This window comes from Parasteatoda tepidariorum, chromosome 8, assembly GCF_043381705.1.
Source record: "Parasteatoda tepidariorum isolate YZ-2023 chromosome 8, CAS_Ptep_4.0, whole genome shotgun sequence".
Classification (NCBI taxonomy): Eukaryota; Metazoa; Arthropoda; class Arachnida; order Araneae; family Theridiidae; genus Parasteatoda; species Parasteatoda tepidariorum.
Genome location: NC_092211.1, coordinates 26,231,328 through 26,303,416, shown reverse-complemented (window position 1 = coordinate 26,303,416; position 72,089 = coordinate 26,231,328). Strand labels below are relative to the sequence as shown.

The following is a 72,089-nucleotide window of genomic DNA, read 5'->3' as shown; positions in this document are numbered from 1 at the left end:
AAGAATTTTTTTTTTTAATTTAAAATAATTATATCAATAAAATGAAATAAGAGTACATAATTGTTTAGATTCCTAATTTTCAGACACTTATGAATAATTCTTACTGTATAGGTTGAACTAGTCTGCTTAAATTGCTCTAAATTCTTAGTTTTCCATGCCTATTTGTTATGAATTTTTATTTGAGTGAAAGAGTTTAAAAAGAATATACAGTTAAAACAGTATTTCATATTACAAATAAAAGTTAGTTCTTAGAACATTTTATTTAACTTCAGAGCGATCACCACTGAATCTTTGTCGCATGATTCTTCCATATTTCATTTTAGACAAAACTGATCTAAATTCTTATGTATCATCAAATGTAACGGGTTAACTTTCTTTATTATTAAATTATAATTGTATGATTGCATTTGTAATACATGTTAGTATACTTATAGTGTTTGGATGTTTCAATTCTAAGAAATGTTGTCTTAGCATTATGAAGAGCATTGTAATAAACTTCATTGTTGCTATTTCTTTGTCATTGATTTTATAGAATGTTAATTACTTGTTTTTTTGCTTGTTTTTATTCATTCATTTTTCTTATAACTTTTTGTTTGAAATATCTTACTCTCTATGCATCAGTCCATAATTTAACTGTAGTTAGAAGTTGTATTATAATTTCATAAATGGTGATATTTTTATGCAAATTGTTACCTTGTGTTTGAGAATAGCATAGGTGATTTGTTGGAATTCTATGTAAATAAATACTCTTTAGATTTGAGTAATTGTCTTGTCAGAAACTTAAGCTTTTAGCTTCATGAGAGATTCTGTTTATTTGCTTTAGAAATGAAGTATGTATTTATTGGTATGAATGAAACATATCTTCAAATTGTTTTGATTAGCTTTTGTTCATTAAAAATTACTTTGAAAATGATAGTGTCTCTGTTCTTTTCCTGTTGGCCTTTTGAAATTTTTAATTCAATTTTTTCAGGAGATAACTTATTTTCCCCAAGTTAAATACACTTATTTTGTTATTAAAAAATTTCTAACAAAATAAGCAAGTTCAATTACTAAATTATATTGTTGTATTTAAATTATAATTTTAATTGAATAGTAATGCATAGAAATTAAAAAAGAAGCAATATACCTAAACATTAAATGTCTGTAAAAAAAAAATTTTTTTTGGCCCAAGAATTCTGTGTCATAAAAAAAAAAATGAATTTAGAACAGTTTGGGAAAATAGTTAGAATCTATATTTATTTTGGAAAACAACATTTAAAGAAACTATATTCCGTGTTATATAGGAAACAAAGTAAACAACAAGAAATTCAAAATTGAGATTTTTTTTTTTATGTCTTAGACATTTTTGTAAAATTGACTACTGGTTGCAAAAAAAAAATTTTTTTTTTTCTTCTCGAAAATAAGCTGCTTTAGCCGTTTTCTTGAAATTCTACTTAAGCGTTCATTGCATTAGCAATAGAAAGAAAAAAAATAGTTGTCAAGTCACTTTTTGCGAAATCAATTGTGAAGCAGTTGTTTTTTGAATGTGAAATGTAAGTAACTGAACAAGTTAATGGAGCTTAAAGCCCTCCCTAGTCCAGCCTCTTATAATTGAAAATAAATAAGCATAGAAACAAGAAATTTGATGGAAAAGTGCGCTAAACAGTTATTTTTTTATTATGACATAGAAATAGACATAATTTCAAGTACCTTCTCAGCAAAAAACGGTATCACTATCATAGTTTTATGCGCAAGATTTATATGTGATATTATGATTCAGTATCATTTGCCATCAAAAAAAATATTGATCAAGCGAGCCGACAGAATAATATAAAAAAGGGTGCAACCCTCTAACAAACTACCCCCCTCCCAAAAAAAAGGAAATAAAATATTCTGTTATTATGTATGCTTTCATCTGCCAATTTTTCTCAAGATACATTTCTTCATTGTTAACAAGATATTTAAAAAACGAATTTCTTGTACTAGCAAATTTTGCCACGAGAAACTGTATTGATGGCGCTGGCATAGCTACTGACTTTGAAACACAAATAACTACAAACAGTAGTTTCGTATACTAGCGTGTTTGTGCACGCTTAACATTGGTATCTATTGTGTTGATGAAGTTTTACAGTTGTGAAAAGTCAGTTTGTATACACCTTTGTTAAACTAAATAACTAATCAAAAATATAATATTATTTATATTTTATTAAATGAAATTTAAAAAATACAGCTTAGATATCTGCCAAGTCTGTGCATGCTCAGTGTGCATGAGAAAAGAATCAAAGATGACTCAGAATTCATTGAAAAAGTTATAAACAGATTTGGACAGAAAACAGGACGATTACAATTCTTGTTTGATTAAACAATTTTTTAATTGTTATGTATCAATAATTACTTACTAAATGTATCAATAATTATTTGTTTTTGAATAAAAATATTTTTAATGAAAAAATTTTATAACAAATTTGTTTTTTTTTTTTTTTTTTTTTTTTTGCTTTTTTTTTTNTTATAACAAAATTTTTTTTTTGTATCTCTTTAATTGTTTAAAAAAAAAAGTCAGGGGGTGCAAGTGCACCCCGCTGCCGGCGCCCTTGCTATTGATCGTAGCAAACGCGATAGTTGAGTTATATAACTGTCAAGCTAGATTCGTTCAATGAATTGGCACTTAAGTAGTATTAACTTTTTTTTTCTCCATTATTATTGGCTTTAATTTAAACTTGTGGAAACATTTTTCAAAATACTAAATTCGGGCACATCATCCATCGCTTCCTCATGTTATCTGGGTTGATCTAAGTTCTGCTTATTTGATATAAAATAATCCATGAAAAAAAATCAAAGGATGTACAGTTTTATATTAAAGAATAAAAAACGTGCTCCCAATTCAACTTGTCTTTGATTAAGCTGACCTGTAATCTAGCAAACATTACATAGTTATCTCCCATATAATTAAAAAGTAAAAGCATTCGCAGTTTAAATTTCAATAAAAAGTGAAGGTAATCCCTATGAAAAAAAATTTTTTTTGAACCAACAAATTAAGAACATTGTTTTTTTTTTTTTTTATAAGGATTTTTAGAACTTAGGGTAAGGAGCGATACTTAACGAGCTCTCTAAATTTTAGAGTCCTAGTATACGACATACGAACTAATTATTTTAATAAAATAAATTCCTCTTTTTACAGAATGCTATATGACTCCATAATTAATTACTTTCAGTTTGATTTGCTGCTAACAGATGGCAGCACAAATGATATTGAAATAAGTGTGTTTTATGAAATTAACATTTCTATCTAAAAAAAAAAAAAAATAGAACTATATTTTCTTACAGTTTTATTTTAGTTTTACCATTGATTCTGTCCTCATTTATTTCCAAATCAAGTGTTATTTTGTAATCAGCGTCAGAAGATGAGAACACTATTCTAAATTTTTATTATTTGAAAGAAAGATACAAATATCGCCATAAATTTCCCCAAACGAATAATTTCTACAAAAAAGTTTGTAATTCAACATTGTGAACATTTAAATGCTATAATTAAAATTAAAAAAACACACTATTTAAATATATAATTACGTTAGTTAAATATGATGTAAGCACCAAAGAAGAACCTGTGGGTATAAGTGTCCTATAATTATTTAGTTTACTTATTTTTTTAATAACTATTTTAATTAACGAAGAAAAAAAATTGTTTATCATAGCATTAATTCGAAAAATGCGATTTTCTTTTTAACTCGTTTAATGAATTGAAGTAGATTTAATATGACATTAACAAGCATTACTTATAATGATTTAAAATAAAAATAGTTAATAATTGTTACAGCAAACTAAAATTTTTACATCTATATACATATAATTTGACTTAAATACTGATTTTTATGTATTTACCTTTGCATAATGCTCTGTAAAAACTATGGTGTAATACCTAATCTAGTTAAATTTAAACACGAATAATTAATAAAGCTTACACTAATATGCAGCACGTTAGTAAAGAAGGTTGTATTTTTCGGATCTGTGTGAATTCGGTGAGTAATAAGTGTATATTTAAACTAGTTACTAGATTCGTGTGTGAAATAATAATAACACTTGTTTCAAACGAAAAACAAATTCTTTTAAATCATTATTAGAGGTTTAAAAGCGAAAAGTTCTGCAATTTCAAAATAATGTCAATATGGCTGCCAAGATGGAAGCTTGTTTACATGAAGTGCACTGGTTGGAATATGAGTTTTTCTTGTCGGATTTAATTGGTCATCATAGCCCAGATAGCAAAATAAGGTTTATTTTAACTCAGCAAAAACCTTTTAATGTAAACCTAAAAAGGTTTGTTATGCGGTTTACGTGTAAACCTTCTAACCTTGAAACGAGATCTCTGATAATCTGCTCTATTCTATTCACATTACCCTAATCCAAAACCTTGTAAAACAACCTTCTTTATTAAAACCTTAAATCAAGGTTGATTTAGGGTTTTCAAGTGTGAAAAAATCCTTTAAAGTTAGTCACAAGGTGAAAATAATCTTAAATCTAGGTAATTATAAGGTTTCTTTTCGCAAAGTCTTGTAAGCTCAGCTGAAATCCATCTTGTCTTGAAATTTTAATAACAATGCAATTTGCTCCTATCGCTAGTGTGACGTCAGCTAATACGTCATTATGGACCATAATGACGTAAAAGCTTTGTGACGTAAAAGCTTTAAAAAATAACTTTTTATCCTTTTAGGATGAAAGGTTTAAAACTGCAATATTTTTGCTTTATTGAAAAAAGGTTTTTAGTACAAACATTTCCATGACAGTAAAAAGAAAATTCTGATACAAGGTTGCCGTAAGGTTACATACTTCCTGGGTAGTCCATTTAATGCCAAGTAGGTTTCAATCTCTTGTAAAGTGCATGTATGTTTTTAGTTGTATATAAAGATATTTATGTTCTCATAAGATTTACGTAAAGCAGTCAATTGTATAAAATAATTTTATAACATTTAATTTCTATTAACTTCGGCTTTGTTTGAATTTATATTAATATTTTTTGCATGCTGTGTGTATGTTTGATTCCATTTGTAATTCTAAAAAGTTTAAATTTTATTAAAGTTTTCAATTTCATACTTGAAGGACAATGGAAATTATTGAAAGGGCTTGGAACCTTCAAAATGACTGGAGGGACTTTAAATTCTTCAAATTCCAATGGGGCTGGCATTCGTGTTTTTTTTTAATTCTATTTATTAATATTTTTATTATTATTTTTTTTTAACAAACATTATCTGTTTTAGCACGATAGTCATTCCTTTTGTTTGGTTTAAGGAATCATTATCTAGTTTTTAGTTTCAAATTTCTTTCTGTTAAGAAAAGGAGCTTTAAAAACATCATTAATAATTGTTAGTGATATTTTTTATGCTAGTGCAGCCAAAAAGCATCCTCTTGTTTTATTCCTTTTGTGATTCTAAAAAGTTAAATTTTTATTAAAATTTTCAATTGAATTTCATACTTGAAGAACAATGGAAATTATTGAAAGGGCTTGGAACCTTCAAAATGACTGGAGGGACTTTAATTCTTCAAATTTTAATGGAGCTGGCATTCGTGTTTTTTTTTAAATTCTATTTATTATTATTTTTTTTATTATTATTTTTTATAAACATTATCTGTTTTAGCAGGATTGTCATTTTTGTTTGGTTCAAGGAATCATTATCTAGTTTTTAGTTTCAAATTTCTTTCTGTTAAGAAAAGGAGCTTTAAAAACATCATTAATAATTGTTAGTGATATTTTTTATGCTAGTGCAGCCAAAAAGCATCCTCTTGTTTTATTCCATTTGTGATTCTATTTTAAAAATTTAGAATTTTATTGAAGTTTTCTATTTTATACTTGAGTGGCAATGGAAATTAGTGAAAGGGTTTGGAACCTTCAAAATGACAGGAGGGGCTTTAATTCTTCAAATTCCATTCTTAAAGGGTATGGCATTCCTGTTTTTTTTTTTTTTTTTTTTTTTTTTTTTTTTTTTTTTTTTTTTTTTTTAAATTCTATTCATTATTATTATTTTTTCTTTTTTATAAACATTGAACTGTTGGAGCAGGATTGTCATTTCTTTTGCTAGGTTTAAGGAATCATTATCTAGTTTTTAGTTTCAAATTTCTTTCTGTTAGGAAAAGGAGTTCTGAGAACCATTAATAATTATTATGATACTTTTATACTCGCACTGTCAAATGCACCTCTTTGTTTTATTTCATTTGTGATTATTAGTTGGTATATTATTTAATTTTTCGATGTCATATTTGGGTGGTAATAGAAAACATTAAAAGAGCTTGGAACCCTCAAAAAATTAATTGGAGACTTTAATTTTTCAAAATTCAATGAAGCCGGTATTTGTGTTTTTTTTTAAATATCCATTTAGTATTATTATTTTATAAAAAAAATTATCTATTGAAGCAGGATTATCAGTTTTTTTTTTTTTTTTTTTNAGTACAGTTTGCTTTGAAAAATCATTATATAGTTTTTAGTTAAGTTCTTTCTGTTAAGAAAAATCAAGCAAATACATCTCAACTTGAATTCACTTTACCCTTTCCATTATCGATTCAAAAAAAAAAAATTCACATTAAACTGATCACGCTTAGATGATGTCAGTACCACCAACATGGGCAAATGATTGCGATATTTATTTAATTATTAAAGGTGGATTTATTTTTTTCTTTTCTGTTTTTCTTAACGGAAAGGGTTGAGGAGTTGAAATCTTTATTTGTGGCAAATGCTTGATGGAACTTGTGAAGAAGATTTAAAATTTGTGTTGTCGAATGGGCAGCCACGCGTTTCATTGGGACTTGGTCTCCTCGGGTGTTCTCATAAATCTTGCCCGGAACTTCCCTCCCTCGAACATTTTAAGTGCATTTTCATTCACTTGTACATCCTCTTTTCGAAAATTGTTCTCTGAACAGTTTTGGAATCGAGAGGATTATGTGCACTAATGGAGAATAAAGAGTTTGATGCTCAGATGTCATTTATTGAACTTTTATTTTTGAACAGTTTTTTTAAAAATAATTCTAAGTACATAAGATTTTCTTCTTCTTGTAAACGAGCAGCACAACTTAAAACATGTGAACGGCTGGAAATAAAATAATGATAAGCCACTTTCTTTAATTGTTCAGGAAAACGTTTTTGATAAAAATCAAGACGATTTCCATGGAAATAAGAGGGTGTTTTTGCTTGCTGTTCTGTTATCTTGTGGTAATTTCAAAAACCTGTAAAGCATTAATCTGAAAACAATACTAAGGAATAGTTTGTAGTAAAATTGTAACTGTTGGTAAAAAAAAGCGTGGATTGTACAATCAAGACGATTTCCATGGAAACAAGAAGGTGTTTTTGTTTATTGTAGTAGTGTAGTATCTTGTGGTAATTTCAAAAACCTGTAAAGCATTAATCTGAAAGCAATACTAAGGAACAGTTTGTAGTAAAATTGCAACTGTTGGTAAAAAAAAGCGTGGTTTGTACAATCAAGACGATTTCCATGGAAACAAGGTGTTTTTGTTTATTGTAGTAGTGTAGCATCTAGTGGTAATTTCAAAAACCTGTAAAGCATTAATCTGGAAACAATACTAAGGAACAGTTTGTAGTAAAATTGTAACTGTTGTTAAAAAAAAGTGTGACTTGTACAATCAAGACGATTTTTATGGAAACAAGAAAGTGTTTTAGTTTATTGTTCTGTTATCTTGTGATAAATTCAAAAACCTGCAAAGCATTAATCTGGAAACAATACTAAGGAACAGTTTGCAGTAAAATTGCAACTTTTAGTAAAAGAAAAACATCGATTGTACAAGCAAGACGATTTCCATGGAAATAAGAAGGTGTTTTTGTTTGCTGTTCTGTTATCTTGTGGTATTTTCAAAAACCTGTAAAGCATTAATCTGGAAACAATACTAAGGAATAGTTTGTAGTAAAATTGTAACTGTTGGTAAAAATAGCGTGGCTTGTACTTATACTGCTCTAAAGCCTTCATATTTTATTCCCATATTTTAACGAATTGCTTTGCTAAAACGATAGTACTGAAGGAAAATGATAAGTACAGTTTATAATTCATAAACTAACCTATGATAATTTGATTTAGATGATTACTATCACTTATAATAAAAAAGTATACTTCTTGATTTAAGTGTTTGAAAATTAAATTGAGTTCTTATTAAATACTTTTTTGTCATAGATGCACTCTTCTTTATTAAATTCGTTTTTTTTTTCTTTTTCTTCTGTCAAATTAATAGAATTTTCGCCCAAGATAAAGATCCACGCAAAACATACGTGGAATTTTAGTCAAATTCTTTTTTAAATAAAGTAAAGTTCTTATTTATAGTTCTTTTTTAAATTTTAAAAAAAAGTTACAAAAGTATTTCTTCTTCAATCAAAAATAGGCATAATTTAAAGTAGAATGTTGAAATTATTGTAAAATAACTATTAGTTTTAGTAATATCATATAATAGTTACAGCTGAAAATAAAAAAAAATACCAGTTTTTCTTCATTTTATTTTATGGCTTGTAAAATGATATTTAATAATAATGGCTGACTCATAACTTCTTTATGAATATGAATTTAATTCCGATATTGAATAAATTGTTATTTTTTAGTATTTGTAATCTGCAACTTACGATTAAAAAGATTATTAATATTGAAATCATGAATACATTTACACATTGAATATGAAATAAGTAAATAAATGATTTATAAACTATATAAAAGCTGATACCGATTTATCATTTCTCTATAAGTGAGAATTTAAGTGCAGAATTAAATAAAGTATTATTTTTCAATCTTCATAACACAATTTAAAATTAGAACATAACTGGAAACCTTATTTAATTTACACATTAAATTCAAGAAAAAAGGAAGAAAGAAATATTAAGCACTACCTTTGTCTATCAGTATTATTTTTACAGACAATGTTTAAAAATACAAGTCTGCCTAACTAAAACTGAAGTAACTAAAAATTACAAAAGTCACCTTTAAGTAACAAAGCAAACTAAGCTCAGTTTCTAAACAGCTAATGAATTGACAAGGCCGTACAAGAAAAAAAAGTTATGTTATAAATGGGCAATTATTTCGACACTGTATCACAATCTTTGATCAAAATGAAACAAAAGGGCGGCAGACGAAAAGTAACAAAATTTCTGAAACTTATTTGAGTTGTATTATGAAATGTCTACAATGATTACGATCTACAAAGTTTCTTTTGTAGTATTTCGCTATTCATAAAGCTGCGAGTAACAAACAAAACAAGAGCCCATTTAACTGTATTTTGATTCTATATCAGATCTTTTCTGATATTGCTTCGATTTTAATTAGAAGTAATAAAAATTTCCAAGTATGTAACAGAAAAAAATCAAAAGATTTTTTTTTCGTGTTGATAATCATTAAAATAGTTCTTTTGCAACATTAAACGACTTTTTTTTTTCAGAACGTAAGAACACTCAACTGCAATTAGACACTGCTTTAAATCTCTTCTCATTGTACTTCAATTTTAACTAGAAGTTTGTAAAAAACTTAATCATATCAAACGATTTATTTTCTGCAATTTCGCGATTTTTTTAGAAAAGTATTTTTGTAATATTCAGCAACAATTTTTTTTACGAAAAATAAAGCTTTGAATTACAAAACGTGAGCACGCATAACTTCGATCACGCATTAGGTTTCTTTTCATTTTGTTTCAGTTTTAATTAAAGTAGCAAAAAGTTCTAAGCATCACAAAAAATCAAACGATTTTTTCGCGTTTTTATTAACATTTAAAAAAAATCTTTTGGCAACATTGCGCGACCTTCAAAAGAATTAAAACTACAATTTGGGGATGGTGGAATATCAACAGTGATTTTTGATCCTACGAGTAAAAATAAATAAAGACAAAAAATATATATTAAAAAAGAAAAGAAAAGAAGAGTGAAATAAAAAAAAAAGAAGTAAAATAAATTACTTCGGGAACCTTGAACCCGTTCTTTGCCCTAACGTGAGAGTTTTAGGGCATTGGGATTACGTACAAGGACTTACCCTGAGGCTGTTTAACGATACGTAAGAAAGTTATAGTTTCGCTTTATTGTTATGTATTTTTGTCTTTATGATTCTAAAAATACTTAAAATTTTATATAGCCACATTCTTAAAGAGAAATTGTTATGTAGATGTTGAATTTCTTTCTTATCTTTAATAAACGTTTTTGTTTTTATCATAAGTAGTTTAAAATTGTTTTTAGTTAATACTTAAACTTGCAAAAAAAAAAAACAAAAAAAAAGGCAATTCTCGACGACTTTTAGAAACTTAATTTTTAGAAAGCAATTTTAAGCAATTTTTCGAAACTTAAACGATTCAAGTTTTATTTTACTTTTTATTGTTATTATTTTTACTTTTGACAAAACTAAGTTACAATAGTTTAACTTAAGAGATTCATAAATACTTTCCAATATATTTTATTTTTTGTTAAATTATTTATATTCTTGGTCGTTCATAAAATTTTCTCATAGTTGTTTCAATTAAGAGTTATATAAAAATTTCCCTGAAATAGCAAAATTATTTTGTAAATTGTAATCTTTTTTTCTTTCTAATGCGTAATTTATTGAGAGAGTTTATTGTTTAGAGCAGATATCGGAATGTTAAAAGGTTCCCACGAAGCCTTTAGCCTTACCAAGAGCTGCCGAGTCAACAAAAGAAAAATTAAGTACTTGTTACCTCAAGTATTTTTTAAACCAGTAAATAATTTTACTAATTTTATAACCCGACATACAAGAATGCGTCATATTTAATCGTACCCTTTAGAAGAACTATTCAACTAAATTTTCTTAATTTATTTCAAATATAAACATTACAAGCGACCAGAAGAAGTTGAGATTTTTTTTACTTAAAACAATATATCAGCAATAAAATCACCATTTGCTTATGCATTTATCAAGTATCAAATCAATTAAAAAAATTAAAGAAATAGATTGAAATTGAACCGTATGGTTTGCTGCTTTTTGCTTAGTATACTAAATTTTCCTCTCATTAAGTTTCCCAATTGGTTATAAAGTTCAACAACAGATGGCGCTGCTAACTGATAAAAACTTCTGTGAAACCTCCAGGAAAGACCACCTCTGTATAGCGACCTCTTCTTTTTACGACCACTTTTGCGAGGCAATGAATTTTTTTCAGAAACTCTGTGTTGAAGAAAACCTTTAGGAGAGACAATCAAAACCTCTTCCAGCGACAAGGCTAACCTTTGCCCCATATGCAGAAAAAAGTCAAATAAGGAAACACAAAAAAATATCAAAAGAAAAATTATTAACAAAACTAATTAGTAGATTAAAATGTATTCAAAATATTTATGCGAGGTACATATTTAGCGAGATCTTTTTTACCATCTTATCTCTGAAAGAGATCTATAACCTCATGTTGCAGTCAGAGTGCACTAAAGACGATCCTATCAATGATTTAAACTGACGTCATGTTGCAGTCAGGGTGCACTAAAGACGATCCTATTTAATTTTTATTTCTATTTGATTTAATTTTAGAGTAAGTTAAATTAGAAAAAAAAATTAGTTCAGAAACAACTAAGCATCTCAAACAAATTAAACTCTTCTCCTCTGTTAAAACCAACAGGTTTTTATGATGTAAAATTATATGCAAATTGAAACACGAAACATAATTATGTATTTATTTAAAATAGTTCTATTATTCATAATTTTTACTTTTCTTATAACCGTCGTTGAACAGCCGACCCAATTTTGGGTTTACGACTACCAACGACTAACTCCGTATCTTTCTAATTTTGATCCCAACCCAGAAGACAAGGAAACAGCCGGATCAGTACCCCAAGAAGTATTGATTTGTTATGGGAGCTTGGAGGTCTCCGTGACCCTGAGAGATTTAACGTGCACCAGTCACCATTTAATACACGGGGATTCTTCGGTCATCTGGATTCGAACTCCCGTTCTCACAAATACGAGTCCAATGCCATACCAACCAGGCTATCCCGGTCACCCAATATTCATAATTGGTAAAAAAATATTTCTTCACATAATTATTGCAGGGATCATTTTTATTGGCGCTAATTTTTATTTATCGATCATATTTCATAACTCCAACAAGTGGCATTTCGGCACTAAGAAAATGACACTAACTAATATTAAAATCGTTACAAAAATCATGTAGCTTCGATAAAATTTTGAAGTTAATGGAGATAAAGAACGACTAAAATCGTAACTAATTTTGACTGTAGTTGTAAACAAATCTCGTTTCCTAAGCAGAAACACGTATTTATATCTTTCCGTTTCTCTTCAATTAATTTTCTTAAATCGGTAGTTATTTTTAGGAAATCTAGTAAAACATTTAGTGAATACACTGACAAAAAAGTTCTATTTAATACAATTTCTATTCTGCACAAATTTGCGAAATTTATTCTAAATATTCAAATTCTTCACAAACAGTTTACTTATGCATATGACATTGAAATAAAGAATCACTGAAAAAAAATAATTAATGATTGCAACGTTAAAATTTCACAAAAACAGTTCTGTATTTTTTATCGGTAGCTTTTAATGGATGTTTACGTTTTTGGTAAATTATTTTTGCCCCCATTGCACCATCAAATGAAATCGTTTGCTTTGAATTATATCTATTTACCACAAACTACAAATTAGATATCAAAACAAGCAAAGATATCAGACTTCGGTGTTAGAAAGATCTAGAATATCGTAACACATTCCTCATACTTGCAATGCGTTAGAATTTTCCCGCCAATTCTCTTTTCATTCCATCAGAATTCGAACATGGAACATGTTATCGAAATGAAAACAAGCGATAACTACTGACAAGCTGAGATTACGCAATGTGCCTGCCTCACAAACAATTTTGATGAAGGAACTCCAACCCGATAACGCCATAAAAAGCTTCGAATGATTCATGAACGATTTCGGGTCCAATAAAATCATGTTTATTCGGAGAGAAATTCTTAAGGAAGTAAGATGTCAGATTGCATAACCCACTTATTTCATATCTTAACATTTATTTAAGAGAAAGACGTAAACATTGTCGTAATAGAACTGACACATTAAAATTTGAGAAACCATTTACTCTTTTTTGTATTTCACATTTCATATTAGCAAATGTGAAAAAAATCATGAGAAATAAAAGAAAACGCTGAAATGTCAGACGGAGCGAAAGGAATAAAACTCAAAGAACATTATTAAAATTTCATCAACTCTTTTTCGATGTTTCTAAAAAATGTAGGAAAATAACGTTTATCTAATAAAGATAATAAAATTGTAGTTGAAATCGATACTAATGCTTAGAATATTATATGAATATTTATACTTCGTATATCTTTCCAATTTCGTAAGGCTATATGACACATATGAGAAGACTACTTTGTAAAGGGGAAACTATTTAGTTTAAATGGGAAAACAACATCAAGGGACAATAGATAGAAAAGTAAACTTTCAGAGATCTGTCTAGGTTTTTTTGAGAGATACCTATTTTGTGAAAATTTAGACATAATTTGTGAAATTTCAAAATTATATTAAAAAATGAACTCAAATCTATGCTAAAATAAGAAAACATTTATATATTTTTCGAAAATATGTTGAAAGTAATATGTGAAACTATCGTTTTTCCTAAAATTGAATTTGTGAAAGTAACAGTAAATTTGCCCTAGACAGATCCCTGATTTTACATCATAATTCTTTCCAATTTCGTTACTCCATGCTACACAGAATAAAAGACAATTTACAGGGAAAAACTGCTTCATGCGTACAAATGGGAAAACAGCATCACAGGGGCATTAGATCGAAAAGTCTATAATACCTTGTATGTTTTTCTGATTACGTTATACCGTACTACAGAGAATAGATTACTATTTTAGACTTAACAACTGCTTGATGTGTATAAGTGGGGAAACAACATCTCACGGGTAATAGATAGGAGCATATTGCACCTGGTATGTCTTTTTTCGATTTTTTTCCTCCAATGTTACACAGAGGACTATTTTACAGGGGGAACTATATGTACAAGCAAAAAACAACATCACTGAGCCAAAAAATAGTAAAGCATATTATACATTGCACGTCTTTTCGACTTCGTTATCCCATGTTACGCAGAGTAGAAGACTTTTTTAGAGGGAGAAACTACTTTATATGTATAAATGGGGAAACAACATCACAGGGAGCAATAGATAGGAAAGCATATTGTACCTCGTATGTCTTTCCGATTTCGTTCTCCAATGTTACACAGAAATCTATTTTACCGGAGAAACTATATGTACAAGTGAAAAACAACATCACTGAGCCAAAAAATAGTAAAGCATATTATACATTGCACGTCTTTTCGACTTCGTTATCCCATGTTACGCAGAGTAGAAGACTTTTTTAGAGGGAGAAACTACTTTATATGTATAAATGGGAAAACAACATCACAGGGAGCAATAGATTGGAAAGCATATTGTACCTCGTATGCCTTTCCGATTTCGTTCTCCAATGTTACACAGAAAACTATTTCACAGGAGGAACTGCATGTATAAATGAAAAACGACATCACAGGGGCTATCGTGGGGGAAAGTTATCAGGGCAAATTCTCTTTAATCTACATAAGTGATTTAAAATGTTAAAAAAAAAAGTTAGATTTGGTAAATGAAGTTTCAAATGTTGAAAAAAATTCAAATTATCAAAATACAAACAATTTATGTCAGAATTATGTATTGAGGAAGTAATTTGTAGAATGATTTGTAATTTGTTGAATTACTTAAATTAATTTAAGTTATTCGTTTACATTTTAATATTTTGAAAACATTAGCATTCGGGAAATTTCATGGTTTGTTTTAGAATTTTCCTGAATTTTCCTTTTCTAAACTTTAATTTTCAAAATACTAATAGAGATGAAAAATAATTTGCCACAAAAAGTTTTTCTCGTGGTATACTAGTGTCCTCTAAAATCTCACCGTAAGTTATGTCACACTATACCGAGGGAAAGACTATTTTGCAGGAAAAACAACATAAATGGGAAAACATAATATAAATGGGAAACAATAATTCGTATTGATCAGAAATCTCGATGCATTCGAAATAAAGAAGTAATGTTAAAGGATTCTCTTGAATATCTCTGATTACGTTATGTCACATTATAAAGAAATTATTACAGGAATTTTACGAAGAAAGAAAAACATAACAGGGTAAACAACATCATAGAGTAATCTAAACATTAAAGGTATACCGGTATTTTTTTACCGTAAAATCCATGTTACGGAACAAAAAATCTGATTTACCACAATTTTTACAGTAATAATAACTGTATAATCACCGAATCTCTCTAATGAAATAAATATTTCTGTAAAAATTACGTTTTCATGGTAGAAATGTTTTTTATGGTGCCAGTACCCCAAAGTGCCAATAATTTAAACAGTAATTTGATCCGGAATTTTTTATAGTGTAGAAAAATAACTCTTGAGGAAAATACATAATAAAAAGAAAAGCAATATTACTAGGGCAGTAGTTGGAAAAACAGTGTTTGAATATCTCGCCATTATTCCTTATTTCATGTTGCCAGGGCCGGATTAACCTATAGGCACACTAGGCACGTGCCTAGGGCCTACAAAATTCAGAGGCCTACGAAAAACTTGGAAAATTTTTTTTAAAAAAAATCAAACGTAGTGGAATCAGAAAAACAGTTTTGTTTTTCTGATTCCACTGCGTTTGATTTTTTTTTCTTTTCACGATAAATTTCGCACTCAATAAATTAATTCTTTTTATTCATAAATTTTATCATTAGGTTTTTTTTTTTTTAAAAATTCCGTTGATCTTGCCTTGTTCCGGGTTTTAATATTTATGCTAGTGCCTTTTTTAACTATCGTTTCGGTTCGATAATTTTCAAGTGTTTTGATTTAGATTAATAAGTTTTCCTTTTATTTTATTGTTCCCCCCCCGTTTAATTAGGTATGAAATATATTGCGTTATTTAATCATTGGTTTTGTTTATATAAGTTAATTTAGGAATTGTAATTATTTTTAAAAAATAAATATGAGAATTTTGTATTTTTTAAACTTGTTTTTCTTGTCTAAACTTGTAAATTTTTTATTCTTTTAAATGTTATATTTCTACCATTTTTTTTTCTCTTTAAAGTTAGGAGTACCTTTCTTTTTTCTCTTACTTTATGCATTACACTTGTCGGTATTGCAGATAAAGTTCGATAAACAAATTCGTAAATTAAAATCCATATTAATAAAAGTGTTAAAAAAAATACGCAAGAAAATTTCAGCATATATTTTGAAAAGAGGGGAGGAGGGGAGGGCCCAAAAAAATCTATGCCTAGGGCCTACGAAAGGTATAATCCGGCTCTGTGCCTAGGGCCTACGAAAGGTATAATCCGGCTCTGCATGTTGCACATATAAAAAATTAACTTTAAAATGACTAATGAATATATAAGCTAGGGTTGTAGAAAGAATATGAAAAACCATGGCAATACTGCATGTGGAAAATCATGTATTATGTTTAGATATCTCGTTAATATTTCACAGGAAAGAAACTGACTTTACAAATAAATGCAAAAGCAATGTTAAGAAGTATTAGCTTATATAACAAGATAAATATACACCGCAGAGTCATTACATTATGACCACCCTCCATCTATAACAATAGACTCGCCCAGGTTTTCATGGTTTCTCGCCTAGGAGCAATGTTTTCATGGGGCACATGAGGACCCATAATCCTCATAGAACAATCCCTGGCGTCTGTGAGCTACTTGAACATAGTTGCAGACCAGGTTCACCCATTCATGGCAACAGTTTTTCCCGCGGGGGTTGGTGTTTACCAACAGGATAATGCACCATGTCATAAGGGTCGAATCGTCATGGATTGGTTCGAGGACTTTCAAGTCATGTCTTGGCCCCCAAATTCACCTGACCTTAATCCGATAGAGCATTTGTGGTCCTACTTGGAAAACCAAATTCGTGCTCGCAGGGAATTGCAGGACCAGTTGGTGAGCGCTTGGTACCAGATACCTCAGGCCTCAGACTACCTATCAGCACTTTGTGGAATCAATGCCACGGCGGGTGCTAGCAGTTTTGAGGGCTAAAGGTGGTTCTACATGTTATTAGCAGGGTGGTCATAATGTAATGGCTCTTCGGTGTATAAAGTGTAATATATTCATCTTGCTTCTGCTTTTTATGTTATGAAGGTCAAAAAATAAATATAGTGATCAACAAATAGGAACTCAATATTACAAGAGCAATAGATGATGAAGGTAATATTAAGGACTGTTTTAGTTCTATATCAGTAGTCGGAGAAACTGCAATATTTTTGTACTTTTTTTAAAATTTAGGAACTATTAACTACTTTCGAAATGCAGTAACTACTTTACTACTTTTAGGAGTTGAACTGTACTGGAGAAATTAATTTACGCGTATATTCAAAATGGTTCTGAATGTAAGAAATTGACTTATATTAAACAAGAGAAATTTTTAAGAAAGATTTATTCATGTTTTCATGAGCCAGTTTGTTATACTAAAACATTTTTTTCCTTCTAATTTGTTCATTTAACCTTCAGCTTTTTATGCCTTTCTCGACAGCGAATATTTAATTTAAGAAATACTTGGAAATTATCAAATATTTGCAATTTTGTTAAGTTTCTGTTTTTATACTTTCTCTAAGAAATGAAGTACATCGAAAATATGTTCCTTTCTTTTGAAATAAAATCAATGTTTCACGAATGAACATTCGCATACGAAAGTGATGAAATATCGGTTCTTCGCAATGGCTAGTTTAATTATTAGTTATACTCGATTTTAAATGCTTAATTCTTGTAAACGCTTTGCCGCAGCTATAAGGACATTTTCATTGTGTCTATTGACGGTTTGCGCCCATTAAATTTTAAAAATTAGCTGTTTTAGAATCTTCTTTCTTTACGAAAAAACGTTAAAAGTAGTAGCCAAGAATCGCTACAAACTACTGTTTTTTACCCATTGGCAAAATGGGTCTTGTTTTGGGTTTTATGGCGTGCGCACTTAATTTGGACGTCATCACACCTTTCAGCTGTGTTCAAAAGTAATAACAGTAAGCAGTGCGCATGCGTCGTCATCGCATGCGTTGCTATGGCGACCGCTGCTGTTTGATAACTTTTTTAGAATTCTTTTTCTTTTTATTTTCACCAGCGGTTATTCATAATGTATTTACATAATAATAATTTAAAGTATTTTTATATTCTTTTTATTATTAACTTATAATATAAATATGAATATTGAGGAAGGAAAAATATTTCGTGACGTCTTGAAACACGTATATACGTTTTCATAAAATGTCATTATTAAAGAATAGGTGTAGAAATTCTATTTTGGGACTTCAAGGCTGAAAACATACCACTGAAAGATAATTAGATTTATATTTCAAAGGAGGAGTTATTTTTAGAATCTCTGCCCTCTTTCACTTCCATATTAGGAAGCATTAAATGAGTTCCCATAATGCGTAGAGTTACAAGGTATGTACGACTGGAACCTAATTACATCATTCTCTGTTAGTATTTAATGCGAGACCGATGGTTTTCGCATGTCACTTGCTGAATAACGTGTTCCATAAAAGATCTGCCGGAAGCATCAGGAGTTTTGTCCACACCCCCTCCCTTGTAGAGTGGGGATGTGAATTGTTATAACCACCAGCCTACCTTTAAATAAACCTTTTTAGAGCGTATTATGGCTTATGACTGCATTATTGAAGCTGAATACAACATTGATAACAGGGATGAAGCCCTGTTATTATATATAATATATATATTATNTATATATATGCATATACAGGGTGTCTATAAAAGAACTCCGGGGTTTTGAGGCAAAATATTTTAATGAAATAAAAAGCATACATACATGTTTTGTACATGACTGAAAAGCTTACATTATCAAGTTTTTTTTAACACTTAGTAAAGTTCTATATGAGCCCCGTTAGTGGCACGGCAGACGTCTAAACGGTATTCTACTTCTTCCCATGTCCTGGCGAGCATGTCTGGGGGGACGGTTGCCACACAATTGACTATTCGTTCCCTGAGATCTTGGTAACCCCAACTCCAGGTTGCATCTTGTCAACGATTTCTTAGGGCTTCGAAGGCATGAAGCTCGGATTCTGTCCACTTTCTCTTGAGACACACTATCGGCCTACCCGGCGACTTTTGCTTCAAAACACTTCCTGTTTCCTTAAATGCACTGAACCATTGACGAATGGTTATGTCAGAAGGCGGGTTAACACCATAGTTACGTCGAAAGTTTCTTTGTACGGTAACTAAAGACTTCGTTTCTATGAGCCAAATAACACATTGAGCCTTTTGTTGCGGAGTCGCCATCATTTCAAATTTCGCGACGTCATTTCAAGGTCAACGCCCTGCAGCGCCGCCAACAGTTGATACAAACATTCCCAATTGGTATGAGTAAAACTTTTTGAGCAACTCTTTTCAGAGAAATCGACTAAATTTTGCTATCTTTTATAGTTAGTGAGATATGAATTTTTAAAACCCCGGAGTTCTTTTATAGACACCCTGTATATATATATACATATATATATAGTTGTTTTGCTACTTCCGGCCACTGCTCTACTCAGATAGAAACTTATTTTATATATTTGAGATAACACTTAATATATAATGGGATATTATTTATTATAAAAAAGTAAGGAAAGCGTAGGAATAAATCCATTTTTTTTCCAAGCTCAAATTGCTCACGTCAACATAATTCAGAACAACAAATAAGCTATAAGACAATAAAAAAATTTACTTTCTTCTAAATGGAATTTATTCAACGTTGATTTCCCTAAACAATAAACAATATAGCTCTTAGGCTTTCTTTGTTCTATTCAATTACTCATCTGTAGTGTAAGCAATATATCTTCAATGGTCTTTTGTTCAAAGCCACAAGTCAACATGCTAATTGTAAACAATATGTTATAGGTAAGGAGAGAAGATAATTCCCTTTACGAATCTATGTATAAAAGTTGCTTACATTTTTCCAAGCGTAATAGAATTTTTAACTGACTCTGTTTGTTAATTACAATGCAACTAACATAAGTGGTTGGGGAAGTATAACGGAAAGCCACATTTTCAAATTCTTCTATGAACACGCTTTTTATGTACGATGTTTTTGCTAATTGTGTTGTTTTCAATTGAAAATTCCAGAAACTTGCAAGGAGACAATAGTAAAGATTAGTTTTATGCAAAAAATGTCAACCTAGTTTACCTCTTTGACGCTGATGGGATACAAGTGTCTCTTTTATTTCTGACACTCAATTACAAGTAAAAATATATATTCGGCATTTTTTTAATTATAAAAAACTGTCTAATAGTTATTTAAAAAATCTGTTAGATTATCGGAATTACATTTGTACAAAAATATAAAAAGTAGTTTGAAATTTTTTTTTCATTCCTATTAAAAAATTTATCTATAATTGATCTTGTAATTTAAAGAAATTTCAATGATGAATGTTTTTCCTAGATCTGAATAGCTGCGAATAAGTGCAAATTTGAAAGAAATATTGCTTGGAAGTGAGCCGTGTTTGGAAGATTTGACTTTTAATTATTTTCTGAATGGTTTGAGCCATTCTTTTGAACCATTCTTTTCTGAATGGTTGAATTATGACTATGAAATACACCGGTGTCTCATGCTGTATTTCATAGCCATAAATTATTAAAATGAATAAATACAATATATTATACGCATTTAGACCTGAATTCCCAAGTTAAAATTTTTGATGGTTAGCATATCTTGATGGATCAACATAATCTTGATGGTAACCAACATCAGTAACCATCATCTCAATGTAGGAATTCGGACGGATTAGTGATGGTCCAACATAAGAATAGTGGATTGTTTTGATGGTTTGTTCATGTTGAATCATCTCGAATTTCCACCATAGTATCTTAGAAATCAAATGTTGGAACGATCATGAACGACCATCATCCCAATGTAGGTATTCGGACTGATTTGTGATGGTCCAGCATAAGAATAGTGGATTGTTTTGATGGTTTGTTCATGTTGAATCATCACGAGCTTCCACCATCGTATCTCAGAAATCAAATGTTGGAACGATCATGAACGACCATCATCCCAATGTAGGTATTCGGACTGATTTGTGATGGTCAAACATAGGAATAGTAGCTTGTTTTGATGGTTTGTTCATGTTGAATCATCACGAATTTCCACCATAGTATCTTAGAAATCAAATGTTGGAACGATCATGAACCACCATCATCCCAATGTAGGAATTCGGACTGATTTATGATGATCTAATACAAAAAAAAACCTAATTGTTTTGATGGTATATTGCTGAGAATCAACAAGAATTCCTATTAAACCATCACGGAAATGTAAAGTTGGAACCATCATGACCCTTTACGGATAATCATGAATAGTTGGTCCATGACAGTCAAACTTCTCTTAATGGTTAACCATCATAGTATTAAGGTATCATTTTCCATCATGGAATGATGGAAGTTTGTTTGGCATATCAAAAACCATGAACAAGTAATGGAAAATGTTGGATGATGGTGACCATCATGAATCGCACTGAAACCAAAATAAACCATCAAATTGTTTTGATGGGACCATCAAGAATTTTGACTTGGGTTAATACAAAATAAGGAAAAAGTATTAAAAATATGTTTACATGAACAACAAGTTCACGAGGACTTGTTTGTGAATTTTTATTACAAATTAGCTTAAAATTGAGCAACGGAGACAGTATATTTTATAAGATAATACTGACTTTTTCCCCTCTGTTTTTTATCTCAAAGATTTACGCATTTTAAATTTCGTTTTATATTGAAGAAACGGGTTTCAAAAATCGGATTTTATTTAAAGAAGAAAAAAACTGCTTTTTTAGTGATGTCAGAAAAATGAAAGTTACATGTTTTTTCGAAATCGTTTATTTCATGCCTAATACATAATTTTGTAAAGGAAAACTAACTTTTTTCTTTTCGGAGGAGAGGGATTGTTCCCTTATGTCCTCGACATTTTACAGACTAATTACCGCGTTAAATCCCATATATGAATGTTATCAATGTAGTTTTATCTTATTTATCAAATGGATAATTAGTCAGGCTGCATCAGACTTCAGAGGATTTACTTTATTTGTCTTTAGAAAACACAGTTACAGACAGACACCACCTAGACAACATTTATCGTCAAACTGTCATTGAAGAATAAGATAAAAAACTATTCAAGAGCATTCAAGCGGCATATTTTTCTTTTTTTAGTTATCAGCAGCGTCTGAAAAATATGAATTTCAGACAACTCGACGTAGTTGAAGACATAATTAAAACAGTGTTCGTAAACTGCGATTGTTTGCACAACCTAGTTGATGTTAAAACAGAGAGAGTTTTACCTATAAATCTGCAGATTATATGAGTTAATGAGCAGACTGCCAGATTTTTATTAATTAATCTGTAAAATGCAACTACCACATTTTTTTTTCAATTACTTAGTCTATCTATTTAGATACAGTTCATCAGTTATACAGTTTTAGTTTATATTCAATAATTATCAATCCTAATAATTAAAAAAGTATGGTCTAAACTAACAAAATATGGTAAAATTTACCGTATTTCTGGCTCTATGGGAACACCAAAAAGTTCGATATTGTTCCCCGAAAACGCTTTGGTAATGATTTTGGTAATCAATAAAATATCATTATCAATAAAATATGGTTTCATAATGTGTCGTAAAATTTAGTAAATGTGGTATAATTTGATGATTTTATTATGGTACCTTAGAGCAGTGTTTCCCAAACTTATGAATTTTGTGTACCCTTTCTAAATTTTTCGTATCGCTGTGTACCACTAATAAAAAAATTAATGTATTTGTTACTATAAAATAATTGTACAAAAATTAAAAATCACAACTGGCTGTTGACACCACTAATTATTGACTGTTAACTGCAGAAAAATAGCCAATAGAAAAATACGTAATCGTAAATTTTCATGCCTAGCTTTTTTTTTAAATAAATTTTTTTGAAAATTTCGTTTGTTGCAAGATATTTCGCGTAAGAAAGCGTACCCCCGCTAAACTGTTCCCGTACCCCTGGGGGTACGCGTACCACACTTTGGGAAACACTGCCTTAGAGCATGACATAAAAATCATTCACCCATTAAAATTTATTTTTAAGTTTTATATTTTTTCTAAAGATTAGTAATAAGAACTATGATTTTGAAAACCAGAATTTCCAGTAAACCGTTACCATACGAATGGTAACATTACCAATCGAATGGTTCAAATACCATATGTTTTGGTTTTATTAACCAGAAATATGGCTTTTTTTAAAAAAACCAGAAATGACATTACCATACCGTGCGGTAATTCAACCAGATTTTTTTTTGTATACACATTACAGAATAATTATATTTCGGACTGAAAACAATGTTAAAAGAAATGCACCGGTTTAAAACTGTGTTAGATTAAGTACCTAAATTTCATCAAAAAATTTCAGGGGACATCTCGGTAAAGTCTCGTTATGAGTGTCTGAAAAATACATCCGATTTGATTATGATAACTACACTATCTGAAAAAGGCGAAAAATATGCAAGTTCTAGCAAAATGGCGAATTTCAAAATTGTTACTGTTTTCTTTAAAATCAGAAAAATGCAATTTTTCCAGATTTTCAGAATCGTAGATATTCGAGTGTGAAAAATTTGCCATTCGGACCGATAGCAGAAATCTTGATTTGCAGAGATTATCAGAACACCTGCAGTTCATTTTTTAACTCAGAATTTTAAAAAAAATTGTCACAGCATTTGAAGATAGCATTTTCCATTTCAGATTTAAAAAACGAAACAAGAGAAAAATCATTTTTAAATCCTAAACTTAACCAATTACATTCTTTTAAGTCCTTACAAAATTTATTCGAAAAATCTGCAGATATAGAAGAAAACGAAAAATGATGGCTTCCGAAATTTCCAACTAATTTACTTTTAATTCACTGGGATTTCGAGCAATAAAGAATTTAAATGGCGAGAAAAATATTTAAAAATAAATTCTTAATTTTCGAAAACTCTAGAGTCTAGATGCTTGTTTAAGAACTGTATTCGTATTATATTTTTAACGTTCAATAATAACATTAATTTAAAATAGTATAAAACTTTTTTAATGAAAATAATATATTTTAAACATTTCTTTGCGTATCATTTATACCTACCCATTATGTTCCAATGCTGCAGTACTCAGGTTAAGCCCAATTTTCACAATAACAGACTGTTTTAGGGTTTCAGACATATATGAATTTATGAAGATTGTATGCTGCAGATACCCTCTGTAAATTCTGCAACCAGGTTGTTCAGTTGCAATGGAAAATTGTTTTGCGATGGCGCTACAAGCACCAGAGGGACAGTACCCTCTGGTGTTGATTACGCCTTTTCTCTAAATTTAACTTAGGTTTTGAATTGTTCATGTCTAGTTAAAAGTAATTTTGAAGCTAATTAACTAAACCGAATTGCAATTTTTCCACATTCAAGTACTAATGTTTTTTTTAATTTAAGCATATAACTTATTGGTTTAGTTAGAAATAATTTTAAGACAAATAATGAGTTTGAAAGAAAACAAAATAACACAATGAAACAAGGGAAAGTATACTAAGTGTAAATATTTTTATTTACAGAAATGAAAGAAAAATTCTCTTTTAAATGCAAATATCAAATTATTTCACCACTTCAGTTATAATAATTTACAAAAAAAATAAACAAAAAAAAATAACTGTACTATCAATCACAATCACACATAATATGTATAAATAAAAGTAAATAAATATAAATAATTAAATAAACATTTATGTATAAATAAATTACAACTCACCGGTAATCAGCACCGCATGCAAAATGTCGAAAAATTAGAATTTTTATAAGAGCATCGCGAAACATAATGTTCATAAATTAGAATCTTCATACAGTATTGCAAAATACAGTATTTTAATGGAATTAAAAAATAGCTCATTATCTCAAACTTTATGAATGAGTAAATAAATATAAAATCATTATTTTAGTTGAACCATAATATTAACCAATTCACTAAAACCTTAAAAAAGTGCATGAACATAAGCCCAGACTGTACATTGATGCAAAGAATATTTGTGCTTAAATATACATTGAATACTGCCAGGTATCTGGGATAAATACTTTTTACCCAAAATGATTGCAATAATAGTAATTTCAGGTTAATGCCATAAAGAACAATTAACGCATCATTAGTCAAAAGAACTGTATTTACCGATGCATAATCAGATGTGAAACAGAAGAATTATGCGAAATGCATTCCTTTACATTTATAAGAAACCCGGATTTAATATAAATGTATATTAAATTACTCATTCAATTTGGTTAACATTAATTAATACTAACAAAACAGTTAATGATAATTAAATTAACAAGAAAGTTAACATTAAAAAATTCATTTATCGATGTATATTAATGCAACAGATGCGAGACAGAAAAATTATTCAGAGTACATTCTTTTAAATTTATGAGAAATCGAGACTTAAATTTTATGCATATTAAATTATTCCTTAAATTTGGTTGCCATTAATTAAAATTGAGAAGACAGTTAACACAAACAAAATTATCAAGAAAGTTACAATTTATTAAAACTAGCACAAAATTTATAACACAAAACCTTTTCAGTTGGCGGTGTCTTCACAATACTTGATCATCATTTAAAAGTGCAAATATTACAGTGAAATAACAAATCAAATAATCTAAACAATATTTTAGTTTAATTGTTAGTCATTATTACAAATAATTATGTTTGCGATACAAAAATTATAATTTTTCCTTCATTCAAATAAAATCATAAGACATATTTTAAAAACAATATACAGTAATTTAATGTTTAGGAACTAGACATTTCTAGCTCCTAATTTATGAAAAAAATGAATAATAAATTAATACAACCTACAAAATAAAAACAAACATACGAACATATATACAGTCTACTTGTACATAATCTATATAAATAAAAATATTTTATATATAAATAAAAATGAATAAATGAAGATGAATAATAAATAAATAAAAGAAAAGTAGGAAGAACCCCAATTCCCGAATCAACAAATACCATAAGCAACAAATTTCTACTTTCTGTTCCTTTCTCTGTTTTACTCTCAGGATTCTAAGCAATGCTAAAACACTATCAAATCATACTATTATATTTAACTAAATATAATAGTATATTATATTAAATATATTAACTATTATATTTAACTAAACAAAGCAGAATCGTTGGTTAAAAAACCGAATCAAACATAAAATCTTGTTATTACAATAAATAAAAAAGAATTACTGGTTAATAAACTAAATAGAACAAAATTACTAGTTGTTAGAATTATCAGTTATTACATAAAATATTACATCAATAAACACTAGATATAGAAACAACGCACACTTACTAGTTATTAAACTAAACATAATAATATCAATTATTTAACTGAATAGTATTACAATTTATTATGATGTTAGTTACAAATAATTAAAACAACTTTTATTAAATGAAACAACAAAAAATGAAAGAACACGTATAATACTTAAACTAAATAGAGCAGAATTGCAGACCATTAAACTGATTTACATTTTATTTTAACTAAGTAGAGAAAAATTACCAGTTATTAAACAGGGGTTTTTAATAAGTTATTAATATAAAGTACAAATATTATTTATTAAACTAAAAAAAAAGAAAACTAAACTCAAATTATCGCTTATTCAATGAAATGAAACAGAATTACTGCTCAGTAAGCTAAATAGAACAGAGTTATTAGTTGTTAGAATTTTCAGCTATTACCTCAAATATCATTAGTTGTTATAACAAATACTAGATATAGTAATAAAGCACATTTACTAGTTAATAAACTAAATATAATATTATCTTTTTAACTAAATAGTACTGAAATACAGCTGTAATTTTGTATAGTTACAAATAATTGAATAACTATTTATTAAACGAAACAACAATAAATGAAAGAACTCCTTATACCACTTAAACTAAATAGAGCGGAATTGCTGGTCACTAAATTGATTTACCGTTATTTAAACTAAATGAAACAAAAGGGATTTAATAAGTTATTAAAATAAAGCATAATTATTAGTTATTAAAATATAAAAAGGAAACTAATTAAAATTAACATTACTAATATTATTAAAATAACTAAATTAAAATGAACATTTATTCATTATTACTAGAAGTAATACTATCATCATTAGTTATTAAACTAAGTATAACAGAGTTACCAGTTTTAAATTAAACAGTAATGACTTCTGGTTACAAAACTGAAAAATTAAATAGAATTAAGTTATTAAACTAACTACAGAATATTTCATAATTAAGAATCTAATTCTAACACTGTTATAAGTTTAGGACTTCTTTAAAGAACAAACTTCAACGATGTAAGAAGTATAAGAAAGAAGAAAAAAAAACTATATATATATGATTTAATTATGTTTTAACAAGCTAGAGTTTCTAACGGACATTCTGTTACAAAGAATTTTGTTCAGTAATTGGATAAATTTTCCAATTTTAATGATAATGAAGAAAAGGTTAAATACCGATTAGGTAAAGATAGTAAAAAAATAAAGAAATTTTTTTTATCTAGTTTGTATGCATATAAAATCTTTATATTTTTTCTCTCAAAAAATTTTATTATTTTTTCACTAAATTAAAACAATAATTATTATTGTAACTTTTCCATTTATAAGAAAATAAAGGGGCCTATTTAAAAATTGTATTTGTGTGCTTTATAGGCATGTTTTATTTTATATAGAAATAAACAAAGTAAAGAAATTCTTGTAAAATTACAGCACTTCCAGTAAGAAAAAAATAAATAAATTACGTTGTTAATATTAAAACTGCCGAGTTTTTTGGTGTTTCCAAAAGAGCCAGAAACATGCCAAATTTTACCATATTTTGGTAGTTTTAACCATTCCTTTTTTTATTTATATCAGTGTTTTTATATTTAATGCAACAAAATTACTTTTATGTAAAAAATTATTGAGTGCAAACTATGCATACAACCTAGATAATTTAGACCTAATTCCATAGCCTATAGGTTAATCCCTCATTACTGAGGAAGAGTTAGGACGGTTAGCCAATTATTCAGCGGGCATAATCCAAAGTCCCTTTTGTTTTCATTGCACTGCTGTCCCTTAGCTTTGATTTGCTCAGACTGCATTTGCACTTGCCCCGATAGTTTTATCCATAAACATACTTTAAATGTTAATTCATAATAATTCTAACTAATTACAAACACAGCCCAATCATACAGCCAGGTCATAAGTTTTACTGACGAAAGCAACGTAAAAATGACTGAAAGAATTTTGGGCTTTTCTTGTCATTCATACACAACTTTCCATGAAGAAACTTGGTTCCTGATGTTAAAATTGGGCTATAAGTTAATTGTAAATTATTCCTTTCACCATAAAACGAAGCTAAATGGCGCCGATTTTTATTTTTAATAACAATGCTATTAAATTATAGTATTCCGATTATATTAAATTAGAAGCAAACACATTTAATTTTCTATTTGCTAAACATAAGAGAAAAAAAAATAGTCTTCCAATAATAGAAATACTTATATCGTTTGCTTGTAATTATCGTTTGCTTATAATTATCGTCTGCTTATAATTATCGTTTGCTTGTAATTATCATTTGCTTGTAATGTTAAGAAGTTGATCAAACATTGTTTTGACCTAGATTTTGTTTTTAATATTCAGGATATTCTTAATTTTTCAAATTAGAATAGAACTATTCATGTTTTATTTGAAAATCTTTTACAATTTATTTTTACAGGGCAGTAAGAAATTACTTAGATAAAGATTAAAGTCGATTTTTTTTAAAATCGCAAACTCATTTGAGATATGTAGCGCTTTTTTGGTCATTAAAATCAATCATTGACTTTCTAATAAGATTCCGCTCCAGCCCATAAAGCGAAAGGCATCAAATATACATTTTCTCGATTTTCTTAAATTACAAAAATGGCCACGTCATTCACCAGACTTGAATTTAATGAAATTTACGTTTGGTACATCTTGGACACAATAATTGTGATGAACCTAATAAGATATGAGCATACCTAAAACATTTTTGTGCAAGGATCTGCATAAAATGTCAGTTAACGAGTTGTAGCTCTGCTTAACGCCAAAGGTTATCAGTTTTATTATGTCAATATTATGTTATTTATACCTAAAACCATATTATTTATACCTAATCCTGATTTTAAAATGCGCCATTTAGCTTCAACAAAAAAACAAATATTATTATACATTTAATTAAAAACAAAATTATGCATGTTTCATACTTTTAACACATATGCCGTCAGATAATATTATAATACATGTAATGAAAACAAATATTTCGTTCAGAAAAATTAAAATATTTTACAACATGCAAATATCAAATCAGACATTAAATTTTTTATCTTACATTTTAAAGGCCTGATCTTACATTTATTTAACAAAACCTTAAAAATGACAAATACAAAGTGTACAATTATGTTTTTTTACAAAGTTACAGATACAAATGATATAGCAAGTGAAAAAACAAACAAACTAATTGTAAAAAAGTTCACATTAATTTAAAACTAAGGAAGGAATAAAAATTTCAAAGGTCGACCTGTGCTTACGTTCTCAGTGCTCGCAAAACATAACCGGATGCATGAAATACGTCATCAGAAAAAGGGTGAGAAAAATGAAAGGTGAACAAATAATATATTAAATTAATAAATAAAATGGAAACAATTTCCATTGCAATTTTTTCTTCTCTCGTTTGCGTAACATCCGCTTTATGTAGATTCATCTACAGTTTCTGAAAAGAAAAAAAAATATTAAGTTAGTATCTATAGTTATTAAGTGCAAAATAAAAGAATATTTCAAGATACATAATACAACATAGGCTATTTTATTTTATAACCATCGCTGGAACAGCAGACCCAATTTTGAGTCCACTACTACCTATGTTCCCCTCCCCCATTTTCATCCCAATCCAGAAGACAAGGGAACTACAAGAAATGTACTGGGGGAAATTTGCCTTCAAGGAGGGCATTTCGATTGAATTAACCCTCATTTGCGTTACATAAAGAGGAAAACCACGAAAACCTCTTACGGTTAGCCTGATGGCAAGGGGACTCTAAACTATGATTCATCAACCGCTGAGGATATTTTAGGTCAGCACTGTGGTCGATGTGATTGGGGGCGGTATTCGTATAGATCGGCCATCGCTGGGATTCGAACCTGGGTCACCTCAGTGGGAGGCGAGCGCTCTATTTCCTGAGCTACCACGGTCCGTCGTAAGCTATTTTATTTTATTTTATAACCATTGTTGAACAGCCGACCCAAATTTGAGTTTACGACGGCCAATGTTCAACTCCGTAGCCTTGTAATTTTGAACCCAACCCAGAAGACAAGGAAACCCCTGGATTAGTACCTCCAGAGGTATTGATTTGTTATGGGAACTTGGAGGGATTTGTGACCCCGACAGATGTAGGGCGCACCAATAACCATTTAATACACGGGGATTCTCCGGCCGGCTGGATTCGAACTCCCGTTCTCACGAACACGAGTCCAACGCCCTACCAACCAGGCTATTCCGGCCCTGTCGTAGGTTATTTAGAAAATCTGTCTCTAGCAATCCGTCACCGTCGTTTGGCAATGTGACAGGCTAAATGGAAAAGCCACCACTATTTTCCAATCAGCCTAACATTTATTAACGGTCATAAAAGTGCCGATTTTTTTGGCTTTTGTATTTGTATTACGTATTTGATTAGTGCTGCAACTAGTTTAAAATAAACTATCTACAATTACCTTAAAAATATCCTGGTACCGCCATCGGGTGTGTAAAATGAGAAATAAAATGTTTTCCGGGCAAAAGAAATGAATTAGTTTTATTCTTATTGGCGCGTTACTTCTGAAAACTCCAGCCCGTCATTTTCACGGGAGCGAGAAGGAAGGGGTTAAGCTTATTTGCAATGAATTCAGATACTTACAAGATAATTAAAAAACATATAATTTATTTTTCAATGAGCCTTATTTATTACAGGCTGCTTGATATTAGCTGATATATTTTTAAGCTAATTAGAACATATATCATTAATAGCCTATGTTAATAATGTTTCTTCTTTAATTTTTTTTAATGAGTATATATTATTACTTTTTTGTAAACAGTAAGTTTGGGTGAAAATATATTTAATTTGTGCTGAGACAAGCGTCTAAAGATGAGTTCTAAGCAAACATACTTATCTAGAAAAAAATTGTCATTCTTTCTTTCGGTGTGACCGCAAAACTTTAAACAAACAACTGCTAATCGGATATGCTACTTATTATTATTTATTTTTGCTTTCATTTGTTTGCAAGTTCAAAAGTGAATTGTAAATAGATTCTAGAACGGCAAAATAATGCATATAATAGATCAGGGTGCGCAGCCAAATCTTTAAATCAAAAATAAGCACTTTTTAAAAATTTTCAAGCACTTTACAAAAATTTTCAAGCACTCAAAAAATTCTTATTCAATCAATGATATTATTGAAAAACAAAAACTTTTTATAAACAGTTTTAGCGTTAAAAAAAAACCCAAAAAGAAACGGACGTAAATCGAAACAATCAGTACTTTCCCACATCACCGAGTGAATTCAACTTGACCCTGAACTCAGAACAAAAGTACCCTTACCCCCTACGTCAAAAAAAGTGTTAGAAGTAAAATAAAATAAACAAGAACAAAATTAAAATAAATTAAAAAGAAAAACATTTCATAAGGATCTGATATTCTCTATCCGAATTGGAGCACTCGGGTTTCGGTTTCAAGTGTGCGCGCATGCGCAAGTCATAACGTGGGTACGACATGAAGTCCGCGTGAATGATTACGTAGCAAACTCCCCATTTTTCGTGAAATGCATGGGATCCACCAGATATCACTGAAGGGAAAAAAAAATATTCAGAAAAAAAGCACTTTTTAAAAACGCCAGCTGAAAAAAGCACCTTTAAAAGCTTTTAAAAACGAAATCCCCAAAAAAGCACCTTTAAGTACTTTTTACAAACGCTACGCACCCTGTAGATGTGTTAAAACAGAATATAATGATTTTTAAAAAATAGATTAATCATATCATATTTGGGTGAAAATACAATTATGTTTGTAACACTCCATTGTTTTTGCTTATCATAAAATGATAATTTATGTAATAAAACAAATTCTTTTATGAACATATTTTATTCCAATTGATTTCAAAACGAGTTTGACCGTTTTTTTAATTTAGAATTTATTTTTTTGCCATCAATTATGCAACGTTTCTTATACAGTGTAAAAATTACGGGTCAAATTACGGTAATAAATACCGGCACTCAGAGTACTTTTTATCGTATAATCCATTTTTACTGGGGTATGTCATAAAAACAAAAAAATCTGCTATACCGACATTTTTAAAGTAATTATTACAGTAAAATCACTGAATTGAATCATTCTAATTAAATAAATATTACTGTAAAAATTACGATACAATATTTAAATGCAAAAATGGATTTTACAGAATGGATTTTACGGATAATGCACCAAAAATGCCTATACTTTATAGCAGACAGTTACGATTATTACGTAAGCATGATTTTTGATGCATCTCTCTTGAAAGCAAAAATAAGCACAATCGTGAATACTACTATATTTGGAATACTTGGAGAATCGTGAATACTTGGCGTATGCTTGCGCATTATTTTTTTAAAAATGGTAACTCTTTTAAACATTTTGCAATTTACAATTTGTTGTCCGCGAAAATTTCTTTTAATGTAAGAATTGATTAAACTTATCAGCAAAATAAAACGATAATTAAAGAGTAAACCCCGTTTCTATTAGATGCTTACTTAATTTTTGGAAGACCCTTAACTGTATAACAAGCCCCCTAGAAGGATAATCCTCCAAAGAAGAATAAGTTTAAAAAGTATATATTTGCTAAGAAAAATAATGTTGAGTTCTAAATTTAAATATTGCCCAGGCTGATCAAATTCGATCTATTTACAAACTGAACTGGAACAGTTAAAACTAGTTAAATTATAATACGATATACAGTTAATGCAAAACTTGACGGGTCATTCTCAGTTTAATAAAATGCTAGCTTTAAAAAAAAAGCAGTATCTAATTGGTGTCTTTTGAAAACTCTATATAAGCGGATACAACGAGTTTTTGACAATTTATAATGGCAGAGATTGATGGTAATCAAAAGCGTATTTTTAGCGGTTTATAATCAAATTAAAGTTATAAAAAATCATTCCGTAGGTTTCGTTATTTAAAAAACGGCTAACGAAAAGGAACAGAACATTCATGTGTTGCAGGCGATTACGATGATTTCGTGAGAATCAAAACGATGGCAGACACAGAAGATAAATCAAACGATTAAATAAAAGACGGATAAAAAAACTTATTTTCTAGTAAAAAGATTTTTCGGACCCATGATTGGGTATACTATAGCCTACGTCACAGATCGTGTTATTCCTACTAAATTTAACTAGTAAACAGCATTTTCTGCGAACCTGATTTCTAGCAACAAGTAAAAGCATCAAACGATATTGTTTGTAAGTCGCTACTCGCCAGGTTGGAATTGTATTAGTCTAGTTCCTTTGGAAATAATTTATATTGTTGTTTTACCGAAGTTTATGAGTTTAGTAAGCATATTTAAAACTCAGTTTATTAATTAAACTAAAAGGTAAATGTTATTCCTAGTAAGTGGAAGTAGTTGTGTTTTTTTCATATTATACCCAATTGAATTAAAATATTTATTTAAAAGTTATATGTAGTAAAACTACATCTAATAATCCAATTTAAAACTTAAAAAAAAAGGTAAAAACTAGCATATTAACAACAAACGAAAACGGGCATATTCTTTTGTGGCAGACGATTGCAATGGACTTAAGGTAATTTATAAGGTACAGAAAGAAGGCAAATCAAACGATAACATAATACGAGTATGAAAATCAGTTCACCCACTGAAAGATTACAGATCTAATATTTATTTACGAATTCTTTGTATTAAAATTATTGCAAAAATTTAAAGCTTTAAAACAAATTATTTTACGGGGGGAAAACTGTTAACAATTTGTTTTTCTAACAACAAAACCAAAAATATTCCATATTCATTCATGGCGGACGATTACAATGAACTTTTGACAATATATAATGACAGAGGTAGAAGGCAAAATCAAACGATAACATAATACGCGTATCAAAATCTGTTTACCTACTGAAAGATTTCTGGTTTATAGGAGTGAGATGCATGATTCACGTGGAAAAACGTCGTTTCGCCTTTGATTCGCCCTTTGACGTTGTCGCCTGATTAGTCGACAGCTTCCGCTTCCGCATGTAATCTGAAATGAGGAAAAAAAAAAGCTACATTACTCATTGTTTTTGCACAAGTTGACAAGCTATATCTGTATTTAATTGAAACACATGTTGAATTTCGCACCGTCTATTATAATAAATGAATAAACATTATTTCTCTAATAAGGAACAATGCATGAACGATAAATGTTCAAGGTAACATACAATCAAAAAATGCGTAACAGGTTGTTACTATTATGCGTTTCGGCATTTTGTTGACAGAAAAAAAAAAGTTAAACCCATATTTCTGTCATTATGTATGAAAAAAGTATAAAACGCACATTTTAAATATTACAATCTTTTGAGAGCATTAGTATTGACAAAACATATTAGCATTAATTTTGATTTTAAGGGCGTTTTCTTATACTAAAATACAAAAATGTTTTCAGAACTTAAAACAGGATATGATGATAAAACATCAAATGTAAATTTAATATTTAAAATAATAATTATTTTTTAGTTTAAAGGCGAAAGAATAGGAATTACATTCAGGATTTTCACTTGTTTCATGAAACATAAAGCCAAGCAATTTATAATAACAAGGAAATATTCATACAAGTAATCCTCTGAAAATCCTCTGTTCAGATGAAATTTTATTAAATTTTTTTTTCTGTTGCTACGTAACTGAAAAAAATTGGATACATTTTTTCTGATTTCCGCTATGGTCGTTTTGCAATGGATTTGGTTGAGTTAGAAGTTTCTTTAAACACCTTAGAGTTGTTCCTTCAATACGGTGACAGGTTACACTTTTTCAACTTATACTTATAAGCAAAAACAAAAGCCAAGAAACAGTGTTTTGCACTGTTTACTTCAACTGTAAACAACTTTTTTTCCCTCTTGGAATTCAAAAAGATGTTCAAGAATTTTCGGAGCAAAACATTTAGTAAATTAACTGTTTATATAATTGCTTTAGAAAAGTTTGCTTAATGCATTTTAATGCAATTTAAACATTTAATGAATAATCTTTTAACTATTTCGTTTTATAAAAAATAAAAAAATAAAAAATCATGCTGATTAAAGGATTAAATTAGTCCTATTTGAGTGATTTAAAAAGAAAGTTTTAAAAGAAAATCTTCTTGGGCATTTATACTTTTAAGAAGAAATAACTAACCTTGCAAAAATATTATGTGTTTGGTGCGTAATTAATTAAAAATTTTTAAACGTGCTAACTCTAATTTTTAAACTTTTTCTAACGTTCGTTTATTATAATAAATAAATGATTATATAACAGAAAGATAAAAAAACGCTAATATGACGTAAAACTCGCATAAAGGCTTTTTGCATTTTAATGCAATTAAAACATTTAACGAATAGTCTTTAACTATTTCGTTTTATAAAAAAATTCATGCTGATTAAAGGATTAAATTAGTCCTATTTGAGATAGTTAAAAAGAAAGTTTTAAAAGGAAATCTTGGGCATTTATACTTTTAAGAAGAAATAACTAACCGTGCAAAAATATTATGTGTTTGGTGCGTAATTAACTAAAAATTTTAAAACGCGTTAACTCTAATTTTTAAACTTTTTCTAACGTTCGTTTATTATGATAAATAAATTATTATATAACAGAAGAAAAAAAAACGCCAATATGACGTAAAACTCGCATAAAGACTTTTTGTAAAGAGGAAAAAAAACCCTACTCGTAATGCTTTAAATACATCTAATATATACAACTAGCACTCATGCGGCGAGATCTCATCTTTAATTCATCGGTCAAGCCCCAGTTGATCACTTACACCCCCCTTCCCCGAGAAAAGCAAAACTTTCATTAGCAGGTTGTTGCATTCAACATCGTTTGCAACGCATCGTTACTCAAGCAGTCTTAAAAAAAATCATCCCTCCTGCTATTTCTGTCTTTGCTTTCCAGCAAACGATCAGGAAAAAAAAAAGTTCTTTGAGAAGAACCATTTTTGGACACAGTAATAAGAATCTTCAAACAGATTAGAAAAATTGATTATTTTGGCTGATTCGTAAACATTACTTGGAAGTTTAACGGTTCACTGGTCTGACATTGAAAAATTCACGAGTGAAGTCAATATAAAAACAGATCCAGTTCACTAGTTATGACCTTAAAAAGTCGTTCGTAAAGTGTAACTATTTAGAACCCAGAAACGCTATTTTACTTAATGGAAATATGATAAAAAATAAATAAATATATAACAATAATTGTAATAAATTCTTAGATAATATCAAATGATCTATGACATAATAAGAAGCTTTAAAAAATGTTAATGTATTTATTTTTTATGAAGTAAGTTGCTATAAAGCTAGAGATAGAAATTTAAGCAATTATTTACAAATTAATGTTAAAAAAAATTAACTGCTTCAAAAGTGAATAATAATTTATTGAATAATTCATCATCGAAAAAGTCTATACGATACATAACTAAAGTGAGATATAAGAAATTTAACGAAATATTTTATGAAAATTCATTATTAAGTTATTCTGTAACAAAGTTAGGCATTTTTAGGGTAAATTTTATGCAAATGTCTTGAGAGCATCCTAATAGAATATAAGTTTACTATATACAAGTAAACAAACCTTTTTGTTTTACATTAATTCCTTCAGATAAACCTATTGACTAACCTATTGTTTTATATTAAAACTTTATATTTTTTATAACATAAATTTTTATTATCAAACCTTTCGATCAATTAATCATATTTTATGTTCGGAGCAGCACAGTGCTTAAATTGCTTCCAGCAAATTTAGTTTAGTTGAATGCGATTAGTTATTGCAATTTATTAATGACTATCCATAAATTTCTTTGCTAATACTAAACGTTTTTTTCTCCTTTAGGTAAATCTTTCAACCAATTCACAATAGAAACTCTAAACGACTATAATTTTATATTAAAATGTAAGCATTAAATCAAACAAAAACATAAATCTACTTCTATAGCCAAAAGGGAATGACAAAAATACGCAAACGAGTTTAGTCACGATATTGCTTTAATAAAGCATCTACTGGATATTGTAATATTTTTGTTTTATCTAATGGCAATCTTTCCATTGGCAGATGAGAATAAAACAACGGCAAAAACAAGTCAGTTTGCGTGCACCGCGTACCAATTCTCGAAATCAGGTACGTGGCCACTTACCCCAAGAAGAAAGTCAAGATACAAAAACATTTCCAGAGAGTTTTCCCTTCAACCTCTCCCAATCTTACCAGGGTTATTGGCCCAAGCTATCTCAAGAGCTATTCGTACTGGCATATTCAAGAGCGCTAGAACGCAATTGCGCAATTCCGGTCGGGCCTACGTGGAGCGCATCGAGGAGAATCTCCTGAGCATTACCGTGGGATATTTTGGCCCAGCTTCATTAACTATGACCACGGGTGACTCAATTAAAGAGTGTGTGGCTCTTTCACTAGGCACTGTTTTTAATCCAACTGAATATTAATCAGGGAGATTTGGCTGCCTCATTAGGATGGGAATCTCATTTTCGCTCAGTTTATGAAAGCCTCAAGAGGACATTAAACTGCTTCGTTTTCATTTTTATTTTATCGGATTTATTTTTACGAACACATATAGTGAGAACTGACTGCTAGAACAGTTCTAATAATTTAAATATATAAAATAGTTCGTTATTTGCTAAGGAAAATAAAACCAGTTTGAATCCCTTTTAAAGTAAAAGCTTTGATTTTTTTTACAACATACACTGGCAAAGTAAAGATTGTTTGAGCTCCAAAACGGGTAAATATTAGGTGGACCGGAAAGTAATGTCGTTTCGGTGCATTTGATATTTGTTATCAAGATTTTATTTTTAATCAATAATTTATTCACCTTCGTTTGGCAACAACCTTTCAATACCGGATCGAAAATTAATCGAAAGGGATAAAAAATTTTTTTTTATTTTTTTTAAGACTAACGAATATTTAATGCGCTGAAAGGACATTACTTTCTGGTCAACCTAATATTTTAAATATCAAAAAAAAAAAAAAATTTCTTNTATATATATATATATAATAAAAGAAAGAGAAAATTATTGTTGTTGTTGTGGCTTATCTTCCAACTGTCTGACGCAGGCAGACAAGATCTTTAAACCTTTAATCCTCAGAAAGGAAAGAAGGAAGAAGGAAAAGGAAAGAAATGTATAAGCCTTCCATGGAAAGACCCAAGTATTCCAGGATATATTATAATGGCTATAAGTTACCATATTAAAAAAATGATAAGGTGACCTCAATAGTGTGCCTAAAAAGTGTAAAATTTCGGACAAAATTATCTGAACTACATTCAAATCATAGTTTTATGAGCTTCAAACAAAAGAGCCATTATGTGGCTGTTTTTAATCTGAAGACATTGGCGTCAAATCAAAAAATAGTGTGCCAAAATAAGTGGGAAGCAAATTGAGTGTTAGATATTTCCCAGAATTCCGTCATTATTTTGAGCTTACCCTAAGTTATTGTCATTCATAAAAATAATCAATAAAATCGGACTGCACTCAACGCCACGAATTTCTTCTCAATTAATTTGGGGCTCAATAACATGACTTTAATTTAAATAATTATGTAAATTCTTTCAATTATAAATTTAATTTAACAAAATAATACAATTTCGTCATTGTAATTAAGCTACAAACTGCAAAAATCTATATGTTTCTTCATTTTTAAACTGTATCAACAAATTAATATCAATTCTCAAAAAATTATTATGAATTTCTTTTTGTCTTGATTCATTAAACTGCTTAAATCGGTACGCTTGTTTGTTATTAAACTTATTCATCAAATCATGTAAATTTTTTGTTTGTTATTAAGCTATTAACAGCAATAAGTGATAAATTGCGCAAGTTAAGATGTTATTAACTTTAACTTTTTTATTCTTTTTATAACTAATGATTACAAATTTCTTTTTTGTTATAAAGCTTAGACTGACATAAGCTATAATCTTAATTTAATTAAAACCTTTCTTTTTGTTACGCGTAAACATTTTATATCATTAAGTTTATCCACCAAAAAAGATAGAAAAGATTTTTAAAAAGAATTTGTTAATTTTACTTAGCTTTTATCTGTTAGAAATCAAACAAAAATTAAGGGAAAAAAGAGCAGAGACAAAATTCATTTAAGGAGAGTAGTGAATTAACTTTTTTCTTTTCATATTACATTTTAAATCATTTTAAAATAATTTTGTCAACTAATTTATCGGTTGTCTGGTACTCATAATTAATAATAATAATAATAATTAATATAAATAATAATAACATAATTAACTTGATTATTTATGCGTCGAGAAATAAATTAATAAATATTATGTTAGTTAAAGGGTACAAAAATGACGATGTTGTTCAGCAAAGATCTTTAATGTTCACTTTAACGAGAGCATGCGAAACTGTTAGAAATTGCTCGGGAAAAAATGGTTAAATAACAATTTATTTAATTGTAATTTTACTATATTCAAACAAAACAGTCAAATAATCATAAATAAGATGGTATTCAAATTGTGAGAAAAACAGTTTATTAACTGATTTCACCTAATATAGTTAAACAACCAGAATTTTATCGCACCAAAATGTACCTAATGAAGCCCCTGAGTTGCTTGCAGATGGGTGCATATTATAACCGAGAGAGCTAATCTTTCAATCTTATGATCGACAGAATGGAAGCTCGAGTTCCAGCATTGACACCACTCCTTCAACGCATGAAGAGTGTCCTGCGCTCCCAAATTTGTGACCCTGGACTATCAGAATACGATACTCTTATTCTCGCATAGATGACAGCACCATGAAGCTGCTGAACTATTTCGAATGTACAGTTAAATTTCTTTTATTTTTACCGTTTTTAAACTATGCTAGTTATAAATGGTTAAAAAAAACGTAAAGATAAAAAAAATGTTTTTTTTTTTACCGTAAACTTTGCGGTTAATTGAATGGACAGACTGCTGCTGGTCATTTCACCATAGTTTTAGAATGAAAATTCTAACAGTGTAGGTCAGTGTTTCCCAAACTTATGACTTTTGTGTACCCTTTCTAAATTTTTCGTATCGCTGTGTACCACTAATAAAAAAATGAATGTATTTTTTACTGTAAAAAAATTGCACTAAAGTTAAAAATCACAACTGGCTGTTGACAACACTAATTATTAACTGTTAACTCTGCAAAAAATAGCCAATAGAAAAATACGTAATCGTAAATTTTCATGGTAGCTTTGTTTTGAAATAAACTTTTTTGAAACTTTCGTTTGCTGCAAGATATTTCGCATAAGAACGAATACCCCCACTAAACTGTTCCCGTACCCCAGGGGGTACGCGTACCACACTTTGGGAAACACTGGTGTGCATGTGCTTAACAAGGGCCAAGTAACAACAAGCAGATTATGTAGATAATTTTCAGATTACTTAGGCAATTTCAGAAATGAATAATTTTCGGCACTTTAATGAATTATCTTAGTTAATATGCACATTAGTTAGATAATATGTGGAATAATTTTTCTGAAATTCAGCAATAATAAATGCAGTACATTGCCCAATCGCATGACGAAAATGATTCACGTAAGGAAATGATAGGACAAAATTGTCTAACACGTGGCTATGAGTCACTCAGAAATTATTTAAATCTCAAAACTAAAAATCTAAGTCAAGCTTAGAAGAATTTTTTTAAAAAAAGTTATTCTAGTTTCATGACAAGGTCGAAATACGTCTTTGCAAGGTCGTTTATAGCGCGAGCGACCTTGAGACTATTTACTCAATTTCTGGTTTATAGCTCAAAATGGTCCAGACAAGTCATCAAATTTCTTCCGTGGCTGTCTAAACTAAAAATTTATAAGGATTATTTATATCCTTCGCTGGAAAAGAGAGAACAGAAATTCCAGCTATACTTTTGGCTCTGTTGTGAATGTGATAAATATTATGGAGATTCGAAACGAATTGTGAATGTACAGAAGAAAAATTGAAAAATAGTCAATTATATTTGTCAAATACGGTAATTATTATGATGCCAATTTTACAGTTTGTGGAAGATAGTTAAAAGTTTCTTTACTGGACTAAAAATCGGCACATGAATTTTTTTTATGAGTAATGTTATTTTAATGTCGACAATAAAAGAGATAATTAAAAATATATAGAAAAAAATATGGTTCATAATATTACATTTTAAGCTGAAATAGACAATTATATAGTTATATCAGGAAAGGGTTATTGAATTTTTTTCACCCTATTATAAAAGTAAAAGTGGTATTTTAATTTATTTTATGTGTTTTTCTTGGCGGGATTTTTAATGGGAAATTTATAAACAATATTTTAAATTGACTAAACATTCCCCTGATGAAGGCGTGGAAAAAAAATTACCATGATAAAATCTTTGATGATAGGATGATTTATAATTTATATATATTCTCATATTGTTTTTAAAAAAATACTATATTTAAATTTTATTTGCCTAAATTATTTGACAACTCTAAATTAAATTTAAAAAAAAAATTCAATTAGAACAAATTCAGTTCTTAGTACGTCACTTTATGGAAATTATCATATAAATAATGAAAAAGCTCCCTGTTTCTTACATTTCTGTTTCAAAAATGGATGATTTATAATTAATATATATTCTCATATTTTGTTTTAAAAAAATACTATTAGCAATTTAAATTTTATTTGCCTAAATTATTTGACAACCCTAAATTAAATAATAAAAATAAAACTTCATTTAGAACACATTCAGTTCTTAGTACGACACTTTATGGAAATTATCTTATAAATAATAGAAAAAGCTCCCTGTTTCTTACAGTTCTGTTTCAAAAATAAAAGCCATTCATTAGAACAAATTAAGTTCCTATTACGGTATAACTTGTAACCACAAAGCACGCGTCCAGATTCTCAGAAAAGAAACTCAGTTTTTCTTCTAGTCCTTTTTTTTTTCTTCTTTTCTTTCTCGCTGCTTCCCCTTATCCACTCAAAATATTACATCATTACCGCTCAGCCCTGGTACGATGACCTTATGTAGTTGACATTTTTCATTATATTTATTTCCTTTCAACCCTTTCCACTGTTTTTTACCAAACAAATGACTACACAAACAACTATCTAAAACCAGTTTACGTATATTTAAAGGCATGACATTTTTTTAAATTTTTTTTTTTATAAATTAAGCGGGTAAAAAAAGTAACATTAATAATAATAATAAAAAAAAGAAAGAAAAATATGGAAGAAAAGCTGCATTTGATTTATGAAAGAAAACAACCATAATGAAACTTGGAATGTTATTTTATGTCTCAAAGAGAATAGAAGAATTTCAAGAGAATAAAAAAAAAAAAAAAAAAAAANAAAAAAAAAAAAAAAAAAAAAAAAAAAAAAAAAAAAAAAAAAAAAAAAAAAAAAAAATACTTGAAAATAAAAGAAAGTTTTTTTTCCCAGAGAGAATAAAAGAATTTTAACAATTTAAAAAAAAAAATGTAAGAAAGTGGGAGAAAAATTGTATTTGATTGATAAAAGAAAACACATACAGAAACTTGGAATGTTATCTTGCGTTTTACAGAGAATAAAAAAAACTTTAAGAAAATTAAAAAAAAAAAAAATGCTTGAAAATGAAATTTTTTTTTAAAGAGTGAATAAAAGAATTTTAACAAAATTAAAATACTGTAAGTCATTTAATTAAAAACTGTTATCATAAAATCCATCTTTACCGTAAAATTTCACGGAATAAAAAATTTGATATATATCTTATTTTTTGAAGTAAATTTTATTGCAAAATCACTGAATCACTGTATTTAAATAAATATTACTGTAAAATATACGGTATAAAATTAAACAGTAAAATGCATTTTACAATAAAAATGGATTTTTTTTACAGTAAAATGAATATTACGGATGACAATACTTTTTTATCGTAGTTTGATCAGGAATTTTTTACAGTGAAATTATTCAACTACTCAACAAGTTGCGGCAGTTTTGAAAGTTAGATTTACCATATTTCTGTGTAATAACGGTTGTTTAATTTATATAAAAATGAAGCAACTTATGAAAAGTTTAAACATTTTTCGAGAGAAAAATAAATAATAAAAAGAGGATTCAAATAATTTAATATAATAATAATCCCATGAGGGGATTTACAAAAGGGGGACTGCTTGGAAAAAAATTGTCATATCTTTCAGAATTAATATGGTTAAAATTAATGATTATTATGGTTAAAATCTTAAAAATTATTATCATAAATTCTCCCTAGCCCCAAAAAATATTCTGCTTACATGCTCATTACCAAGGCAATCAAAAAATTATTTGCAAGAGAAAATTATTTCTGTACTTTCTAATCAAACGTATGAAAGAAGAAAAAAAAAACTAAGATCCTCTTTTAAACCCTTTAGGCCTAAATCGAGATTCAAGCACCTGTAAAAAAAATTAACCAACTTTTTTAAGGCGTGCGTGGCCGAAGCATAACAACCTATAATTATATGTACATCAATCAGCACACCCAGCTATTACTCACTTGAGAAAATTTCTGGAGTTATATTGTGTATCTTTCCTACATCCCTCAAATCTCATAGAAATAAAAAATATATATATAAATATAAATAAATAATACACTATAAACTGCAAAACCGGTCTTTGGTGCACGGGGTCAAGGTAAATGGGACATCGTCGTCATTTTGGAACAAAAACAGGTGAACAACCCTCCCTGTTGTCCTTAGAGATAACGTTGTGAGGGGTAAGCAGGCATTTTTACCCCCACACGTGATCAACAACATTGGATTTTGATACAATCCCCCCTCTTTTTACCCCTCATCTCAATTAAGAGGAATGATAAAAAAGGGTTAAAAACAAAATTGGTGGAGGGTGGGTGAAAAAAGGAAAGTGAAAACTCGTTTTTTTATTGGTTGCACAGAGTAAATGCTTGACCGGTCATTACAAAGTTTCTGTCGGAGGAAAAAAATTTTTTGTTGAAGGAGAAAGTAGATTTGTTTAGAATAAGAGTTGAATGGTTTTTGAAAGTTACATAATTGAGAAGGTCGGAACACTGTTTGAATTCCGCTAGGTGGCGTTTTTTGGAACATTGTTAATTGATTTATGTATTATAATCTGCATTAAGTACAGAATATTGAGGAAAAAATTTGCGATTTTTATTTCTTGCGGTTAGTTTTGCACTATTTTAAAGCAAGAAAGCGATTAATAATAATTTTGTATTTTATAATTTTTGATAAAAAATGGAAAGACAACAAAAGGGAGTTCTTCAACAGAATATAACGGTTATTGTATTTTGTACAGTAGTTTCAATTGATATCAGATAAATTAGTTTGCTTCGATTTAATTAATATCAGATAACTAATATCAGAAACAGTTCATATTAGTTAAAGGAAAATAAAATTCAATGATAGTAATGGAATTAAAACTGAATGATTATATTTTGCACTGTTTGCAGAGATAAAATAAGAATTTATTTTAGATATTATTAAAACAGTAAACTTTAAAATAGCCAGAAATGTAACAATATAGAAAGAAATGTAACACTAACATAGCCAGAAATGTAAATAAAAGTATGTCATACATATAATAAAATAATAATTTAAGTCAAATATATTTTAGAAAGAAATGTAACAATAACATAGCCAGAAATGTAAATAAAAGTATGTCAAATATATAATAAAATAATAATTTAAGTCAAATATATTTTAAAAAGCAATGCGCCATTTCTATAAATGACAATTTACTTCTTCCTTTTATTATTATCTTAATTATATGAAATGAACAAATTAATGAGGACGGATATTAATTAGAAGACAGTTTGAAAATAAGCGATACGTTTGGGAGTAATAAATAAATAAACAATGCAGTACAGGCCGACATCCGTTGTTTTTCACGATTAGAACGAATCAAAACAGATATAGAAAACTGGAGCGGAAAAAATCATTCTAAGGTTAGTAGATTATGTTATAATTTTATTATTAGTATGCTATTCAAACGTTATGTTTTGATTATGTTTTGCAAACGCGAACAATGATAAAAAAAATAAAAAAAATAGAAAGTATCTATGAACACAGTGGTTTCCAACTGGCAACTATTCGCGGGCCGCATCCGGCCCGCGAAATCTTTTTTTTGTGGCCCGCGAACTAAAATTTATTAGTTGTCATTTTTTAGTGGAGAATCTTCGTAAAAATCTATATGGGTTTAAAATACTTTTCTCGTTAATAAAAACTTAATTTCTTCGTTTCTGTGAAATTTATCATACCAACGGTGCAAAAAAATATATTTCTCAGGTTTTGCATCCAAGAAAATATTAATTCAGATACAAAAATAATCGTGTACGTTGCTCTTTTTTATTGCATTTTTTTTGTATTTTGTGGATATAATTTAGCAAGTGTGTAATCAGAAATTTTCTCGAAGAAATTCTCCTGTTTAACTTTTTGAAACCACTCATTTTGGACGAAAATATTTACACACACATTTGTAAATTTTAAATGTAAATATCTATTCTCTGGTGGTTGCAGCAGACAAACCTCAATTTTGTCATTGAACATTTTGTGTGCTACTATGTAAGTTTTAATACCAACCATTTTAAAAGTTTTATATTTTAACAATTAGATATCTGTTGCACTTTAATTGTTTAATGCATGGGTGCACATTAAAGTTATTGTAGCCCGAATTTTTTAATATGCAATTAAATATTTTTAAAAATCTACTTTTTTTTAACTTTGTAATTCAATATTTTTGTTTTGTACAACTTGGTAAAAATCTGACAGTAATATTTAATGTTCTTTCAAACATAAAATAGTCCTACATAAAAGTTTGATAAAGTTGCGCCCCGCCATTTGATTTGTGTTTTTAATTGTGGCCCCCGGCCTCATGTAAGTTCGAAATCCCTGTATTAACATGTTATTACTAGGGGAACTAAATTTTACACTCAGTTTTAATATTGTAAAATTAAATTTATTATGATTAAATTTATGATTTACATATTCAATATCAGATTAAATTTATTACGGGAATTACATGCATAAAAATTTTAAAAAAAAGTTCATTTTTATGCTAATGGTTAAAAAGACTTTCAACATAACAGAAAGCATTTAAAAATAATTGTTCCAAATGATTGCCTTTATTATTGACGCAAAATTGCACATAGTTTTAGAATCTGATATGTGGGTTTTACCACATAAAACAATTGTTGTGTTTTTCAAGTTTTTAAAAAAATTCTTATTTTCAACAAACTAGAGAATTATGCCTCACAAACACGAAACCGTGGCATTATCTTGGTACTAACAATACAGTGCAATATGCCATGCAAATAAGGAAAACATGACCATTATCTTGATTTTAACAGTGCAACATGAACCATTATCTTCTTGTTTCTAACAAGATAGTGCAATTCAAGCAAAACAAATTATTTTAATTAATAAATTACATAAATTTTAGGGGGAATTAATGCAACGCCATTTAGAAGGGATTTTTTTGATAACGTTAATTTGAAGTCGTACAAACTGCATTCATAATATTTAACTTTTTGGCAAAACAAAATTTTTTACTAATGAGGTACAATAAATCATGAAAAGAAGAAAGCACGATATTTGTGCCTAAGTGTTTAATGAAGGATTTTGAAGAAAAGGAAGAAAAAAGTAAATGGCAGTGAGGAAATTATAAGCTCATGCGCTTTAATTTTAGCCAGAGTAAAATAGCTTGGTGCTGTATGCACAGGTGTAACTTTCAAAATATTATCACGAAGCATTGATGAACACAGCTGCGGTAGTTCACGAACAAGAAAACGCACGATCTGGTAATAAAAAACTTTCGAAACCACCTTCTTCCACTACCGGTATTCTAAAACATTCTTTAACTTCATACTTGGATCAGGATTTTATTTTTCGTAAAGGAGTAAAATTGAAAGAGTAGTCAGGGATCTGTTTAGAAGAAATTTGGGTCCGTTAACGGACCCTTCACAAAATATCCTTTCATAAAAACGGATCCTTCACAAAATATTTTAACTTTAAAAATGGACCCTTCACAAAATGATTTTTCTTTTAATCGGACCCTTCACAAATTTGTTTATCTTCATTATTGTTTTGTTAACTGAATAAACCCTTCCCAGGGCAGAAAACAAGAAAGATGGATGTAAACGAATTTGTCTTCGGCAGACGATTCTTCCATTATTCGTCCGAAATGAATATTCTGCGCTCAGCAGCATAGGCTAAATACCAAATATTTGTATGTTGCATCTCTAATTTAGAAGCAGCAATTGCTGTTTATTTTTGAAAATTTAATTTTTTTTTAATAATAATTTTACAGTGCTGAGCATAATCTTGTATCTATTTAAAAAAACTCATTGAAAAAGTTTTTTGCAATAACCGAACCCTAATAGCACAAATTCATAAAAGCAGGGCCCTGGTTGAAAGAATGTGAGTAATTTTTTCACAATTTCATAAAAACCGGATCTTTTACAAAATGTCTGGACAGACCCCTGAATTTTTAAGTTGAATTGATATAGATTAAGAGCACTGAATTTCATTTTATATATTGGGTTTGAAACTGTAGTTGTAACTGTAAATACCAAAAACAATTTCGCATTTTTTTCTTACAGTGTGCGCAACTAATGCGAAGAAGCTAACTTAAGAAGCGATGAGAACCTGCAATTTTGTTGTTGTTTAAATAAGCTATTTAAAAATTTACGAATTAATTCGGGAAGGTGGCTCAGGGATAGAGCGCTCGCCTCCTAATGAGGTGACCCAGGTTCGATCCCAGATGTGGCTGGTTAATTCAAATTCAGCACCCGGCTCACACCGACCACATTGCTGACGTGAAATATCCTGAGTGGTAGACGGATCATGGGTTAGAGTCCCCTTGGCGTCAGACTAACCGTGGAAGGTTCTCATGATCTTCCTCTCCATATAACGCAAATTCGGGTTAGTTCCATCAAAAAAAGTCCTCCGCGAAGGCAGATTTCTCCCAATGCTTGATCCAGGAGTTCCCTTGTCTTCTGGAATGGGTTCAAAATTACAAGGCTACGGACGGAGTTGAGGATTAGCAGTCGTAAACCCAAAAATTGGGTCGGCTGTTCAACGACGGTTATGAAACATAAAATAAAAATTAATTTGGGAAATAATAAATGAAAAGATTTCATAATTGGGTACTAGCAACTCGTGATCATGGTTAAACATTTTTATTTAAACAAGATTTATTAATTGGATACTTAAAAGCGGCTTCATACGTGTATGTTGAATCTGATTGGTTTCTAAATCGGCAAATGCCACGATTTACCTACGATGACGTCACTCTCAGTTACTAGGCAACGGACGTCTTATAGATGAAATCCGGCTGAACAATAGTGAAATTTCCCCAAAATTAAAAGTTTGAATGTATTTATATCAAAACTGAAATTATATTATTTCTCTCATTATCGGAAAATGATTTTAAAAAAAATAATTTTTTTACGGCAAATTAATCCTGTCAATTATAATAATAAAAAGATCCGATTTAGCGGCCATTCATTGGAGTAATTTCGCTTTTTCTGGGCCAAGTATATTTTTCGATGAAATCTGGCCGAATAGAACGTTCTAAATGGGATAAGTACCGGATAAATATCGTTGATTACTGTAATTTTTGATAATCAGGAACTGACCTCAAACAAAAGCATTATATCAAATGATACTGATAACAGTTACTCTTTCATGTGATGGGTTGAATTTCTTAAAACATGTTTTTCTTATTCTAATAACCACCGGGAAGGGCAACAAATAATAATAAATAAACAGGAATTGATATAGCTTATTTAATTGTGCTAGTTATTATTGACGATTAGTTAATAGTGCACAATTTCGTAGTCTTTAATATCGATATATTGATTATTTACTTTTTTTTATATCCCGTATGATGAACGGGTATTTACGTAATAAATAAACAAAGATAAAAAATTTAATAAAAAGGAATTTCGGAAAACGAGTTAAATCTGTAGCAGCTAGTAAAAAAATAAAGTTCAAACGATATCCTTTAATGGGTATAAAAGGCACACTGTAAAAATTTCAGGAACAAATTAGGACAAAAAGTACCTGCATTAAGGGTGCCGGTACTTATTTTACCTTAAAATCCATTTTTATGAACATGATACGGAGCAAAAATTTGATATATCGTATTTTTACAGAAATAATAACCGTAAAATCACGGAATAATGAAATGAATATTAATGTGAAAATTACGGTACATTATTTTACGATAAAAACGGATTTTACGGTAAAATAAATTTTACGGATGATGCACCCAAAGTGCTGATACTTCATACCGTAATTTGATCCGAAATTTTTTATATTGCATGTTTACTATGATTTCGAACGACCAGCCCGGAGTCTAGACGCTTTTAAGAAACCTATCAGATAAACATTTTTCATTGTCAATATCCTCTCTCATGGACATATTATACAGTAAAAATTTATTAAGAGACAATCACGTTTTTAGCGCGACAAAAATTAAAGAATGGAAAAAAATAGAGCTTGTAAATTGTTCAAAAAGGATGTCGCATATCCTGGAAGCGTATATAGGGCGAACTACGTCAGAGGGCGATAGCCAATTAGCTCAGTGTTTAAGACGAAAAATTACGTCATTGCCACACGTTTCCAGGGAAGTTAACTATGACAGTTAAAATGACGCTATAAAATCTCAGTTTATTTGTCGCAAATCTTTCCTTTTTGCGGCCAAAGGGGGTTATTTTCTAATCGTGTTTAGTTATTTAATAATGACCCCAATTCGTAGTTGGGGGAAAAAACGTCAGTGCGATGATAATTACGGTGGTATAACACTTGTAAAAAGTGGTTCATCTTTTGCGTTTAGTTTATAAGACAACGATGTTTTAGATCGTGTGTTTGCATAGTTATTGTTAAAACTAAATTCGAATTTTCAAGACTTTTTTTATTATTCTGGTTGAACTGTATAAAGTATTTAATTAGCTTTCGCTTTTTCGAAAAATACAAGTTTCGCTTCAATTTAATTTAAGAATATTTTTTGTGATTTTAGACCCCTACCAATTGACTACAAAAGTAAGAAAATTGCGACTTTTCACAATTTTATTTACTTTATTTTTTTTCTTTTGGAAATAAAAAAAAAATGTAAATTTAATGTTTATAAAGATTAGTGTCAAGCATTGTTCATAAAAAAAGCAAAAGAAAGCACAAATCAAAATTTATTTTTATTTTTGAAATGATCACACTCTAGGAGTGAATGGATGTTTTTTTTTTTTTTTTTTTTTTTTTTTTTTTTTTTTTTTTTTTTTTTTGGCAAATACACTATGTTCAGTCGAAGTTAAGCTGGATCGAAATTTTTTTTAAATTTCAAACATTCTACAAAATATAAAAAAATAGTATTTTGTTAAGCTTTAATATAATAATATTGCAAGTTTTCTTAAACTATGTTATTGTAAATTTACACAAAATTATCGCGTTTAGATAATTGAATCCCCAGAAATCATCTAATTTAAAAGAAATTTACACATATGTTATATGCAATCTTTTAAAAGGCCAGCATTTTATAAAATATTAAGACATTTTGCAGAATGTCTGATGTATTTCCTACTTGACCTTTTGGTAAAGAGTCTAGTTATTGGCATTCCATAAAAAGTATGGTTTTCGATATTACGCCGAATTTTTGAACTATGACTGCAACGTTTACAACAGTTTATCAAATTCCATTTACTCATTGAAAAAACATATGATTAATTTTTAATCAATGTTTTATTAAATATTACATAATCCCCATACTAAATAAACTTTTTTCTTGGTTAAATTCGGAAATAACAAACTAAATTTAAAAAAAAAAAAAGTTGCCAGAAAAATTCAATACATTCTTTTTTGTAAAATTTTGTGCGAGTTTTCATCCAAGAAGTTTTAAGACATTTAAATAAATATGTGTTATGAAAATTATCTGGAATTCTTGCCAACAGAGTGCAGCAATATGAAGGACTTAATATTGTCTTTTAACAATAAAACTAAGTGTACAACGCAATAATATTTTTAAATCAATAAAATTCTGTTTTGCAGTTCAACTAATAACAAAAATTCACTGAGTAAATATTCAGATATCCCATTTATGTTTCTCAGAATTGAAAGAAGAAGAAGAAAAAAAATTAAATTGAAACATTTTTAATTTATTAAAACTATTTTACCATTATAGATTCCAAAACTAATACAATATATGAAATGAAATTAATTCTAAAGAAGGATGATGTAAATGCTTTTTGCAGGTGCAACTCATCAGAATCAGATAAAGTTGTTTACATCCAAAAACTTGCCTATGTGTGCAGCGAAATAAGAAATTGGCAAAATGCCAAGACCCTTGCTGCGCGCTACTCGATCCAAAGATGGTGAAGGTATTGGAACAAAACTGCTCTTCGTAGGAGAATTTATTTTCGTTAAATTTTATTGTTAGCGTACCCACGCACAGAGAAAATTTTCTACTTTACTTCATTTTTTTAAATTCAGACTAGTGTTTACTAAATACAGTATTAAAGCAATATCATACAATATCATAAATAACAAAAAACTTCGCTTAAATATCCGATTTCGAATGATATGTTTGCCTAAGCTATTCGCTATAACTATGTAAAACAGTTATTAAAAATAATGCTGCCAAATATATGATTATTATCTTTGGTAAAATCTTAATAGTTTTTATTTATCTGTATTCGCACATTTTTAATTATTTTTTTTATCAATGAATTTTTCAGCAGCACAATCATGGACGATACAATTAACTAAATACATATATTAAATAAATGTGTTTCTACAAGTTTCTAATGAAATATACATTATAACTTAAAGGAAACTAACGGCTTCATTTTAAAAATTCCGGTACCTGAAACAATAATTATAATGATGTGACTATGTTTTGAAAACAGTTCAATCACATTTTGTTACAAAACAAAAGAAAATTAAAAATTTAGAAAATTTATTATTTATAGAATCGTTTGATGAAGATTAAAAATCTGTTCCAATAAAACAAAATACAGTGTAACACTTTTGACGTTATGAACTAAAGAAACTGCAATTTTAAATTTTTTTCTGTAGGTTTACTTTTTAAATGAAATGTTTATACATAATCGCCACGCGATGCGATTTCCTGAGCATTTTATTTTTTTAAAAATTTAATTTTTAAAAGAATCTCATTGAGTAATATGAATAGTAAATAATAAAACGATTTTTTTAATCATTTTGTTTTTAGTTTTTTTTAACGAGACAATTATTATTTTATTATTTTTTTCTTAACGAGACAATATCATTTTGTTTTTCATTTAACGAACAGCATGCTTTGTAAAAGGTATCATCTCACGCAAGTACAGTAATACATCATTAATTATCAAAAAGGAGAATAACGATTTAAATTTTTTCAGTGCAAACAAAAACGGTTTAATTTATAGAGAAATATATGAACCTTTTTTTAATAATATGAACTTTTTTCTACCATTAATATTTTATTAACTTTAATCATCTTGGTTACTTTAATTAAAAAAAAATTAAAACAATTATTAAGATAAAATCCTTCGAGTTTCTAATTGTACTAAAAACTGTCACGATAGTAAATTGCTTTTTTCTTCTTTCTTGATTGTGAGATAGAGATAGAATTTAACAAATAGTAAAATATAATCAGAGGACAGTAATATTTATGGCCATTATGGTTTTTGTTAAATTTCAACTTAAACGAATTAATCTAAGAACTAATCAATAAATAATTAGTTACAAAATTGAACGAATCGTTACGTTAGTTTTAAATTGCAAAGCTGCTTAAACAAATTTGAAATTATTTTTTCTTGGCTGATGTAGCTTTGCGTTGCAAAATAACTTCCCTAAAACAACCATGACAATAAATAACAAATATGAAAAAAGAAAAACAATTTAAAACTTGTCTAGCCACGGAAATGCAGACACTCGGGAGCAATTTTAAACTATCAACCGCTGCGGACAAACAACTTGAAAACATTGAACCATTTTTCAGTTTACGTTCTTTAACAGTAGTTATTCCTCCTTATCTCTGCACAAGTGGGTGGATTGAATAAAGTTAAAAAAGTGTGGAGAATGCGGAAGTTGAAAATAATTCGAGTTTATTTTTCATTCGGTTTCGCCATCCTTAAAAGAATGATCACGTTATTTATTTTCTTTTGAATTGCACGTCTTTTTTTCTTATTTTTTGCCATGGAAACAGGCAGACGATATCTAAGTATTGACACATGGCTGTGACGTAGCTTTTATTCTGTACGACTGGCATAATTCTTTTTATCGCTTTTATGATTAAATTTACTTCCCGACGGGTGGCATCAAGCAGGGACACGTCCTTGGCTTGTATTTTCTGTTTCTTTCCAAGCATATCTGTTTTCTCAACAGCTTTGAAACGTCAGCGGAGAATATTCATAAAATGATATTTTATTCAACCAGTAACCGTCAAATTATTTATGTACAAGCGTTGCGACTACAGCTATTTTCCTGACTCCATGGTAAATTAAGATTCAAACTAGATGAAGAATTTCGACAAATATTTTGTTTGGAGAGCAGCAACATTTAATTTTAATACTTAAATTACAAAATATGGACAAAAAATATTAAAAATTACTTAAGAATTCAATTTTAATTCATGCATTTCTTTGTGTGGAAATAAATAATAAAATGAAATTTATGAATGTAATAAACTGAATTTCAAATAAATTTCAAGTTTCCCTATTAAATTTTATCCTAGTAAAATAAAAGTCCCAATATAATTTTTACATATATCATTTACATTAATCATAATGTATTAAGCCGGAATACATTATAATATCTTACATTAATTTATCCGGTTAATTTTTATATGACTAGTTCTATACAATACATTTTATTTTAATCAATGATTAAAACATATTTTAATATTTAACATGTTAGAAATTAGCAAAAAATCAATCAGAATTACACTTTATTGAATTAATTTAAATGTAATTTAAAAGTTATTTCTGCATATCTTTTTTACTCAGCAAAATATTTCATGCGTAAAAACCTTTAAATAAATCAATTATGATATTAATTTTGAAACTTTATAATTGTCATAATTTTGTATAAAAAATATTTTAATTTTTTTAAATTTAAATTGATAACATAACTTAATGGTGCAGTTTATGATTATTATTGTGAAAGCCCATCGTTGTATCAGATGGTATAAAAACATACATAAAATTCTTTAATTATAAAAAAGTACTATGAGATATTGTAAATTGGTTATTTCAATAAAATATTTTATCAGTTGAAATCAGTAAACAGCTAATAATGTTTCTAAATTTCAATTTGTTATTTTTCTATACTTTAATTGATGACATTAACTCAAGGGAGTTCTTTTTGGTTGTTTTGCCCGTGAAGGTATCCAAACGGTGGACCAGTTGCGAAGCTTTCTAAGTTGCAATCCAGGTAAATTAATTCTTGCTTGACGCAAAAAGAAATCTTTATGACATTTGTGAAGTTTTTTAACCAAATAACTATTAAATCGAATTTATTCATAAAAAAAATCTAATTTTCACGGATATTAAATATTTTTAGGAATAAAAAAGATTATGAAGCCAACAGGCAACACCTGAGTGCCTTTATATATTAATTTCAAAGATTTAATATTTAAGCCATTAAAACAAGTGAGTTTATTTCAATAGTAATCATTCAACACATTATTTAAAAGTCTATTTTATAATAAGTTTTACGTTTAGTTGAATTTAAATAATAATTCGACTGATATTGATTTGTAAAAATCATTACACAACCTGTCAGGCATTTGTTAACAAGTGAAAAACTTTCAAACTAATCTTAAAAAATTAATTTTTGCATGTTTTAAAAAATACTTGATTTACGCTAGCATTTATAAATTAAGAAATCATATTTTAGAATGATGTTTATCAAAAAACAACAATTTACCAAATTATATAATATAAATTGCTTTTAAAGTTCATGATGCTATGCTCTAATAAATGTATCATATTATTTTAATCAAATAATCTAAATTATTTTATATAAATTCGTAATTACAGTATATACAAATAAAGAAGATTCAAATTTGATTTTAAATCAATCACTCCATTTTTTGTGGTAATTTTTGGAAGCGAGTTTATTCTGATCTTAAAAATAATATATAAGTTTAACAAATGTTAGAAGAACGTTATTTTAAAGTTGAGAAAATAATAAACCAATAATAAGTTTGAAATTAATATTTTTAGAGTAAAAAGTTGTAAAAATAATTTTGAGCGCACGTGAATTAAACAGCTTGTTGCAGAAATATTAGTATACAAACTCATTTATATTAAAGGTTTTAAATTCGAAACCCTTTCGAAAGAGTATTTATACTGTTTATTTAAAAAAAAATCATAAACTATAACAAACGGCAATAAAAAAGTTCGTTATTTTAATGGAATATTTTTAAGTTTATCTCTTTAGTTGGTTATTTGCATTATCTCTTATTCAAGAAAACTAACACTAAAAATTAATTTATTTTTTCTAACATACTTGTTATTTATGATTACTAGATCATTATCGATCATTATAACACATTTTAGTTATGTATAATAACCAGTTATTTTTAATAAATCGAATCCTCACACTAATATATGCATAAAATTATACTAATATAAGCATAATTTTGTATTATACAAAATAAAAATTCAAATAATTAGTTATTCATCGCGCGATTATACTAAAAAACGAATTAAGTTTTGGAATTATAACGAAACAAGTATAATTTTATATAGATGACATAAGATATACTCGAGGCAATATATTTCACTTTATTTTTCAGCAAAAAAAAAGGAAGAAAAAAAAAAACAATTTGCAGATGACACATCTGAATCGCTAATATCAAATAGTTCGGTAATTAAAAATATATATACCAAGAACTGAACGAAAAAATAACAAATTCAAGCTTTATCGAAGGGGCGTGGCTAGTAAACAAACATCCACTTTTATCGCAAACGATTATCACGCGTTTCCTAGAAAGCTAAAAGCAACAAATGCACGTTGACATCGTTTTCTTTAACCAAAAAACAACGACCGTAATTTAAATTCGCGAAAAATGAATAAAATAACTACAAAATTAAAAAAAAAAAATAATAATAATAATAATTACCCGTTATGAGTTTTTGCTCCACAACTATATCCTCACAACTACTAGTTTCGGTGGTAGATCCGCTCTTATCCGATAGGTCATCATCCCTTCGAATTTTTTTCCAGGAATACTGACCACAGTCCAATGGCATTTCTGCCACGAAATCAAAGTTCCATTTTTGCTTATTTTTTTCATACTGTTGTAGTGTCTCTTTCTCGAGATGAGTCCGCAGTTCTTCGGGATCGGGTATCCCAAACAAACATCTTTTTACTGACCGTACTGGCCATCGGGCATTTGTCCTGGGGGTGGGGCCTGATAGGGCCCCCACAGCAGTAACATCACCCATGTTTCAAAACATCAGAGACAAAACTGAGATAAGGACCGCACCGCACAGAAATCACCATCAAAATGATGCTTTCGAGAGCCGTGCAGCTTAGATGAACGATCTCTCTCTCGTAAACACGCGGAGTAAAGGGGGACGCGGGGAGAGATTCTTTTTTTATTATTCCTTTTACATCTCTCCAGCTTTCTACTTCTTTTTTTTTTAGCTTTTTTTTCTTCTCTCATTTGCTCAGCGTGTTGTTCTATGCTGCAGCTCGCTTTTTTTTGTTGTTTTGTTTGAAGCTGATTTTCTCTTTTTGTGGTTTGTTATGAAGGGTTGCTGTATGCAGGTAGTTACGTCACATACTCCGGGAAGTTTGGCGATATTATTAGACTTTGATTCCTAACTTGGCTAGATTTGTAGTTCTTAAAAACTGAAATAACTTTTCTTTTCACAATTGATTACATGAACCTTTTACTGAATATATAATTGATGTAACATTCCAAGTACATTGTTTCTTAGGTTGATCATTAAAGCACCATCAATACTTTTTTTTTACAATAATAAGCATTAAAATAAATCTAAAATGAGTACAATACAATAACTTTGATTTAAACTTTCAATAGACTGAATTTTGTAGAAATGTTTTAGATAAACATTAAATATAAAATGTTATATTTACTTATTTATTTTATTATTATTGAAGTGATAACGTATCTATTAAATGTAGATGCAATAATGAATAAATGAAAAAAATTTGCTTATTTGGACTACTGTCAAACATTGCTTTTAAAGAGTTTATTTTTTTGCACTCATTTTTAAGAAGATTATAGAATTATTTTGAATCTTATGGGGAACGAACGAAAAAAAGAAAACTGCTATTATTTTTAAAAATATGACACTATTTTTCAGTTTTATGTTTTTTTTTTTTTTTCCAAAACAAAAGCTTTTGCGAATTTATTTAATAATTTCTTAAGTCTATGCACAGTGCAAAAAAAATTTCATATCAAATTGCGGTTAAAAATACCGGTACTCAAGGTGCCAGTACTTTTTACCATAAAATTTTACGGAACAAAAAACTGATATACCGTAACTTTTATACTGTAATATTTACTGTAAAATCACTGAGTCACTGTAATTAGTCAAATGTTACTATAAAAATTGCATTAACAAATTTTATGGTAGAAATGGATTTTATAGAGGCTGCACAAAGGATGCCGTAATTTGATCTGGAATTTTTTACTGCGTGTGGGACATTAAACACTTAAGAGCTTTTATACAGAATTCTTAAGTCCATGAATCTTGAATTACATTAATTGACATAGTATAACTTTTTGCCAGTTAAATGAATTTTATTAGCTATTTTTTATTAAACATTTTGCTCTGATTTCAAAAAAATAAATTTTTTTCTTTCGAATTTAATACTAAATCAAAAATTTTATACTTTGTATAAATATGAAATTCATTTTAATTAATATTTTTACAATAGTATTGCATATTTTATTCAAATCAAATTGCCATTTTTAAATATTTTTTATTGTATTTTTCTTCAGGACCAGCAGTAAGGCCAGGCAATAGGGTTTATTTAGATTTCATTTTCCTTCATAAAAACTTCCTTTTTTTTTTAAAGAAAAAAAGTCCAAATGCGAAATTTTCAGAAACAAAAGTCCAAATGCGAGATTTTCAGAAAAAAAAGTCCAAATACGAGATTTTCAGAAAAAAAAGTCCAAATGCGAGATTTTCAGAAAAAAAAAGTCCAAATGCGAACCTAAAAAATTTATTTTTAAGGACATGTTATATCTCAGAGCTTTAAAATTTTGAAGGAGTTAAGGAAATAGTTCTTCATATTTAGATTGCGATTGCTAAGAAATTCGGAGGGTTTTCGCAAGAAATAAACAAACATTAATTTCATTTTTTATCTTTTTAATAAATATATAAATAAAAAAAATCTAAGCCAACTGAACAATATTTGTTGTTATATTAGATTTCAGCATACATGATAAACCACTACATTTATCTTTTAAATAAACTCTTTTTCAACTGGTGTTTTCGAGAAAACGTTTATACATGGAGAAAAAAAGTATGATCAAAACTATCAGAATATGGTAAAATTTACCGTGTTTTTGGCTCTATGGGAACATCAAAAGTTCAGTAATTTTTACCGAAGTGCTTTGTTAATGATTTTTAAAAAATTTATAATTAAATATAGTTTAATGATAGGTGATGAAATGTGGTAACATTTGATAATTCTATTATGAAACCTTAAGGCATGGTATAAAAACCATTTATTTTGGTTAAATTTACTTTTCAGTTTCCTATTTTCTTTACTAAATTTATGTGTGGTAATAAGAACTATAATTTTAAAAACCAGAAATTCAAGTAAACCATATCTATTTTAACGGTAAAATTACCGACTGAATGGTTTAAATACCGTATATTTTTGTTTTTATTACCAGGATTATATCTATATTATGAATATAGGGAAAACATGGAAAATCATAAAGATTAATGAAAAGAGAAGAATAGAAATTATTAAAATAAAATAAAATAAAGTTATTAAAAAAAATATATGTTAAAAAGGCCGAAAACAAAACAAAAAAAATGAAAAGATATAATCTTTTCATCAGCTCACACGATTATATCCGCAAATTGGAGTGCTTTCTACAATTGTATCAATCTAGTCAAAGCAAAATATATCAATACATTAGTGTGAGGAGCACTCAAAAAAATCGTAATAATATAAAATAAAATTTAAATAGTAACAATAATTTAAAGTATTTTGCAAAAGTTTGAAATATAGAACACATATATGAATTTAAATGTTTCAAAATTCATTCTATTCTTAAACAAAGTAGGATTTAATTTTAATTTTCAAATTTCGCGAAGTGAGATAAAATCGCAAACTTTTAAGATTGTAAAATTAAATAGCAAGACTGTAGATAAGATCGTAAAATTAAATTGGTGAAAAGTATACGCAGCTACAGTGTTCAGATGAAACATTATGTGTTTTTAAAAATGTTCAAAAAATTTCAAAACAAAAGATATTAAATGCTTAATCTCTTGACTAGTTATTATGAGTCAGTGTTTTTTTTTCTCGTAGAACAAAAGGATTACCCTGGGGAACATTTTTTTTTTTGTTTTCTCTTGCATGAGATTTTTTTAAAACATGTTTTTAGATACTTTAGCATCGTTGATTTTAAATTTGCGATCGGTTTATCTCTCAAAGCGCCAGTTTTTTTTAAAAATGGAATTTAAAATTTTTTTTTGTCGAAATGTAACAGTTTGAATACCACATTATTTACGGCTATTTGACTGTTTTGTTCGAATATTTTAAAATAACAATTAAATAAATTGTTATTTAACCATTTTTTTGCGAGAAATTTCTAACAGTGTACAACTCTAAAGTAGGTATATAGTACTGCTATATCCTTACTGAGTGCAAGAAAAAAGAAATTAAAGTTATATTTTGAGACTAACTTTAGAAGCTTTAAATCATTTTGGATTAAATATTACTGACTCTAAAAATTGATGCAACAATCTTTTCATATGTGTGTGATTTATATATTTTTTTCCACTTTTTTTTCTTCTTGATTTATGTTTTCACTGTATGGATTAGAACTTGAAAGGCTTCCTTCCCTGGTGGCAAGAATTTCTATCTAAATTCTAAAAGGGGCCACAGGGTGTCCATGACGTTTACAGAGATTGCTCCCCGGTTTGATTAATACGTTTAGTCACACTATTTTACCTGGGTACTTAATTTCCGTAACTTCTGAACTTCATTATTTGGAACTATTTTTTAGTTGTTTATGTATTTGTTCCATCTACATCAAAATTTCGTAATCTGATGTTGAGTATATATAGCTTTTTTACCAAATATTATGGATTTCTTAAAACATTTTTTGGGATGATATTATTTAAAAATAATAAGTCTTAATTTGCATAGAATTTGTAAGTTATTTTGTCCAGCATACCGTTCAAATTTGTTGCATACTTAATATTGTACTTTAATGAAATATTATTGCATTTCTTAAACTATATTGCACGATACAAATATTCACCTTGGTTGCAAACATGCTTCAATTTAAGATTTTTAGCAACACATTAAGGTCTCATCAAATTTGTTTCTGAATGTGGTTAATCAATTAACTAATTTCTGCGTGAAAACAGAATTACTATAAATGATTTTTTTTAATAAATTATTTGTATCAAATAAGCTATTATCTGATTCGATTCGTCATTTTAACACTGATTCATATCAGATGCTCATTGATTGAAAAATAATTTCAATATATTAATGAATTAAAATCAAAAGGTTAGGCTGATTCATTAATCAGTTTATTCAAATAATTGTTCAGAATTCGCACTTATTCAAATCAAAATGACTTAATATTACTGTTTAATAACATTAATTGTAAACAAAACCGATTATATTTGGACTATTTATCATTCTAAGTTTGCTAACGCTTAACCTTTTGATGCAGATGGTATACCGATGTCCCTTTTATATATGTATATTTTTTTTTGACCCTCTGACTAAACACAAAAATATATTTTGGTATTTTTTATTTATAAGAAACAGTCTAATAGTTACTAAAAAAAATCTGTTAGATTATTGGGGTTAAATTTGTACTAAAACCCAAAAGAAGTAGATTGAAATTTTTTTTCCATTCATATTCAAAAATTTATCAATAATTAATTTTGTTACTTAAAGAAATTTTAATGATGAAAAACTGTTTCTCTTAGTTCTAAATAACTGCAAACAAGTGCAAATTTGAAAAATTATTGTTTGAAAGTTAGCCGTGTTTGTAAGATTATACCTTCAACGCAGAAAAATGCACTGGTGTCTCACGCTGTTTTTCATAATCATAAATTATTAAAATTCTAGAATAATAATTTTAACTTATTTTGACCTAAATTAATTTAAAATAATGAAAATGTATAAAAATTATGTTTAACAAAAATTTTGCGTGAAAGGATTAATAGTCTAATACAGGCATGTTGGATTTCCCAGGCTGTATTTTGACCATTATCAAAATTATTATTAGTTTATTATTATTATTCGCTTATTTTGTTAAAAACAAATATATAATAATAAAAATGCATAAATATATAAATTCAGAAAAAATACATAATGCAAAAATACTATAACATATTAATAAATGCATCCTTATTTAACTATTTTATTTATTTCATTTCTAGTTTTCAATATTTTATGTTTTGTAACTAGTTGCATTGTTAATTAAAACAAATTTTTATTTTAATAAAATTTGGTTTTTTATTATATTTTTTGTACAATAAATTATATTCTTAGCTTCTTAACTCCTTTTATTTAAAACTCACAAAATGTTACAATTGGTTATTTTTTGCTACATCCACTAATTTTTATTAAAATCTGTTTTGATGAATATTTGTCTTAAAACATATAATTTCCTTAGTTCTTTCGTATAATTTTTGTTTTGGAAAGTTTTAATATACTTATTGTATTTGGTGTTTATCGTTTAATGTTTTCAATTAAAAAAAATCGTAACTGTTAATCGTAAATAATTTTTGCACTTATTTATTTCACTTTTTATATAAAGTTCTTTTAAATAGGATTATTTAATTATTCGTTTTAGCAATGATTTAATTTAATGAAATTTTTATATACACATATTGTTTAATAACACATTATTTATGCACTGTTTTACTCCTTTATTATGTTTTGTAAAACGTCAACTGATTCTATGTTAAATCTTCGAAATGTGTCATTTATTGTAGCATTGGTTCATTTCATTCGAATTGTATTTTTATGTACACGTGATTAATAACACGTTGTTTATATAGGATTGTACATGATTATTTTCATCGATTTTGTCGAAATTTTTGAATTGTTACATTTAGTATAACATTATTTCATTTTATTGAAATTCTATTTACATAAAAATTTCTCTAATAACACATTGTTTGCATAGGATTATACATGACTACTTCTATCTATTTTGTCGAAATTTTTGAAATGTTACATTTAGTATAACATTACTTCATTTTATTGAAATTCTATTTATATAAGAATTTATCTCATAACACATTGTTTGCATAGGATTATACATGACTACTTCTATCTATTTTGTCGAAATTTTTGAAATGTTACATTTAGTATAACATTACTTCATTTTATTGAAATTCTATTTATATGAGAATTTATCTCATAACACATTGTTTGCATAGGATTATACATGACTACTTCTATCTATTTTGTCGAAATTTTTGAAATGTTACATTTAGTATAACATTACTTCATTTTATTGAAATTCTATTTATATGAATATTTGTCTTATGATACATTGTTTGTATGGTGTTTTATATAACCATTTTTATTTTATCCAAATTTCAAAAGAATACATTACAAAATTAACTTATTTAATTAGAATTTTGTTTTTATGAATATTTGTATTTCAGCATTTAACTTTTATTTTACTATAGTTAGATTAGTTTATTTTCATTAGAGCTTTCGAAATGTTTAATTTGGTTATCGTCTGCCAATTCTAATTTACTCTATTGTAATTTAGTTGGCATTACCTTGTAATTAGTTAGAATTACCTTCATTTATTCATGTTAAAAATTTTAAAATGTTATAACTAAATTAACTAGTCCATTTTATTCGAACTTCAATTTTATAAACATTTTTATTACGTCAAGTCATTTTTGTAATCTTTTATTTTTTTAAAAATTTATTTGTATTAAAACTTTCAAAATCTGACACCGAGAAAAAAAATATGGTCAAAATTATCAGAATATGGTAAAATTTACCGTGTTTCTGGCTCTATAGAAACACCCAAAAGCTCGGTAATTTTAACCAAAGCGCTTTGGTAATGATTTTGGTAAAATTTATAATAAAATATTGTTTTTTAATGTGTGATAAAATTTGGAAAATGTGGTAAAATTTGGTAATTTTATTATGATACTTAGAACAAAGCTTAAAAACAATTTATTCGGTACCATTTACTTTTCAGTTACGCATTTTTTACTAAATGTATGGTAATACGAACTATAAGACCGAAAATCAGAATCTCCGGTAAACCGTTACGAAATGAGTGGGGAAAAAAACTAAATTAATGGTTTAAATACCGTACATTTTAGTTTTGTGAACCAAAATTACTCTTTTTTAAATTTTTTTTTTACCAGAAATGTCATTATTACACGGTGCGGTAATTTTACCGGAATTTCTTTTCTCCGTGCACAATTTAGTTGCTTATTGTAATATTAGTATTGAAACTCAAGGATATTTTTTTGTGTGACGAATTATTGTATACTTACTGTAATTTAATTGTATAATTAAATAAATAAATAAAATAAATAAGAAATAACAATTGTTATTAGTTGTTGATTTAGCTGGTAATTTCAGTTATTTTTTTTTATAAGAAATAACTTATACTGTTTTTTTACTTTTTTTTCCATACATATTTTAATCTTCATTGTCGAAACATTGCATTTGGCTATTAAATTTTGCGTTTGTTTAGTTTGATAAAATTCTATTAGTTACTAACATCTTCATCTTGATACATTTTATAGGCTTTTTTCAGTTGTATTTATTTGTTCGCTACAAAAATTTAAACATTTTATCACAACTAACTACACGTTCACATTTTAGTTACTGCATGTTAAACTTGAAACACTTAATATTCTTTCACGAATCTTTATTTGTTCATTACAAAAATTTAAATATTTTATTCCAACTAAAGAATTTTCATTAAATTTACTTACTATATGTACACATTTTAGTTACTACACGCTCATCTTAAAACATTTTATCTGCCTTTTTCAGGAATCTTTACGTGTTCATTACAAAAATTTAAATATTTCATTCCAACTAAGGAATTTTAATTAAATTTAGTTACTATATGTACACATTTTAGTTACTACATATTCATCTTAAAACATTTTATCTGATTTTTTCAGGAATTTTTATTTGTTTATTACAAAAATTTAAATATTTTATTCCAACTAAAGAATTTTAATTAAATATACTTACTATATGTACACATTTTAGTTACTACATGTTCATCTTAAAACATTTTATCTGCTTTTTCAGGAATCCTTATTTGTTCATTACAGAAATGTAAATATTTTATTCCAACTAAATAATTTTAATTAAATTTACTATTATTATTAAAAGGCTAGATATACTATTTTTTAACTTATTTTGATGTAAATTAATACAAAATACTGAAAAAAAATATGAAAATTAGGTTTATTAAAAATTTTGCGTCAAAGGGTTGAAGGAAGCTTTCTATTAAAAGGAAATTAATGAAAAATATTTATTCTTACTGTGCTAATGTTGTTTTTATCAGTGATGATAATAAATAAAAATCTAGTGTTGTTGGAAACAGCTTATTGTCGTACAAAGTAACCTCTTTATAATGGAAAAAAAATCCATTTTTCAATTGAAAATATCCTTTTTAAAGCGTAAATCATTTTTTTACTATATTAAGCAAACAAACTAGTGCTAAAAGTAGTATTTTTTCATCATACATTTCTCAACATACAGGGTGTTTATAAAGTCCCGGGCCCATGCTGATGTTTAATAACTCATAAAATAATGAAGATGGATTAAAATTAATAACATAAATGGTTAGATAGACTCAAATAGTTTCATGACCCTTGTCAATGAACTTCCACGTGTGCCCCCTTCGTCGCACGGAGAATATCAAGTCGATAGTCAATTTCACGCCAGGTAGCGGCAAGCATGTCGGCATCCACAGAGGCTATTGCGGTTGTAATTCTGGCTTTTAGGTCATCAATGTTCGACACGATCCTCCTGTAAACATTGTCCTTTATAAATCCCCAAAGAAAAAAGTCCAGCGGCGTTATATCAGGTGATCTGGGTGGCCAAGGAATTGGACCTCCTCGCCCAATCCATCTTCCTGGAAAATGGTCATTCAAAGAACTACGAACGTTGATATCCCAATGAGGTGGTGCACCATCTTGTTGCAAAAAGACATGTGGTTGAAGCTCTTCTAGTTGTGGAAATACGAAGTTTTCCAACATGTCTAAGTATACGACTGATGAGACCGTCTTTTCGTTTCTATGAACCACCAGAAAATCTGTACTTTCTCTTGTGGTGTATGCATTCTCCTTAATATCCGCTCGAATAAAACATCACATAGAAAAGTACTACATAGAACAAACACATCAAAAGTAAGCATAACATTGCAATAGTTGATAAAAACAAAAGAGAGAAAAATGCAATTAATAAGCAGACGATATTTAGAAAAGTACAGATATTGAGACTGGAAAATGAAATTATCTGAAATTAACCACACGCGCAGACGATATTTACAAAAGTAAAGATATTCAAACCTGAAAAGGAAAATATATGAGTTATTCCATCAATAAATGTTTGTTTATATCTTCATTATTTTATGAGTTATTAAACATCAAAATGTGTCCAGGAATTTATAAACACCCTGTATATTGTTTATTATATGTATGAAGAGTTGTTTTGAAATATTTTTTTTTCCTTCAGAATTTAGAAATTTCAATTTTATTGTTGTAGTTGAAACAGCAAAATTGAAATTTTGCTGTTTCAATTACATACAGAAAATATTTTTCTTCGGAATTAAATGAAGCTTCAAGCAAACGGGAGCATGCTGAGAACTTAATGAGAGAGAGAAAGTTAAAAACATTGGCTCTCAGTTGGCGATAAATAGTGAACAACAACCCTTTGAACATTCCCATCTCCAGAGGAATGACCCATGGGCTGGTTCGTATAACGAAAAACATTTTAAAGAGTTTCAGCTTTGGAATCTTACGCTTTTGTTTTATTTGTTTCCTTACTACTAGAATACTACACACTGTATCGTGACTTTTTTATTGTGGCTTTTTTTTCTTCTCTTGATGTTCTTTTTTTTTTTGTTCTTAGATAAGTTAATGACATTGTGACACGGACATGAATTTTCCCGCCAAATTGTGTTTATTCCGTTTTGAATTTCGCTTTCTCTTTCAGTTTCTTACTTTTTTTTTTTCCTTCTTATTTTTTTTTTCTTCTTCTAAAATAAAGTGGCTATTTTTTGATTTAAAAGACGGGAATAAATATATATGATGTTCGTTTTTTTCCCTGAAAAGTTATTAAATTGGTTTATGACTGAAATTTTTTTGCAATGAAAACAGGATGTTCTTTCTTTCTGTTTTTTTTAAGGCAATGACTTTTTTTTAATGCCTTCATTTTTTTAATAAGATTTTTAGTTTATAAGTAAAATTTGTTCCAAAAGTATGTATAAGTAGTAAACATGCTTTTGTTTTGGAAAAGTAAGGCATGCCTTTTTTAATAATAATAATAAAAAGTATTTTACTACAATTCATTGTAGATCTTCAAAATTGGAAGATTTATCTATTCGAAATATCAAGTAGGCTTTGCTTAATAATTTTTTTTATTTATCTAAATTATATATAACTGTGGAGGTAATTAATTAATGAACTGTTAAGAAACTAATGAAATTTTTTCACGTTGGCTACACAGAACTGGAAACTGAAATATCACGTGATTGAGTATACATATAAGCAAGAAAAAGAAATAAATAAAAAAATTTCTTAAAAAAGCATCCACTAAACGAAAATATCTACTAAAGCAAACAATCACAACTTCTTATTTAGCGCAAATTATTTTTATTTAGACTTGCCTTTTTAATTACCATTAATGAAGCTTTAATCCTTTTCTTTCTAAGGCGAGATTTTTAAATTTATTAATCAATTTAATTGAATTTCTTTAAACTTAATTCTTAAATTTACAATTGTGTATCTAAGTTTTCAAAATAGCCCATTTATATGCTATTTATATTGAATTACTATGTTTAAATTCTAAACAATATTTTTAATAAGTTTTCTCCCTCATTTTCTTATCTCTTTCTTTGGTACTTATACATTTTACGAGAGAAATGTCGGTACAATTCCGTTTCGGAAGCCGGTAAAAGAAATCGCCAAATTATTCTTGACGGTAATGATGCTTAATTAATTATTAAAACGAATTCTACTTGTAATATGGTAGTAAGTACCTAATCATACGAATACAGGTACTGTGGTAATAGGTTTCTTAAGGCTAACCGAAATGAAATTGTATGGAAATGTATATAAATCAAAGGTTTCACAGGATGTATATGATGTATATTTTTAGAACTTCATTTTCAAAAACGTACCAGTTTATAAAAAAAACAAGACTAAAGTACACAAGTATGGAATAAGTGAGCTTAGTAAGCTTGAATTACGAAACAATCGAAAAGGAATGTAAAAGTAGTTCTGGGGGCTAGGCTTCTTAATTACATAAAACACAAATAAGTATTTATATTGTCATTTAACTCATAAATTTGTTTTTCAGGTTAGAAAAAAAAGAAAAACTAAGAACTGAAATATCAAGCCAGTGAGCATTTGGCGAAAGGAGTGTGCTTGGAGTGGATCGTCCCAGACATATAATATATGTATTTTTAAAAATTTATGTAGATTTCTTATATTTTTAAAATTCTAGTTGCTTATTTTTTTATAATCTTTATTAAAATATTTCTTCATAAAGATCTTCAATTTTCTTACATATGAAATTTGATCCTTATCAATCGCATTCCCTACCAAAGATACAAATGTATATCGTTCTTTACTTTGGCATTAGGATGCGACAAAGAATAAAAGAGCTATGTAAGTTTTAAAAAATAAATAAATAAAATAATACAGAAAGAATTTGAAGTAATCTACTAATTATAGCAAGTTTAATTGAATGTAGTAAAAAGAGCAAAAAAAGTTAATTGAGAAAATTCGTATAATTGTTTTTCCTACTACACACACCTTGACTTGCATAACAAAACTATATGGCAGAAAAACTATTTTTTCTCCAATTGTAACACCGAACAAAAGTTATTAAAAGAAAAAATCCAGCGTTTTGGCGAATTAGTTCGTTGCCATCGGAACAAGCCGAAGTATTTTCAGGCTAGATTGAATTTGATAAAGTAAATAATTTTCATAATTTTTCAAACGTTCAAAACGTTAATTAATATTAAATTTTATTCAAATTTTATCCAAAATTTTATTCAAAAATATTGTGGCTTTATTTATTAGTATTAACTATATACTAATTAACATAATCAATTATCATGACTATGTTAATTAGTAATAATAATAAAAAAATCAGAGCAATGTTTTCAAACAGAAATAGAAATTTATGCTGTTAGTAAATTTTATGTGAAGCGTTAAATTTTAAAAATTATGCCATTTTTTATTTAAATATTTTCAAATGGAACTAATTTTAGTTACGATGAATAGGTGAAAACGGAGTTAATAGAATTTCTTCATCTGAAGGGAATTCAGATTTCACTTATTAAATAATTATATTCGAGTTTTTTTTTCTGTAAGGATTTATTTTTAATAGAAAAAAAAAAGATGAGAATTATACACAACAACTTCAATTAGAAGTTAGATTTCCTTTTTGATGGGCATATGCCTACTTTACCATCACCTGTGTTGATTCCAATGAACATGTAAAAGCTGTTGTTATTTTTTAAGGTTTTGAATTAAGAATTGGAAAACTTCTCGTTCGATTTTAATGCCTTTGTTTAAAAATAATTGCCTTCCCTTTTCTTCTTCTTATTTAAAAGGAAAAAAAAAATGGAACATAAATGTTTTCGATTCAGATCTTTCAATTAAATATTCCTTTCACGAAGTTGTAAATAAATATATTATTGTGGCCACGTGTTTGACCTATCTTAGATTAAAAAAAAAAGTCATCCTTGAGTTTCTGATTTAAACCATTCGAACCGGTTAGAAAAGAACTTCTCCAATGCTTCTGTTTAAAATGCAAGGGGCAGGTGAAGATTGACCGTGCGGGAAAAACGGCTTCATCTGGTGTAAAAAGCCAAACGATTTTACCGCTTCCGAGCGCGCACTCCCTTAAGATTGAGATCGTTTACCATCTGGTTTCCGTTTCCAAAACAGCCTACCTCTGTCAAGAAAACACCTCTTGAAACAAAAACCGGCTGCAATTTATTCTTTTTCTCATGAGGGGTTATTTTGAACATTTTAAATTCTGGCAGACGATTTGTTAGAGGAGTTGGGAGACGTGGGTACGAATATTGTTTCTGATATAGATGACGTAATGGCTGAACGCAATTTAAATCCATCAGGGTCTTTTTTTTTTTTTTTTTTTTTTTTTTTTTTTTTTTTTTTTTTTTTTTTTTTTTTTTTNTTTTTTTTTTTTTTTTTTTTAATTCTCCGCGAAAAGTTTTATTTTCCCAGGTTTGATACTTCCGGGGGTTGTGATTATTTCGTTATTTATTCGCCTTGATCAGCTGATATTTCTCATGCTGTCAATATAGTTTTTTTTTTTTTTTTTTGCTCCATTTTAAATTATGAAAATGAAACTAGATAGTTGTCTTAGATGGCAACTCGTAGTTACAACACTTTTTAATCAAGTTCAATCTGTCTTTATATAACTTCAATCAGTATATTATTGGTCAATCTATTTGACACTGTTTAAAGACTGCTATACTGTCACTGGAGAAAATAAGAGAAGCGATGCATTTTTATTTAAATAAATAAGTGAATACAAACAAAAATGTATTTATATAATTTTTGTTTAAAAGCAAATAATAAATAAATGAGTAAAAATTAATAAAATAAGGCAAATTAATAAATAAAACAAATCAGTAAAACATAAAATTTTGTAATTAGCATTTTAAGACATGTAATTTCATAAGGATATAGTGTATCGTAATAAAACGATAGATTAATGAAGATAGAACTTAATCTTTTCCTTATGTTTACCGATAAGATTATTCACTAAATGATTAAGATTATTCACTAAATAATTAATATTCACTAAATAACTATTTTGTAAAGTACAAAGAAAATGTTAAAAATACAAAACCTAACGGAATTGCATTGTAAGTTTCAAACTGAAGAAATTCTAGTTGTGACCTTGAGCTAGTTTTTATGACTGTTTATTATGACTATGGCTTTCTTAACCCAATAATATCCAATTTCTTACTTTGTTTTGCAAAGCAAAAGAAGTTGATAAAATACATTTACGTTTAAATTTCATCCTAATTATTTTTGGGACCGTTTTTCTCAGCTTAAAAATAATTTACACAAGAGCTTACATGCTCTAGAACAGGGGTTTCCAACTTGCATGAGGCCGGGGGCCACAATTAAAAACACAAATCAAATGGCGGGCCGCAACTTTATCAAAATTTTTTGTAGGACTCTTTTATGTTTGAAGGAACATTAAATATTACTGTCAAAGTTTTACCAAGTTGTACGAAACAAAAGTATTGAATTACAAATTAAAATAAGAAGCGGATTTTTAAAAATATTTATTTGTTATTAATAATATTTTTAAAAATATTAAATAAATAATAAAAATTCGGGATACAATAACTTAAAGTGCACTTAGTATTAAACAATTAATGTGCAACAGATATCTAATTGGAAAGGTATTAAAACTTACATAGTAGCACACAAAATATTTAATGAGAAAATTGAGATTTGTCTGCTGCAACCACCGGAGAATAGATATTTAAATTTAAAATTTACAAATATGAGTGAAAATATTTTCCTCCAAAATGAGTGGTTTCAAAAAGTTAAATCTGAGAATTTCTTCGAGAAAATTTCTGATACACGCATGCTAAAATATATTANAAAAAAAAAAAAACAAAAAAAAAAAAAAAAAATGAAATAAGAAAGAGCAACATACACGATTATTTTTGTATTCGAATAAAAAATTTCTTGGATGCAAAACCTGAAAAATAAATTTCTTTGCACTGTTGGTATGTTAAATTTCACAGAAACGAAGAAATTAGGTTTTTATTAACGAGAAAAGTATTTTATACCCATACAGATTTTTTACGAAAATTGTCTGTAAAAAAATGACAACTAATATATTTTAGTTCGCTGGCCACAAAAAAAGGCTTCGCGGGCCGGATGCGGCCCCCGGGCCGCCAGTTGGAAACCCCTGCTCTAGAACTATGTACCTTTAAAAATACAAAAAGTTATTATCTCAAAATTAGAAGCAGCTGGTGAAATGTGTTTGGGACAACCAGATATTTTACTGATAAGATAAAGATACCGATATTTTACTTAAAAATAATAAAAACTTTTCAAAGGGTTAAATTACTTAAAATTAGGATTACTTAAAATTTATGCAATCCGTTAGGTTAGGTTATTAAGGGTTACTTAAAATTCTATAATTTGTTTGTGAGAAATGTCCTTCTTAATGAAAATCACTCGTTAACTAGCTTTTTCATTGTGATTTTCATTTTCAATTGTCAATAAGCAAACCGTTTTTGAGAAGTTGACGTTTAAAAGTTGGTTAAGAGGACATAAGTTAAAAGTAACATATGGTAAAATTAACAATGAAATATAGTTTTATGATAAGTGATAAAATTTGGAAATTTTATCATGCCTAAGAGCATGACATAAACCGACATACCGTATATTTTGGTTTTATTAACCAGTATTATGGTTTATTTTTACCAGAACCATT

At 28.2% G+C, this 72,089-nt stretch overlaps 1 protein-coding gene across 2 annotated transcripts; it reads right to left on the bottom strand.

Moving 5' to 3' along the window:
- Positions 1 to 27,861: 27,861 nt before the first annotated feature.
- LOC107450961 (cyclin-dependent kinase inhibitor 1-like) lies at positions 27,862 to 56,962 on the bottom strand. 2 transcript variants are annotated; one of them, XM_071184514.1, is made up of 3 exons: positions 56,293 to 56,962; positions 34,146 to 34,272; positions 27,862 to 29,737 (listed from the first exon to the last, which is right to left on the bottom strand). In XM_071184514.1, the coding sequence occupies exons 1-2, from the start codon at positions 56,615 to 56,617 to the stop codon at positions 34,187 to 34,189; spliced, it is 411 nt and encodes a 136-aa protein (XP_071040615.1). In that variant the 5' UTR covers positions 56,618 to 56,962; the 3' UTR covers positions 27,862 to 29,737; positions 34,146 to 34,186. The 2 variants fall into 2 exon arrangements, with proteins under 2 accessions (XP_071040615.1, XP_071040616.1); XM_071184515.1 differs by having other exon boundaries at positions 28,801 to 29,737; positions 34,150 to 34,272.
- Positions 56,963 to 72,089: the final 15,127 nt, after the last annotated feature.

Coding starts and splice junctions, on each gene's coding strand:
- LOC107450961 (XM_071184514.1), bottom strand. CDS start 56,617: ATGGGTGATGTTACTGCTGTGGGGGCCCTATCAGGCCCCACCCCCAGG. Junction 34,273..56,292: donor GGAGCAAAAACTCATAACGG/GTAATTATTATT, acceptor TCCTCATTTCAG/ATTACATGCGGAAGCGGAAG.